General features: G+C 34.7%; 7 protein-coding genes across 8 annotated transcripts; 1 reads left to right on the top strand and 6 right to left on the bottom strand.

The window, feature by feature from the left end:
- Positions 1-24,376: 24,376 nt before the first annotated feature.
- LOC135153036 (uncharacterized) lies at positions 24,377-26,342 on the bottom strand. 2 transcript variants are annotated; one of them, XM_064094683.1, is made up of 8 exons: positions 26,067-26,342; positions 25,886-25,988; positions 25,686-25,807; positions 25,486-25,567; positions 25,304-25,412; positions 25,072-25,226; positions 24,888-24,999; positions 24,377-24,805 (listed from the first exon to the last, which is right to left on the bottom strand). In XM_064094683.1, exons 4-8 carry the CDS (start codon positions 25,488-25,490, stop codon positions 24,536-24,538), a joined length of 651 nt encoding a protein of 216 aa, XP_063950753.1. In that variant the 5' UTR covers positions 25,491-25,567; positions 25,686-25,807; positions 25,886-25,988; positions 26,067-26,342; the 3' UTR covers positions 24,377-24,535. The 2 variants fall into 2 exon arrangements, with proteins under 2 accessions (XP_063950753.1, XP_063950754.1); XM_064094684.1 differs by having other exon boundaries at positions 25,886-25,967.
- LOC135152821 (uncharacterized) lies at positions 25,696-26,592 on the bottom strand. The gene is made up of 4 exons (XM_064093933.1): positions 26,440-26,592; positions 26,067-26,346; positions 25,886-25,988; positions 25,696-25,807 (listed from the first exon to the last, which is right to left on the bottom strand). Exons 1-4 carry the CDS (start codon positions 26,590-26,592, stop codon positions 25,696-25,698), a joined length of 648 nt encoding a protein of 215 aa, XP_063950003.1.
- Positions 26,593-27,769: 1,177 nt separating this feature from the next.
- LOC135152820 (uncharacterized) lies at positions 27,770-29,133 on the bottom strand. The gene is made up of 6 exons (XM_064093932.1): positions 29,113-29,133; positions 28,747-29,026; positions 28,561-28,654; positions 28,400-28,478; positions 28,023-28,130; positions 27,770-27,940 (listed from the first exon to the last, which is right to left on the bottom strand). The coding sequence occupies exons 1-6, from the start codon at positions 29,131-29,133 to the stop codon at positions 27,770-27,772; spliced, it is 753 nt and encodes a 250-aa protein (XP_063950002.1).
- Positions 29,134-34,602: 5,469 nt separating this feature from the next.
- On the bottom strand, positions 34,603-35,754 carry LOC108221462 (uncharacterized). Its single transcript, XM_017395340.1, has 6 exons — positions 35,605-35,754; positions 35,249-35,525; positions 35,073-35,172; positions 34,867-34,988; positions 34,710-34,797; positions 34,603-34,627 (listed from the first exon to the last, which is right to left on the bottom strand). Exons 1-6 carry the CDS (start codon positions 35,752-35,754, stop codon positions 34,603-34,605), a joined length of 762 nt encoding a protein of 253 aa, XP_017250829.1.
- A 574-nt stretch (positions 35,755-36,328) lies between these two features.
- On the bottom strand, positions 36,329-39,576 carry LOC108221463 (uncharacterized). The gene is made up of 3 exons (XM_064093931.1): positions 39,326-39,576; positions 38,210-39,228; positions 36,329-37,971 (listed from the first exon to the last, which is right to left on the bottom strand). Exons 1-3 carry the CDS (start codon positions 39,574-39,576, stop codon positions 36,329-36,331), a joined length of 2,913 nt encoding a protein of 970 aa, XP_063950001.1.
- Positions 39,577-39,763: 187 nt separating this feature from the next.
- LOC108221464 (uncharacterized) lies at positions 39,764-42,643 on the bottom strand. The gene is made up of 9 exons (XM_017395342.2): positions 42,635-42,643; positions 42,491-42,548; positions 42,274-42,390; positions 42,116-42,184; positions 41,871-42,017; positions 41,439-41,771; positions 41,305-41,364; positions 40,203-41,198; positions 39,764-40,113 (listed from the first exon to the last, which is right to left on the bottom strand). Exons 1-9 carry the CDS (start codon positions 42,641-42,643, stop codon positions 39,764-39,766), a joined length of 2,139 nt encoding a protein of 712 aa, XP_017250831.1.
- Positions 42,644-58,665: 16,022 nt separating this feature from the next.
- LOC108221465 (uncharacterized) lies at positions 58,666-59,388 on the top strand. Its single transcript, XM_017395343.1, has one exon. It carries the CDS (start codon positions 58,666-58,668, stop codon positions 59,386-59,388), a length of 723 nt encoding a protein of 240 aa, XP_017250832.1.
- Positions 59,389-71,914: the final 12,526 nt, after the last annotated feature.

The following is a 71,914-nucleotide window of genomic DNA, read 5'->3' as shown; positions in this document are numbered from 1 at the left end:
TAACAACGGTTTGACAACGGAATAAAAAATTATTGACTTTTGAATTTCGACGGAGTTCCGTCACTACTTCGTTGCACCAAAAATCCGTTGCTAACACCGTCGGTATATATAAGCGGGAATTTTTTGCCGCGAAGTTTAGCGACGAGTGCATTCCGTTGCAAAATCCGTCACAATTTTGTTGGAACGGCTGCGCGGGTATTTTCGCGCCAGCATTTGCGACGGCTTTATTCCGTTGGTAAACTTTCATCGGTAAACCGTTAGGAAAACGTTGTGAGTTTCGTTGTCAAGACTTCTCCAACAAGTCGTTGTTGGTTTGTCGGTAGATAACGACGGAACTACTTCCGTTGCCAAATTCCGTTGCAGTACTCGAAAATTCTAGTAATGTGAAAAGTCCGGTTGAATTTTGCTTGTCAATGTTGGATAAAAATTCTCTTCCTCATAATCCACAATTTATGGATATGGAGAATACTATTCACATTGATGAGAAATGGTTTTATTTGACAAAGAAATCAGAGACCTATTATCTGCTTCCTGATGAAGAAGAGCCACACAGGACTTGCAAAAGTAAAAATTTTGTCTTGAAAGTAATGTTTTTAGCTGCAATAGCATGACCACGATTTGACACACAAATTAGCATGAATGCTTTTTCAGGTGGCAGTACTTTAAATTTGTTGATGTAATTGGTTTTGGGTTTGTTAATTTTCTGTGTTTAAGTGTTGCACTTTCATCATATATTCAGTGGCTTCATATATCTTGTTTTTGTTTTTACATAACTCTAAAAGTGTGTTAGTAATTTATTTTATACATAAAATTAAATAAAAAAATCTCAAAAAAATGTCTTAAAAGTTATGATGCACAATATTAAAAAATGATCTATTTGTAAAAATAAAAATCAAAGTGAAATTATTTTTTGTAGAAGCAATAGTTAGATATATTTCATCATTGTTAAAATTTAAGTTTAACTTGTATCGATAAATATAATATCTCAAATTTTGTCTAGTTTATATCTCAAAATCGGAAAAAATGATCTATTTATAAAAAAAGTGAGAATTTGTTTTGTGAGAAACAAAGTTTAAATTTATTTTTATAATCATTAGAAAATAAGTTTATCTTGTATCGACAAAAATAATATCTCAAATTTCGTCTAGTTTATATTTAACTCTGAAAGAGTGTTAGTAATTTATTTTGTTACATAAAATCAAACAAAAATTCTCAAAAAGATGTTTTAAAAGTTATGATGCACAATATTAAAAAAATAATCTATTTAAAAAAACGAAAAATAAAGTGAGATTATTTTTTTGTAGAAACAAAAGTTGGATATTTTTTATAATTGTTAAAATGTAAACACTATCTCAAATTTCGTCTAATTTATATTTAACTCTGAAACTGTGTTAGTAAATCTATTTTGTTACACAAAATAAAACGGAAATTCTCAAAAAACTGTTTTAAAAGTTAAGATGCACAATATTAAAAAAAATGATCTATTTATAAAAAAAGTGAGAATTTGTTTTGTGAGAAACAAAGTTTAAATTTATTTTTATAATCATTAGAAAATAAGTTTATCTTGTATCGACAAAAATAATATCTCAAATTTCGTCTAGTTTTTATATAACTCTAAAAATGTGTTAGTAATTTATTTTGTTACATAAAACTAAACAAAAATTCTCAAAAAGATGTTTTAAAAGTTATGATGCACAATATTAAAAAATGATTTATTTATAAAAACAAAAAATAAAGAGAGATTATTTTTTTGTAGAAACAAAAGTTGGATATTTTTTATAATTGTTAAAATATAAGTTTAACTTGTATCGATATAAACACTATCTCAAATTTCGTCTAATTTATATTTAACTCTGAAACTGTGTTAGTAAATCTATTTTGTTACACAAAATAAAACAAAAATTCTCAAAAAGATGTTTTAAAAGTTATGATGCATAATATTAAAAAAATGATCTATTTATAAAAACAAAAAATAAAGAGAGGTTATTTTTTTTAGAAACAAAAGTTGAATATTTTTATAATTGTTAAAATATAAGTTTAACTTGTATCGATAAAAACACTATCTCAAATTTCGTCTAGTTTATACTTAACTCTGAGAGTGTGTTAGTAATCTATTTTGTTACATAAAATAAAACAAAAATTCTCAAAACAACTGTTTTAAAAGTTACGATGCACAATATTAAAAAAAATGATCTATTTATAAAAAAATGAGAATTTGTTTTGTGAGAAACAAAGCTTAAATTTATTTTTATAATCATTAGAAAATAGGTTTATCTTGTATCGACAAAAATAATACTCAAATTTCGTCTAGTTTTTATATAACTCTAAAAATGTGTTAGTTATTTTTTTTGTTACATTAAATAAAATAAAAACAAGAAGATCTATTTAAAAAAGAATACATAAATTATCTACAAATTTTATGAAGAAAAATGGTAAAATAAATGTAAAGACATAATATAAAAATAAAGCATTCATTCATCCAAATTTGATTACAAGATTTAGATTGTGACAAGAAATCTAAAAAAGAAGATTTATTTTTCTAAAAAAAGTGAGATAAATACAAGTATGTACAGCTTTATATAGAGGGCAGTTAAGTTGAAGACAACTAGAAGTAATTTATTGCTAACATTAAAAAAGTGATATAATTAAATGATGCAGGTGTAGACAAGTGAAAATGTACTCCTGATGAGCTAGAAAATCTAAAAACGTCACTTAATATGGGATATGAAAAGAGTCAAAAAAACGTCACTTATTATGGGATGGAGGGAGTATATGTTGATCTAGACAACGTCACTTATTATGGGATGGAGGGAGTATATGTTGATCTAGACATAACTTATGCTCTCAAAATGAGAGGTACATAATTTATAGACATAAAAAAATACAGAAAGCTAGATGCCATTTAGCTTAGAACTTTTGGGGTTGGAGATGCTGTAAAAAAAGGGCTTCGTTGGTGGAGAACCGAAAGCCCCAAGTATCCTGTACTGTCCAAGATGGCGCGCGACCTTTTAGCAATACCATTTTCTGTAGCCGGTTCATATGATGCTTTTGTTTACCAGGATTATCGAATGGCTGATAAATCTCTTGATTCGGTAGGACCAGTTCTAATTAATACCCTGGCATGCACTCGGAGCTATTCTCCAAAGTATTGAGATCTGTTGACATAGTGAGGTGAGCTTACATGAACCTTCGTATAGATAATGTCCTTCGCCAAATTATATTCTAACTGTTCTGTTATACTTTTACTGAGCTATAGCTGCCCATATTTAGGTCCTCAACCATAATATGTATTACTTATGCATAAACAAATTATTTTTTTAATCCGTGTTTTCCGCATAATGATTATGAATCTCAAAAAGTACAAGGATAAGGGCCTGCATCTGAATTTGAAAAATGAAAAAACTGCAGCTCTTGGATTGGCCTCAACTCCCATAACTGATATTAGATTATTTGGTTTTGTTTGGGTAGTTGGTTACTCTTTTTGATTGATCTTTGTTTCTTTGTCAAATTATTTTGTTGTCTATAATTTTATTCCTACTGATATGTGAAGATGGTTGGGTTTTATATATTTTAGTTATTGAAAATAGGTTGATGTTGATATATACAGATTATATTCCTTGCTTTCTTTGCTTACGATCGCAAATAGGTCTATCTCTTTTACATTTGCTTACATTCTATGCATTTCTGGAAATTTCGCAGGGGAAAGGTAATAATCTCGGCAGTGAAGCCGTATATCTCCCTTGATTGGAAATCAGAATTCAGCAAATTAAACAGTGATAACTTGGGGTGACAAAGCTTCTGATATAGCCAAAGATGGCACTGTTCTTGGCACCTACAGATCAGCTTCTGTCACTGTCCTATCCGATTACTTCTGCACGGCTGGGATCACTTTTGAGGTACTTATCACTTGTCAGGGTGTGGTTGTACTGGCCTTTTCTTGCTTCCCTATGATTTTGGTCTGAAGAAGATTATTTCAGTGATATTCAAAAATGGACTTTCGGTGACAGATATGGGTTCAGATCGAGATCATGAACCAGTAAAAATTGTGGAGATCATGGAAGATAATGAAGTGATGCAATGGTAAAGAAATAGAAGTAGGTACGAGGAAGATCAGGAACATCCTTTGGTGATTTGTTTGTAGTGGTTCTTTTTTTGGATTGTTTAAACAAGTATCTGAACTTCAAGCAAACTTTTGATTATCAGAAAAGATATGTATATTATTTTATAGAACTGGCTCCAGAACAATCCAGACACACCTCCAGGATCACGTGCACAAATGATCTTCACAGCAGGGTTCCAGAACAGAGTAGTCAAACTGTCCGGCCTGAAAACAAACACCAGAGTCTGTAAACACTGATCCTGATTAATTATCTGTTTTAATGCCACCAGATTGGTGTGTTATGAAAATTCTAAAGTCATCTGAAGAGGTATTGCTTTAAGTATTTTTTGTATTAGTTTGATTTTAGATGCTTCAAACATAGAAGACTTTAAGATATAAAGTCCGTAAGCACTTGAGTAATCAGTCTTTATAGAGATTTATGTTTCAAATAAGAATAAAAAATTTACGGGCCATTCTGTTCATGTTCTTCAACTTCAACTGTATGCATGTTGTTACTCCCTCTGGGATCTAACAATCACTTCCTTTTGACTATGGGAGTCCCTTTAGTATACAATTTCTTTTCAATATAGACACGTATCTTAAAATGAATAAGTGTACTCTCATAATTTGTTTTTAAATTTCTATATTTGTTTCAAATTTTAAACATTGAATTTTTAATTTAAAAGAAAAAATTAAATATAATTTATGAAACTATACGTAAATATAATTTATATTAGTTTGACGATGACAATTATATGATATCTTTGAGGTTTTAAGTAGGGCCTTTCAGAAAAAATACTATTTAAATATAAAAATATTATTTGATAATGATAAAAATTGAGCACAAAATGTTATATATTAATATTTCTAAATATATATATACACACACAAGGAATGTGGTCTACGTACCGTATCCAATAGTATTAAATATTTACAATTTTTTCAATTTTTCTCAAAAAACACCAAATATAAAAAAAGATGAAAAATTATATACGGGTACTCATGTAAAAAAAATTCTCCATCACACAATTTGAAAAATTGTTCATTCATAAATTAACAGTTGATATTTGTTATCATTTTCATAAATAGTTATATATTTGAATTATGCACCAATTGTTAATATAAATGTAAATAAACAGCATGAGAAGAAAATGTGAAAAACACAAGAGTGTGGTAACAGAAGATAGTGCTGTTAAAATTAATTGAAAAAATATAGTAAAATTCCCGTGTGCGAAGCACGGGCAATATGCGAGTATGATTGTAAATTTTTAAAATCGTGATCCAACCGAGTATGAACTATGATGCGGTGATAAATTAGATAAGTTACAAAAGTAATAAAACTGAAATGGGCCATCAAACCTCGAATTATGGTAATGGATTTTGGATGAGATCAGGAGAATCGGGTTTCAAATGGATTGAATAAAACCCGAACCCAGTCAATGTCATAATATGAATGCTGCAAACACTCAGGAAGAAGAAAATAATGATGATTGCAAGGGCAAAATTAGTACAAATTTATTTACAAGTGTTATTTTGCAATATATGAACTAGTAATCAACAACTAAAACTATAAGCAAAGCTTCATTACTCAGAGAAGAAGAAGAACAATCATGTTTCTTAGAGAGAGAAACCACAGGATAGAAATTATTTACAAGACACTAACTGTTTCTATGAGTAGAGAGAACATTTATATACAAGTTGTTATAACAGAAAATGTAACTGACTAAGCTGACATGGCAACAGCCAGCTGGTGACAGATGGGGTTACAGCTGGAGCTAGCCAGGTGTGATGCTAGTGTCAGCATCACTCTCAACAGCATCCCTCAAATTGGGAGTTGGAGCAACTTGTGACAATCCCAACTTGTACAACAGTGAATTGAATTGTGGAGATGGAGCAACCTTAGTAAAAGCATCTGCCAACTGAGAAGTAGTAGGGAGATATGTTAACTGAATAAGGCCCTCCAACACTTTATCTCGCGTAAAGTGGCAATCAAGCTCAATGTGCTTGGTTCGCTCATGAAAAACGGGGTTCTTGGCAATATAAAGTGCAGACTGGTTGTCGCAGTGTAATGTAACAGGCTTGAGATTAGTAACATCAAGATCTGCCAAGAGCCGAACAGCCCAAGTAACTTCAGAGGCAGCAGCAGCCATGGCCCTATACTCTGCTTCAGAAGACGATTTAGACACAGTTGGCTGCTTCTTAGATTTCCAAGTGACTGGAGACTGTCCTAGAAGAAGTACATAACCAGTAATGGACCTCCTAGAGTCAGGGCAAGACGCCCAATCAGCATCTGAGAACGCTTGCAGTTTCAAGGTATGTGTAGCTCGAAGAAGAATACCCTGATTAGAAGTAGAAGCAAGATACCTCAATGTATGATGTAATGCAACCAAGTGAGATGACCTTGGTGCATTCATGAATTGGCTTAAGGCTTGAACTGTATAGGACAAGTCAGGCCTAGTGTTTGTCAAATAGTTGAGCTTGCCAACTAAAGAACGATAATGTTCTGGATTTTGAAGAACATCCCCTTCAGTTTTGCTGAGTTTCAAATGTAAAGGAAGTGGAGATACTGCTTTCTTGGAAACATCAAGTCCAGAGCCAGAAAGCAGATCTTTAGCAAATTTTCTTTGAGACAAAATAATGCCAGAATCAACATAATCAACTTCATAACCTAAGAAGTAGTGGAGTCTCCCCAAATCCTTGATGCTAAACAGCTGATGTAAATGATCTTTCAAAGAAGTTATGGCTGCAGAATCTGTACCAGTGAGAATCACATCATCTACATAGACAGCGGCAATACAGATGCGGCCACTTTGCTTCTTCACAAACAGACTATTATCATTCTTCGACTGCTCAAAACCTTGATTTATTAGTTCTAAAACTAATCTGTCATTCCAGACTCTGGACGCTTGCTTAAGACCATATATGGACTTTCTAAGCAAACACACCAAATTAAGAGGATTAGGAATCCCTTCTGGAACTCTCATATAAACCTCTTCAACTAAATCACCATGGAGAAACACATTGTTAACATCCAACTGATATATTGGCCATTGCTTGCTTGCTGCAAGAGCAAGAAGAATTCTGATGGTTCCCATCTTAACAACTGGAGAGAAGGTCTCTTCGTAATCAACTCCATATTTCTGGTTGAAGCCCTTTGCCACAAGCCTCGCTTTACACCGCTCAAGACTCCCATCTGGTTTAAGCTTGACCTTAAACACCCATTTAGACCCAATGGCCTTTTTGCCGGGAGGAAGAGCAACTAAATCCCATGTATGATTCTTATGTAAAGCCTGAATTTCAGTTTCCATTGATTTGATCCACAGTGGATTAGTAGAAGCCAAAAGATATGACTTAGGTTCAACAATATCACAGAGTGCAGGTGAAGGATGAACGGAAGAATCATGTGTCACCAGATTACACCAATGGGTAGTAGGAGTTGTAGTACTAGTATGGCATTGATAAGATTGTAAGTAAACTGGAGGCTTGTGGGGTCTGGCAGACCTTCTTAAAGGAGGTGGAGAAATGTTATCAGATACATTGGTGCTGATATCTATCACCTTTGAAGTATCAGCATCACTCTCAGCAAAATTATTATCAGCAAAAACACTATCAGCACTACCAGCACTATCAACACTATCAGCACTATTAGCATGGTCATTGTCAGGTATGAAAGGAGAAGCACTATGATCATGTGTATCTGAAGAAGGCTCAGGATGAGCAAGACTACCTGTGTCAACATCAATACTGGGACTGGTATGAGTAGGAATAAAGAAGCTCTCATTAACTCCATCAGAATGTGGAGAATGATGAAAGAGGAAATGTGTTTCATGGAAAACAACATTTCTGGACACAAAAATCTGTTTAGTAGCAAGGTTTAAGACTTTGTAACCCTTCTGAGACTTCTGAGAAGATGTGTAACCAACAAACACACAAGATTCAGCTCGTGCATCAAATTTAGTTCTATGAATGCTACTTGTCGACACATAACATAGACATCCAAAACAGCGTAAGGAAGAAAGAGTAGGTGGCTCTTTGTACAACCTAGAATAAGGTGTTTCATTACCAATACTGTGAGTAGGAACTCTGTTAATCAGGTAAGTGGCACATAAAATGCACTCACCCCAAAACTGAGAAGGAAGTTTAGACTGAAAATACAAGGACCTAGCAGTTTCAAGAAGGAACCTGTGTTTCCTTTCCACTATCCTGTTTTGTTGGGGAGTGTAACTGCAACTAGTTTGGTGTGATATTCCTTTCTACTGAAATAGTTTGGCCATTTCCCCATGACAAAATTCACTGGCATTGTCTGAACGGACAGTCACAACATGAGTACCAAATCGATTTTCAACATATTGAAGAAAAGAATGCATCACTTGAACACAGTCAGTTTTATGCTTGATTAAATGGATCCAAGTAAATATGGTGTAATCATCCACAATTGTTAAAAACTGATTACAACCACTTTGAGTTTTCACTTGATATGGACCCCATATATCAATGTGAATCAATTCAAAACTAGAATTTGTCTTGATATAACTATGAGGAAAACTAGCTTTAGTCTGTTTTGCCTTTGGACATATTTGGCAAATCATTTCGGAACAAGAACTTGGGAGCTGAACATCAGGAATAGCTAACTTGAGTCTGGAGAATGGAATATGGCCAAGACGGAGATGCCAGGTAGTGGCATCAACCACAGCAGCATGACAACTTCTAGTAGAAACATCAGCACATGTATTATGTACACTGTAAAGTCCTCCATGAATATTACCAAGAAGCATCTGAGAGTTTTTCTGTGAAAGGCCCTGTAACAAGCATTTGTCAGGAGTAAAAAGAACCTCACAATTAAAATCCTTGCACAGCCTTTTTACAGAAAGCAAATTGAACTGGAACTCCGGCACATGTAGTACATTATGTAGAAGCATGTTGGAATTCAGTTGCACAGTACCAACATTTTTAATTGCAACCTTTTTTCCATCATCAGGAATAGTAATGTATTCTACAGGCTGTAATGGCTTATGACTGACAAAATCATCTATATTAGAGCAAATATGATCCGTGGCTCCGCTATCAATTAACCAACCAAGCTTGTTAGGATGATCAGCCATAAAACAAAACTTACCAGCTAACATAGCATGATCAGTACCATCTCTGGAGCTTGAAGAAGTTTGTTGATTGTTGAGTAAACTCATCAACTGATTGTATTGAGCAAGAGAAATGGGAGGGGACCCATCCTCATCAGCTGTTCCACAAGAGACTGCAGCAACCTTCTTGTCTTTAGGCAACTTGTAACCAGGTGGATAACCATGGACTTTAAAGCACCTTTCAATACTGTGTCCACTCATCTTACAGTGAGTACAATAGTACTTAGAATTCCTTTTGACTCTAGTAGTGCCTGCACTTCCACTTGCCTGCTTTTGTGTGTTACCAGTAGTGCCAGATACACTTTTAGTTTTAAAATTTCTGTTATCAGCCACAAAAGCCAAAGATTCAGTGTTGGAAGTGAGATGAGCAATCTCCTGGTGTCTTTCTTCTTGAGAGAAAAGTCTGAATGCTGCAGACATAGGAGGTAATGGTTGCTGCATCAAAATATTTCCCCTAATTGCAGAAAACCTGTCTCCAAGGTTTATCATAAACTGAATTAACCGATGATTTTGTTGCCTTTGGCGTATCCTTTGATTGACATTACAGATACACTTATTGCAAGTGCAACATTCCAAAGGACTGGCATCAGTCATTGCATCCCATAGAATTTTGATCTCAGTAAAAAACTGAGAGACAGTCTTACAACCTTGAGCAAGATCAGTTAATTGTTGTTCTAGGGCATAAACCTGAGCCATAGAAGCAATGCCAAAACGATCTTCCAAATCGAACCATATTTCAGATGCATTTGCGAAATACAGAACACTCGTAGCAATAGTCTCATCTAGACTAGACAAAATCCAAGAACAAACAAGATCATTACACCTATTCTAGGCTTTTAGGTCAGGTGAATTCTCAGCAGGTTTTGTTATGGAACCGTCGACAAAACCTAGTTTATTCTTTGTGGATAAATTCAAGAGCATTGCTCATTTCCAATTAGTGAATCCAGTTCCACTAAACTTGACAGAAACTAATTGCGAAGAGCCAGAATCAGATGGATGTATGTAGTATGTACTACTCGTATCCTGTGTATTAGCTAAAACAGTACGATTATGTATATTCCACGCATTTCCAGTTGACGCATCAGTCATAGCGTTGTGACACACAAAAACTCAACTAAAAACTGAATTGAATCCTTGAACATGAGGGATTTGCGAGATCTCGCAACGAAAATCCGTCAAGATCGAGTAGTTTTCGCTCTGATACCATGTTATTTTGCAATATATGAACTAGTAATCAACAACTAAAACTATAAGCAAAGCTTCATTACTCAGAGAAGAAGAACAATCATGTTTCTTAGAGAGAGAAACCACAAGATAGAAATTATTTACAAGACACTAACTGTTTCTACGAGTAGAGAGAACATTTATATACAAGTTGTTATAACAGAAAATGTAACTAACTAAGCTGACATGGCAACAGCCAGCTGGTGACAGCTGGGGTTACAGCTGGAGCTAGCCACGTGTGATGCTAGTGTCAGCATCACTCTCAACAACAAGCATGGCCAATATATCGTTGTCGTGGGCGGGCTGGGCCTGTAAAATATTGGATCTGTTTAACGTCCTACTAGTTACCACTTACGATACGAGCCCAACAGTCTGATAATACAAATAACAAGATCCAAGATTTTAATGGCATATCAAGAGAAAAAATTTCGCAGAAAATCATGAAAATTGTTCTGAAATCCTCAATAAATGCCAACAAAATCTAAGTTAACAGGCAGAAAATGTTTGGACTTTTTTTACTACACTATAAACTAGTATACTCTCTCCATTCCTTTATAACAAACCGTTTTTTTCTATTTCACACATACTAAGGATGAGTTAAGTATGAGTTAATGTTGCTCCATTATTACAAAACTGGTCTTATAATAAATTCACTAAACATGAATGAAAATGAAATTGAAGGGTTTTTGGTGGAAAATTATTGGTTAATTAACTCCACCTTGAAACTAGAAAGTGACAAATAAAAAGAAATGGAGGGAGTATAAGTCAAGCAATCCAACTTTCCATCTTTCATTTCCTATCCTTAATTTTTCTTTTTTCTGCGGTTTAGGTTTGTATGTCAACTGAGGATAAACCACCACCTAGCTATTCTCGTTATCCTATTTAATTATTTCAAATGCTTTAAATATACACAGATACGGGCAATCTACTAAGTCAGCAAAGGATTTTATAAACAATTTTGGATTTCTAATTAAAGCTCATTAATAATAGATCAGTCACAGTTATATATATTATCTTCCATGTGAAACACATGATGAAATATCTGAAAGAATGAGAATATCAAAACTCTCCGTAGCTCTTGTCTGTGCGTTCCTCATAATTCATTCCTCCCTGGCTCAAACCTCCCCACAAGACTTCGTCGACGCCCACAACGAGGTTCGCTCGTCCGAAGGTGTAGGACCGATCGCATGGGACGAGACGGTGGCCAACTACGCTAGAAACTACGCCAATCTGCGAAGCCAAGATTGTCTGATGAAGCATTCAGACACACCGTATGGAGAGAACTTATTCGAAGGCGGAGGTGATGCAACAGCCAAACAAATAGTTGATTATTGGGCGAGCGAGAAACAATACTGGGACAATAACACCAAAACATGTGCACCAGGGGAGCAATGTGGGCACTACCTTCAAGTGGTCGATCCCGGCTCGGTCCAGCTCGGGTGCGCTAGAGTTAAGTGCAAGAACGACGATTGGTATTGGTTTGTGACGTGTAATTATAATGGCCCGGGCAGCGCTCGGGGACATCTGTACTAAGCTATCGAACTAAGCATATTGTATAAACAATTGTTCATTACCAAATCGCTTGCTTTAGCCTCCCTTTTAATTATTAACTGGTTTGAAACATTAAATATAATTATGATTTTATGAAACGCAGTAATGATTTAATTAGTGGACATGTTTGTTTCCTGTTGTTTAGTGTGTGGGGCCATATATGCGAGAAACTGAGACTTGTCTTCCTAGAAAATGATATCTGCATGCAGAGGAAACAAGTAGTTTATCATGCATGACTCCTTTCTCTGAATCAATTGTGTTTAGTGACTTTAGTCCCACCTACGGCTGCTTGGTTTATCTTTTGATTCAGTCGTGTGATTCTTTTTTAGCCTAATTTTAAAAACATATCTTTTATGCGCTGGATCAGCATAATCGAGATTTTAAATAATTTTATTTTATTTATAAAAACCGGATGTTTCAATTAGATTTTAAAAATGTAGTAGGAGGCCGTTTGAATACATGCATTTCATTTGAAATGATGAATTTCAAATGACAGTATTTGAGTTTTCATTTCAAATTATCAGATTTATACTCTGAATTTGAAATGAAATTCAAATCCAAATTCAAATTTCTAAACAGGTTATTTAATCAAATCCAAATTTTCAAACATGTCATAGAGTTAATCAAGAGTTTAAATTATGATACATAATATGGTGGTGTTATATTAGAATTTCGAATTATATTTAAAGTACGATAATGTTCATTTGGAATTATTTAAAGTCTATTAAGATATGATAATATTCAAATGTTGATGATTTTTTTTTTAACTTGATAGAACGATGAATTATTTGGAATTGTTTAGTGAACTTTAAGTTTTTCGAAATAGCAACAAAATTTATAATATTTTGAAATTGTGCTTCCTAAAAACTCTATATAAACTTTGTTAATATATTTTATCTAGAAGATAAATTATATAATTTATTAAATTCAATATACTCCTGAATTATATTACTGATATTCAATTTAAAAAGCATAACAATTGTTAACATCAAACTTGAATTAAGCCCACGATTTCATGCTGTTCTTCACGTGGTTGGTATTCGAAAATTAGCCAACATACAAACCTCTGACTTTTCGTTGGACGATACATGCATTCTCCACCAAATTATAGAGAGACGAGGATGTAATAACAATACAAGTATATACAAGTGAAACGAGGATAATAAGATATCAATTGAAAGCGTACTTTGCATATACTTATAATATCATACCATGAAACCAGAAGTTTTAGTATCCAAGGCACCCTCGCGGGAAGACTTGTTGAAAAACTCGATACAGTCAGAAATTGCTTCATCATAGTGGGAGTTAGATGAATAGTACGATGAGCTGCAGGAATTTTTCGGAGGCTCAGGCCTGTCACATGAACGTCGCCTCGGAAATGAAGATCCAGGGTTCCTCCCTCTGGAAGACCGATGGTTTCTGAAAGTACGGTATGGAAAAAGAAGCCCCATGAATATTTTCCGAAATCGATTAAAAACCTTCATAGAAGAGAAATTAATTCTTTGGTTAAGATCATGGTTTCTAGCTGCTCGAGGATTACGATTTTTTGGGCGTTGTTCAGTATCTTCGACTTGAATGACAAAGCTCTCACTGTGAGATTTGTTGTACATTGTTTGTTAAGGTTTCTACTTCAGGGAGCCTGCTAGCTTAGAAGTTGTAATGCTATGAATATTTGTGTCGGGAGGGAGGATTATATTTATAAGGAACGGGGAGATTAAGGGCTGTTTGCCCACAGTTTTTTTTTGCACTTCCGTTTATGTGAATAAACTATAAATCAATTTTTTATAAACTAAATTCTAATAGATTAAATTTTAATTTTTGAGTAATTTCTTTTCTGAAAATTTTATCAAAATTTATAGAAATAATTTAAAAGGACATTTAAAATATTTATCATTTTTTATATCTAACAAATATAATTATCAGAAAAAGTATTTGAATACATAAATTAAAAACTAGTTCTCAAATGATAAAACCTCCTTTCAAGTTAAACTAAGTGCTCCCTAAATAAAGGGCCTAGAGTTTTAACTCATATGCAATATAAGAACCATGAAGAAGATGATTGGTGCCGATCTAAAGGATGTTTGTCGTATAGCCATGCATGTGATCGAATGATTTACATGGAATGCTATTGTTCTTTTGATTTAAACTAGTTGAGAATCCGCGCGTTGCGGCGGCTAATATTTATAAAATAAAATAAATTTTATATTATAAACATCTCGATGCAATACCAATATTAATTTTTAAAATTGCAAAATTGGACTATAATTCATATGTGAAAAAATGATAATAAGTTTCTACATGTAATTAACGATTTAAAGCACGACGAATCTTAATTTTAATTGTGTTTTTTTTTTGAAAAGTTTTGTTCTTGACTAACATTGTCATTAACTTTTCCAAACACTACTTCTTAGACATATACACCACTACCTGCATATAAAAAGCATACGAAAGAATACTATCTTTTATATAATATACGGCTACCGAAAACCGAACCGAAATATAAATTTCGATTAACCGAACCGAAATTATTTTGGTTATTCGGTTCGGTTTTCGGTTAACCGAACCGAATGCACACCCTTAACTGTGATATTGAGAGACAGTGTAGGTTGTGTTTAGATGATCCAAAACCCTACAACCTATAAGGGTATTTATAGGTGCCGAGAAACTTGTGCGCTACTCTTTTCCATAATCAAATAATCTGAAATAGAATCAGATTAAAAAACTTGCAAGCTACTATATTCCATAAATAATCTGAAATAAAATCAGACTGATGCTTTCAATTTATTATATTCCATAAATAATCTGAAACAGAATCAGATTAATTTATACCAAGATATATACCATATCAATGAATCTGAAACAATTTTTTTTATATCTTTCATCCAAAAATTCTGAAAAATTAGAAAAATAGAACGGAGCTATCTGAGAGGCGCCACCTACACGCCCCTCGCTTCTCCTTTATATAAGTATATTCATATGTGAAAAATGATAATAAGTTTCTACATGTAATTAACGATTTAAAGCACGACGAATCTTAATTTTAATTGTGTTTTTTTTTTGAAAAGTTTTGTTCTTGACTAACATTGTCATTAACTTTTCCAAACACTACTTCTTAGACATATACACCACTACCTGCATATAAAAAGCATACGAAAGAATACTATCTTTTATATAATATACGGCTACCGAAAACCGAACCGAAATATAAATTTCGATTAACCGAACCGAAATTATTTTGGTTATTCGGTTCGGTTTTCGGTTAACCGAACCGAATGCACACCCTTAACTGTGATATTGAGAGACAGTGTAGGTTGTGTTTAGATGATCCAAAACCCTACAACCTATAAGGGTATTTATAGGTGCCGAGAAACTTGTGCGCTACTCTTTTCCATAATCAAATAATCTGAAATAGAATCAGATTAAAAAACTTGCAAGCTACTATATTCCATAAATAATCTGAAATAAAATCAGACTGATGCTTTCAATTTATTATATTCCATAAATAATCTGAAACAGAATCAGATTAATTTATACCAAGATATATACCATATCAATGAATCTGAAACAATTTTTTTTATATCTTTCATCCAAAAATTCTGAAAAATTAGAAAAATAGAACGGAGCTATCTGAGAGGCGCCACCTACACGCCCCTCGCTTCTCCTTTATATAAGTATACTAGTTGAGAAGCCGCGCGTTGCGGCGGCCCATAAAAATTATATTAATGATTCAATATTAATATTTGTAGAATACAATAATTTTGTGGCTGTCTATAAAAAGTATATTAATGATTAAAAATTAATATTTGTAGGATAAAATAAATTTTATATTATAAATATCTTAATGTAATACCAATACTAATATATAAAATTGCAAAATTGGACTATAATTCAAGTTGAAAAAATGAAAATAAATTTCTATACGTAATTAACAATTTAAAACACGAGAAATCTTAATTTTATTTGTGTTTCCTTTTTGAAAATTAATCATGTTCTTACATTATCAGCTTCCTCCAATTTTTTTGGATTGATTGTGCACAAAAATATCTAATTTAAATCCGTGAGATAGCAGTTTATAACTACCCTGGCTTGTAACAACCTGCATTTTTAATACTGTATGAACAGTCTTAACTTAAAAGTTGCTTGAACGTAGCAAACAGATAATGAATGAATAATATTTTCCTGTGTACAAAATAAATCATATAAAAATTAACAACAAACATGTCCGATGAACAAAACAAATATTAAAAAGAATAACCAACAAACATACATCACTAATAATTATTTATTGATATCATCCATCAATATCATATCAAGACTATATTCTTCTCCCGTGTTTGGATTTGTCGACTGCCACGTAGCGATCTATAACTACCTTTACTTGAAACAACCTTTATTTTTTTAATACCGCATAAACAGCCTTATCGTTGCAGAAGAACGGCACCACCGAGTTAGAAATCGAGCAAGAGAACTATCACCAGAGAGAGAGGGGTAGGGTTGTGGTATTGAGAGAGGAGGTTGTGTTTAGATGATACAAAACCTACAATCTATAGGGGTATTTATAGGTGCAGAAAGACTTGTGTGCTAGTCTTTCCCATAATTAAATAATCTGAAACAAAATCAGATTAAACTTTCAAGCTAATATATTCCATAAATAATCTGAAGAAACTTGCTTAATTAAATAATCTGAAACAAAATCAGATTATAACTTTCAAGCTACTATATTCCATAAATAATTGGAAACAAAATCAGATTCTGAAACTTGCTTCTAATATACCCAAAACTAAAAAAAGTAGTTTTACTTTTTGATAATTTTCATCCAAAAATTCCAGAAAATTAGAATAATAGAATGGAGTGATGTGAGAGGCGCCACTTACACGCCCCTCGCTTCTTCTTTATATAAGTATATTGATTATTATTTTTATCAAGCTTATTGCTTTGGCTATTTTTTATCTTATTCTTTAACAAAGATTCTTCTTATTCTCTTCTTTTAGGTTTACCTTCCGTTTATGATAATTACAATTTATATTCCTAACCCATCGATCTATATATATATTTTTTATTTTTTTTTGAAACTACATCGATCTATATTATATATATCTATATATTCAAAATATATATATACAAGGATTATTAATATAGTACAAATTAATAAATACAAACTAAAATATATGTTTTATTAATATATTTTTTCGCTAAAAATTTTGGTCAACAGATGTGGTGTGTCAAATTATTTTGGGGAATATTTAGCGATCAGAGTTAGGAACCACGATCGGTCAATGTTACAACGATGATGTGGCACTTTTAGCGACTAATTTTGATTGCAAAAAGTGGTCGCTAATAGGTATTTTTTTGGATAATGCAACAATTTTAAACAACCACTACAAGAAATTGATCCATCAACGATTGTAATTAAAATCGGTCGCTAAATTTGACCAACAGCGACCGCATTCAGCGACGTCAAATATCTTCGTCATTAATACCCCTTCAGCGACCGAAGATTGTCGCTAATGCACTGAACCAAAGTTTTTCGTCCAAAAAAATGGTGAGAATGATTGGCACCAACTCTATCACTGATCATCATTTTTTTATATTAGTCGCTAAAAGTGCCACGTCATCGTTTTAACAACGACCGATCGTGGTTGCTACCGTGGTCACTAACTGTGGTCGCTAAATATTTCCTCCAAATTTTTTTTAACGCACCACATCTGCGACCAAAATTATTAGCGATCAAATCCTGGAGCAGAAAGCTCCGAATCATCAGGGAGGCGGTCGCAAAAAGACCAGTTTCTATTTTTTTAGTGAACACGCACAATTCTAAAATTGGTTGAAGATGGTATTTATATTTAATGATTTATATTTGATTGCTAGATTATATATATTCAATATATTATATATTACATTTTAAAATATTTTCTATTGCTATCTGTGTGTGTTAATTTTTATGTACACAAGTAACAATAAAAATGCATTATTATATTACTTTATTTTATATAAAAATAATTTAATTAAGATCAAAATTACGGAGTTTAATGAAGTTTAACATATATACTTTCATCTAAAATTTTAAAATTAGGTATTAGAGAATAATGTAATAAATCTTTTATACATTATTTGAATAGTAAAATTTATACAAAATTATGTTATATTTAATCCAAATTCGTTATCAATTTTATTATAGATTCAATTATTATTCTCAACAAAAGATTAAAAAAATTTAAATGAAATTTCAATAATGTTTGTTTAATTTAATTTATATGATGTGTTTTTCATGAAAAATAACTATGAGAAGTACTTTTTTTCCAAAAAGTCGACTTCTTATTTTCTTGACCTGTTTATGTAAAAAAGTAGAAGTATTTTAAAAGTTACAAATACTACCTTCTTTCTAAGAGCTTGTGTTTCTTTACCAAAAACTTTAATCACTTATATATAAGTCTTAACTTCATTTTAGCTTCTACTTCACTTTTTTAAGTTAATCAAGAATCACTTATTTTAAACTCATCCAAACTGCCCATATATATCCTCTTAATTAAAATAGTTTAGTTGATTTATTGATTGTTACATACTAATAATAATAATAATAATAATAATAATAATAATAATAATAATAATAATAATAATAATAATAATAATAATAATAATAATATATTTAAATTAAAAAATTTCTATTTAAATTAACTGATTAGTACTTTTCTTTTGACTTATCATGCCTATCCTTTGAAGCTGTTCTTCTCAGGTCAGGCTGGTGTTCCGTGTTTATATTAAGGCTTAATGACCTTTTAGCCCTCGAAATATGGGTGGAAGTTATGCGGCCTCGAAGTTTAAAAACGTACCTTTCGACCCTCAAAATATTTTTGTCGTACCTTTTAGCCCTTATGACGTATACCGGTATATAACGGGATGGACAAAATTGACATTTCACACGTGAGGGTTAAAAAGGGTATTAAACATTAAAGGTTAAAAGGAACATCTAATGTATTATAAATTTATAATGTATTATTTAGGGGTTAAAAGAAACGAGATGTATACTTTAAAGGTTAAAAGGTACGCCCAAATTTTACCCCGAACATGAATTGTCAAGTTTATTCCCCGATTTATACCGGTATTTTTAAAAAGAGCTAAAAGGTACGATAAAGATACTTTGAAGATCGAAAGGTACGTTTTTAAACTTCGAAACCCCATCGGAATTTCCACCGATACTTCGAGGGCTAAAAGGTCCTTAAGCCTTGTATTAATGCAGTTGTAATAGGATGGATTCACTTGATTACGATCCATCATAACCGAGAACATATGAATGCATACCTCAAGAACAAAAAGTGTAAATGAAAGCAAATGGTGACTGAGCATCTGGTGGTTCCAATTTTATAAATTTTTCATTAACAATAATTACATCCACAGATTCTGAACCAATATGTCCGAAGGCACATAAATATATTGAAACAATTTATTTACTTTTTTACATGGCACCGTAAGAGCATCTCCAATCATAAAAACCCTAGCTAAAATGTGAGTTGATATACAAAAAATAAAAAATATACGTCATCTCTCAAAAAACTCGCATTCCAATCATACATGCCTGTTGTCTATAATTTTAGCCAACCTATGGATGACTATATTTGTCAAACCACTATAGGTCTGTAAGAAATCTGTAGGAAGATTGCACATCATCTATTATCATATTGAACTGATATATTCTATTTTAACAATCTAAAATATCAATAATATATAGCCAATCAATATAACTAATATCATTGAAGCATAATGTTTTACATGTTCAGCAAATTTTACCCAATGTCTAGCAATTGAAATTTAGCTAACAATTATAACCAATCGTATCGGAGATGATCTAATGAACTTAAATAAGTGATTGCTTGTATGTTTTTTTTGTATAAAATAATTTTGCTTTCTTCCGGACTTTCGTTCCTTGATTAAATTATGGCAGGCATTAGCTTTTTATCGGAAAATAAAATACTGCCGAATCATTGCACAACTCGTAGGTTGTTGGTTAGTTTGGGAGTTGCCCTTTTATGTGTCTATCTGACCGGATTTTCCTGGGCTCATGGGGAACCCACCTATATGTTACTCCTACCAGTGTTTATATTATTGTCTCTGAAAATTATATTATTATTCTTCTGGTGTTCGTTATCCTATTTTTTTTATTTTTGCTAAACTGCAATTCCATGCTTTGAAGAATTAAAGAAGTGTCTTAAGAAAATCAATGTAGTTTATATTTTTATTATTTAAAGATATAAGATGAAATAACCCTCACATTTTTTGATTACTTAATTAGTTGAAGCCTAATTTCTATTTCTGATTTATAAGAAGAATATGGCTTTAAACAATAAATTTGAACTACTTTAATATATGAGACGTGATTGTGAAATTTTAATGGAAACTGTTATAACTACAACAAACTGGCCTATTTACGACGAAAATTTAACCGTCTTAAGTTCTTAATTTACAACGGACTATTATTTCTGTCGTTTTTGGTCAAAAAATAAGTTCCGAAAAAACGTCACAATGTCCATCATATGTCGTAAGGATTTTTAAAGCGTCGCAAGTTAGGCCTAATGGGATCCATAATCTAATTAAAATATTAGTTAAACTCGCGACGTATTGTTTATTTTCTAATTAGGGAAGTAGAATATTTGCAGAAACATAAAAAGATTAGATTCATGCGTTATGATGTGTCCAGTATAAGTATATAACTATGTAGAGAGAAAATTAGGACCAAGAAAATAAAACACAATGCACAACCTGCCTAACATAATAGTTTATCCAAGATACTGTTGTAGCATTTCCAAGCCTCCTTATGGTTAAGAATGTGGTTGAGACGCCTTAAGATTATCAAGCATTAAACCAATAGACATCACACAACTATAAAGTAATTTTAAATTTTAAAATAAAATACTTTGTAATAAGAGATAAATTTTAAAATAAAATACTTTGTAATAAGAGATACACAACCACTTACGTGTGTATTCTTTTATGATTCTGACTACATTACATCACTGCAGACAGGTTGATAGACTTTGATCCAAATTCTGCAAGAAGAATTTATAAAAATGTAAGTTACACCCCGAGATGGGATGTTTGCCACTTGAAAGAATAAATAACTATTTTTTTGAGACAAGAGGCTGAATTGTTAAAGGATGATCAACATATTCTGAGTACAAAAATTATACTTAGCAATTTGATATGAATTAGGACATTGTATGTGTATTCAAGAACCCAAGCCTTGTAAAAAAAAATCAAATTTCATAAAAATACTTACAATTTCAGAAGTAAATTAAATTGATGTCTCCATCTCCCAAATACAATTTGATATGAAAAACTAAAGAAAAATTAATATTACATAAATAAAAAAGTTGATAGTCAAATAGTTAATAATAGTATTACATGAACCATTAAGTTATTCATACAATACTGAGACTAATATGCAAAGACTATTTTCGTTTAGGCATTATCACAAAAACTTTGTATTGTATACAATTAACACTCAGATTTAAGAATATTAAACATTAATTTTGAGTGAACCATAGAAAAAAGTAGCAGATGCAAATATTTAGATTGACGATTACATAAACGCAGGCCCGGCCCAGAGGGAGGGCGAGCAGGGCGACTGCCCAACACCCATTCTTTTTAGAGGACCCAAAATTTAATTATTTATATGATATATTAAGGTTTAATCTTGGTTTTGTCCAACTACTCACAAGTCTGTGTGTGACTGTGTACAATATTGCTTTTCAAATTTCACAAAATTAGGCCCATAACATCTTTAGGTAATCCACTTCTCAAGATTCAAAAATTGAAAGGCTACTATGTAGGTTTCTTTACTTGATTTCATTAGTATAATTTATGTATTAACATATTTAGTTAAATCTAAATTCTCAATATCATAAATATTTTATAAACAAAGTTTCTAGGAGGGCCCAAAATTTTATTTTCGCCCTAAGCCCTCGTATGTTTTGGAACGGCCCTGCATAAACGCCTGATAGAAACAATAATGGTGGATTCAGAAAACAAACACGTGGTGTACTTACATATTAAAGTAGAAGACTGATGGTATATATATATAGGGGCTTATTCCACTACAAACCACACTCTCATACAAACCTAAAAACCACTATTTCCACTCCCATTTTTGCTATGAGCACTCCAATCTTTTTATTTTTTATTTTTTTTATTTTTCCGGGGGGGTCCACTGCTGACATCATCTGCCACGTCAGCACCTGCTGACGTGGCACTGCCACATCAACTGCCACGTCAGCACTGGGTCAGCCCACTGCTGACGTGGCAGATGACGTGGCAGTGCCACGTCAGCAGGTGCTGACGTGGCAGATGACGTGGCAGTGCCACGTCAGCAGTGGGTGTGACCCGGTGCTGACGTGGCAGTGCCACGTCAGCAGTGGGGGACCCCCTGCGCTGACGTGGCGTGGTGACGTGGCGGGGTGGAAAGTGTAAGTTTGGGGAAGTTGATGGCAAAGCTAGGGGGGGTGATATTGTTAGTTTTTAAGAGTTTGGGGGGATATTTGTTTAGTTTTGAAATTGGTTTTTAGGTTTTTATGATAAAGTTGGTTTGTATTTGAACAAACCCCTATATATATATATGGTTCATGGGAATAAGAGGCCATGTTTAAAGCGATACTAGTGAAGAAGCTATCTACTTGATTTTTTTTATTTCTCTTGCCACTTATGAATTAGAATGCAACAAACATAACACAATATAATCGATTTCAGCGGCAACCAATTTCAGGATCAGTAAGAAAATATTAAAAATGTTTTCTAGTTGCGTAGAAACCTAGGCTTGAAGAGTTCTTACCATAATTTCACTTACCATAATTTCAAAGGAGATGCCGAATTAGAAGACCGTGATTTAAGTCTGTATTTATTGTCCGTGAAGAAGGTAAGTCTGAGTCATGAGTTGGGAAAATCAGTTATATTCCGGTTATTTTTTGTAAACGAGTCATGTCAAATGTGTGTTTATTACTCGGAATTGGATAAAATATGGTCACTCGTGAGTAAAGAGTTAAGGTCGTTTGGTTGACGGGCATATGGAAACAGGTATGTGTTTTGTTCATTCCAAACCCATACTTGCTGATTAGTTGCAAGAATTAAAATTTCAAACTCATACCTCAAACCCTCAGAGAGTGGGTTTTTGATACCCAAGAAAGGAGGTGGGTATGAGATGGAGGATATTATAATCAATTTCAATTCTGATTTTTTTTCTCTATTTCAGTAATTAAATATTAATATTTAATAAAACAATAATCAATGATGCAAATATATATAATAATAATTATTGTGAGAGGAATTGATACAACACCCCAAAAACTATATTGCACAATTATAGGGATATTTGTTACAACTACGTAAAATACGGATAGCTTCTAGGGGCTACCGTTAACATAAACTAAAGAAAAACAAATGAAGAAACAAAGGTGTTTAAGGGCTGAGCTTGCAAAGAACCAAACAACGAGGCCGGAATTATGGAATTCCGTCCTGCAATTGCCGTGAAATGTACGTCACAAAGGTTACACGTGCCTCTCTTTAGAGTGTAGAACTCGTGAGTGTAGGAACAATCGGACCTTCGCCCTGCGTTTTATGATACTAATTAAAAGTTCGAACAGAATATTAACCTTAATCGCTACGGCGCAAGCGATTCAAATCCACATCTTCTACTGTATTTCCTGATTCTCCTTGGACGAAGTGTGACCTTCGATCTCCCAAGGTGTGCCTCTCCTTAAAGCTCCGAAAACCCAAAACCCTAGCTGTCTCCTTGAGAAAAACGTCTGCCTCTCTCAAACTCTAGGATGAATTCGTTTTGGTGTGTCTTTCAGCTTTAGGAGAACGAGAATATATATAGGCTACAGTAGGGATCATGGACCATTAGGTCAGGCCTTCCAATGACATTCCGGGCCAAGCCCAATGTCATTAAATATTAATTCAATCTACTAAAGAATTAATATTTGCACTACCTTTCCTAATTCTGTAAATTAATTATCTAATTCAACTCCCATATTAATTGCTTATAAATTCCCCATGTTTAAGATATCGCATGTCCATTAATTAAATTAATTTCTGACAATTAATTTAATCAATATCTTTTATCCTTGATCATCCACTCAACCTTATAATTATGCAAGAACAAATCTGCCTGCAGGACTAAAGCATAATTATCTTTATGAGCTTTCAAGAGGACATCATCATCCGAATATATTTTCCGGACATGGTTTCCTTTTATAGTCAATATCCCACTCTGTATATAATGTCATTGCCCAATACATAAACTAGTATTTATGCCCGCGGTGCTGGGCTTTGAATAATAAAAGAATTCTCCAACGCAACTTCCATATAGGATATATATTACATTTGATTCCACAAATGTAACTGATTAGCAAAATGTTAAAGTCTTGATTGTTGCAGGGTAATCTAATGAACCTGCTATTTAACTGGAAAAGAAAACATCACCATTACAAAAGTAGTCTAATGACCAAGCTGAAACTTAAGTTGCTGTTGTTGTTGTTCATTCTTTTGTTGCTGCTGAGGATTCACAATTGAGGTTGGAAAGCTCTGGTATTTGAGTACTGGAAGTTGTAGCTTGAAAGTCATTTGTGGTTGTTGTTTGCTGTACAATTTCTCTTGTCTCCTCCATCTTAAAGCCATGACAGATATTTGTTGCAAAGTACAAAATACTTTTCATCACAAGGTTGGCTTCATTCAGTGTCAGTTTGATGGTATATGGTTTCATAGCCATAAGCTGGAAGCATTGTGGAAATTTCCCAGTAACAGAATTCTGGAGTTGTTGACATCACAAAATTATCAAAGGAAAAAAATGAGAATGAAAAGAAATTTATCACATCGTATGACACCCGTACCTCTTGGACAACCTGGCGTGCTCTCTTGCCAATTAACTGTCTAATCTCTCGATCATGTAGTACAACTTGAATTGTTCCACTCAAGTCCGAAGCAAGCACAACCAAACGAAATCTGTGTTTTAGAATTTTATTAATGTCTATTTGATGGACATGCCAATATTTTATGTTATTATATTTTGCAAACCTTATTTCAGGGTATGGCACAATCCTCTGGCATGCAGAGCAGATGTATAGGACTCCTTTGGCTTCAAGTTCAAGATCGCACGATGTGCAGACCATAATATTCCAAATCTGGTTCTCGTCTACTTGGATGATGTTGACATGAGCGAGCACTTGTCTCTATACATAAACTGAGTTTGTTAAAAGTGTCGCCACAAAATTTTGTTGATATGAAAGAAAGTAATGATACTGTTAACCTGAATAAAGTCCGGGCCTAAAGCTTTAATTGCTTCAATTGTCAACAGTTCTGCTTTCCTTGTTGGGTTTGTGGATCGAACTGCTTTTGCAAATTCAGGTTCAGAAAGCCTGAAAAGGATACATAAAAAAAACATCAGGAAAAATAAGTTGCATGAGAAAATGTAGAAGTAGGTGTGCTTACATCATCCTAAGTTGCTTCACACTGTGATGATTGTAATTGAACTAGTACTTTGTAGCTGCTACATGTGTTATAATTGGTTCATCTACACAGAAAACAAAAAACAATGATCTTAAACTCCTCATAAAAAGTTTATACACTGCTATTGTTCAAAATAGGTTTTGTTGTATTAGTCAGACAATTGAACTATTGGAATAACATACTGTTCCAAAGCTATACTCTGCAACCGGCAAGAATTAAGATGACAGGAGTTTCCACTTTCTCCCAAACTGCTTTAACAAAATCTTTTGCATACTGATCCCACAAAGTAATCTTCAGATTTGATCTGTTACTCTTAACATATTAATTAGAAAAAAACAGCAAATTTGTATATTTGTAAAACAGCTTGCAAAAAAATGTCAACCTTCCATCAGTGATGACAAACTTGGCCTGCTCTTGGCGTACTCTATGCCTATTTGTGATATCATTTACATGGACTTCATGGTCTGTCATGATCCCGATAACATCTGCTTTAAACATGATTAGCACAATGATAACAGTTTATATTGTTCATTTTTTTGTGACTTTGTTAGAAAATTCCAAACCTATCAAGAAATCCGTCTGGTCAGCATGATCTTTCACTTGACTGTGGTCATAGAAATCAAAAATCTCTGTTGCAATGTCTGTTCCTTTGTCATCAACTTGTTGTATTTTCGTATCCTTAGAAAATATCAGTTGGACTGCACCGTGCACAACTCTGAACTTATCTGAATCCTTGTATGCTTGCACTGTGAAACCTGTGATGATGTTCACAGTTCCCACTTTGATTTGCCTTTCAAAGTCGTGAGCTGATACGGATGGTATGAAAGCATGTATTGTACCTTTCTGAAACAATATATTTGGTGCATTTCAAATTTGAGAATCAGCTTGTTTAAGAGGCTTGTTTAAGAAATAGTAGATAAGAGGAACTGTGTTTACCTTGTTGTCCAGGAGCAAAATGTTGAAACTGGTGAAAAGTTCTCCTGTTTTTGTCATACCTCTCCAGAGACGTATGATCCGAGCTTTGATTCTGATTTTGTCTTCATAGGTTCCTGTGGTAATTGAGGCCAAAGGTGTATACCTGCTTGACATTTTGTTCTTGCCAGTAAATCTTTGTAAAGAAATTAGTGAGTGATAGTGATATATATATATATATATATATATATATATATATATATATATATATATATATATATATATATGTCATTAGTTTTTTGGTGTTGTAGTTATATCTAATATAAATGAACTCAACTTACTCCTCCTGTCAAAGCATTTGGTGAACAATAAATATTGTTCTAGCTAATACAACATTCAATACATGGTGAGATGGGTGATGGTTGATGTTTTTACATCATTTCAGGAAGAGTACAAATCATTACAGCAAATAGTCTCATATTGTCGAAAAAGTTATACAACACAAACATGGTAGTTTAAAGTCTCGATAAGCCAAAAGTTAATAAAGCTTTCACCCATATGCAAAAGTAGCGCAGCAGTTTCATTCACTGCAAAAATGAAAATTATAACAATTTAGACAATGGTAATTGAAGTAAAATTTAAATTATAATTTTGACAGAATTTCACCTTCTTCTTCTTCTCGGTATGCCTGCCTTTCTCGGGTATCTCTTCTTTAGGATCAAAAGTCACAGTCTCAATATCAACCCGAGGCCTTATTTTGGTTGAAGATTTTGCAGTGTGCGGTGTGTTGGTGCTGTCATCTGCGAGCTATTGACAAAGAAATTAGTCATTTTTGTAATATAGTAACAAACTGTACATGTATTTCGGTGGAAGTGTCTTACATTAATTGCAGATTCATCACGCATTTCACTGTCTATCTTTGCTGAAGGATCGAAGCTTGCTCCACTCTCAATTTTGTCAACAATTTCATCTGCTTCATACACTCTTGAACCTTTTTTAAGATTGTTGTCTGTTACCTTGAGAGTTATGTTGTAAACCTTGTTTTCAAACTGCTTCAGCACCTTTGGAAACTTGTCTTCATGTTTTTCCTTGTAAGCAACAGTGATTAGGAGTTGTAATATAATAAAATAATAAAATTAATCTTTTTGGACAAAGAAGTTCTGTAAAAAAATTCACCTGAATAGCTTCAGCCTCAAGATCGAATACTGTCTTGTCAATTATCCGACTAACTTCTTCGTCAAGGAATATAACAGCAATTGACCCTGTGCTGTCGCTGCACAAAGTGCAAAGACGGAACCTGCAGAATTGGAGAACAACATAAGTTCTATGTGCCTGTAATTTATTTTGAGACTTTTCAATAGTAATTAAACCTCTTGTCAGGGTATGGTATAATCCTGTTACAGTCCAAGCATTTGAAAACTCCTTCGCTGCGTTGTATTTCATTTGGGCATTTTGTGCATGTTGCATAATACCAAGCCGTGTCCACCTCAACTTTGGTAACTTTGACGTGGCACTTCACTTTCATCTAAGGAAAAAAGGCCACGTGAATAAGAAATGTGTAATTTCTGTTAAGTGCAAAATAGGTTGTCACACATAATATAAATAACCTCCTTCGAATCAGAAGCCAGACTTTGAATTTCTTTCACAGTCATAGTTTCGTAGTTCATTTCCTCATGTGGTGGCGACTCAACTGGTTCAGTTTTCTTTGCAAAAGCCTGGAGGTAAAAAGCAAAGTAAATTTATTGTTATTTAAAAAAATATCTGATCTACATATGAATCTTGTATTTAGTTTACCTCTGAGTTATCTGCTGCACACTGTAGTGGCCAGGATTGATATAATATCTTGTTGCTGGGTAGTTTGTCTGATTTGGCATTCCTGTAATTAAGGTTAGTTTTGTTCAGGTGGGTGCAGTACTGTTATATTGGTATCTATCATCTCACCTTCATAAATTGTGACTCTGGCGGCACACAGTATTACATACACCTCAGGCTCTTTGCAACATGTTAAAGTTTGTTGGAACTCCACACCAAAGTCGTCAAAAAGAGTTACAGCCACGGCGCAGCTTTAGTCATTTAAAAAAAAATCATGGAGTTAAATAGTTTGATTCACAATGTTACATACTTTGAATTATTAAAACGTCATACCTGCCATCCGATAGGTCGAACTTTGTCAGCATTTTCTCTGATTCATTTTTGTTCGACTTGATAGAACGAACATTTTTCACCATGCCAACAACATCTAATCGAGGAACACAGTCAATATAATTATAAATCTTTCAAATAATATAATTGGAGTAATGACATATATTCTTCAAATAGAAAGAGATTTACCAACTAAGTATCGATTGTCTTTTGATAGTTTCTCCATATCTCCTAGGTAGAACAGATCGAAAGCATGTCGATCTATTTTTAAGTCCCCTTCAACATCGTTTTCCAACTTGGTGTGCGTTGTAAAATAAATGTGCTTGTTGTTACGCACTGGACGGAAAGTCTCGTCTCCAACGTAGTCCTTAACTTTAAAGTTTGTAAGGATATAGATTTTACCTTCTTTCAAATTGGTAATAACATCTTTACAATATTTTGTACTGGCGAAAGCCTGAATCCTATTGTTCTACAGAAAAAGCAGTTTCATCATAATTAGTATGTATAGCATCTACTGTGACTAAGCTTGTAAATTTTGAAGGTTAGTTTGCTAACTGAATCATCAATGAATATCATATTTAAGCCTCAGAACTCTTTCGTTTTGTAGTTAACTCCTTCCAAAGTGACTGTAATCTTAGCCTACACTTCCAATCAAACTGCATTGTTGTTAAACTCTTGATAGAGTCAAACTTGTTCAGTTCCATTGCACAAACCTATAGAACATATGAAGTGTAATAACAAAAATATATATGAGATGAGAAACAGGTGAGAAATCATTAAGATTAGTAGTTGTGCCTTTAAACATATGTCATACCTGGTTGAAGGCTCAGTAATTACAACAATTGAATGTGGGAGAGAACTGCCTTGCTATGTTTATAATCAGTAATGTCTTTGTTAATGTTGTCACAGGTAATCAATTAGGGTTTACAGCTATGTTAAGCCGAGATGGGAACAGGTGTATGGCTAATAATGGATGCATTGTGGGAGAAGCTGGAGACTTCCACTCTCATGTTAGAATTGACTGCGGATAGGAGTCGTACAGGACCTAATTCAAGTGTGCTTTAGAAGTAGTACTTTTACTTGGTGTATGTTTGGTGTTTGAAGTTTTCTTAGACCAAGTTGAATGGTAATGTTAAAAAGGATGTAGCTATTTTTATAATTTGAAACGAAAAGGTAGTTTCTGGTGCTAAAATAGAACTGGTTGTCCAATGGTAAATGCAAAATAGAACCAAATGTATCCAAATAGAGCTATATTCTAATTACATAATCTTAAAATACATAACTATATTTATCAATATTATTTTATTATTAATGTATTTTGTCACTTATATGTTTAATTATGTGGCAATTATAGCATTATTTATTCTTGGTTCTATTTTTAGCACCAAGTATAGCATTTTACTATTTTACATTAAAGTTTAGCATCTAAGTGGAGTTGAGTTTTTTGGTTGGGTGCTATATTATAGCAATAACACCTACTTTAACACCACCATTGGACTTGCTCTTACGATTTCGAATTTGACAGCATAAATAATTCGTCATTTTTTACAAAAACAAAATTGGGAAAACAATACATACAAATTTCCGAACAATTATTTGTGTGTGTACATCTTAAATTACGTGCACAAAATCGAAGCGACTAATAAAAAAGCCTGGCTGGAGTAGTGCTTTAAGAATATTTGTTGTTTAAGAAGTGCTTGTTTTGCGCTTTTAAGTCAGATTTGTGAAGACGAAAATGATAAAATTTTGTGATACTTTGTACTTTAAGAAGTGCTTCTTTAGAGTTTTTAAGTGAGAACTTTGAAGCGAGAAATGATAGATTTTTTTGAACTTTATACGTGATTTGCATTATGTAAACTTTATTTTTTAATAAAAAATTTCAAATTTTCATAATTTAAAATTAATTTTAAATATTTATATTCTATTTACAAAGACTTAATTAAATTATAAGTAAAATTTATGAAAGCACTTTTAATAAATTATACTTGAAGTTCACTAATCACTTATAATCTACTTTTTTACAGTTTTTTTTTAAGTAATTGGGTTTTTTTAATATGATAATTATATCTATCTTCTTTTAAGCATTTATCGACTTTGGACATAAATTGGCAAACAAAAGTGTTTCTAACTAATAACTAATGAGCTATCTTTGGTTTCATATGATTATAGAATTTTGTTTGCTAAATTTTTTTATGAAGAAATATCAAATTCATTTTACATTCTTCATCATGCTTTAGATTTTTCTTTTGTGTTGTATTATGGTGAAGAACAAATTATTACATAATTTATAGTTTGGTAAGTCGAGTATGGTCGTAAAAAAAAGGTGCTATTTGTAAAAGTCTTTCTATACAAAAACGAACAAAGGGGTCAATTAAGATTAAATATAAATTATAAATTTCTTCAATTTCTTTCACTTCTTCATTTTATTGACATTTTACCAAATATTAAAATTTGATTTACAAATATTTGTTCAAAAGAACAAAATTGACAGTCCAATTGACGTTGAAGTTAGTCCTTATTGCACAAATATACTTCTCAATTTTAGATATATCTTGTTTTTGGAGTGGGAATATGAAAAAATTACCTATACTCCTTTTTAAATTTATTTTGTAATTCTTTCTTGCAAGTTTTTTTTTTTAATTGCTTTAAGTACTTTAGCGATTTATATTTTATACAAAGATTTTTTTAAAGTTTAATATATCCAAGTTCGGATATTACATAGATGAAGCGCCAACTGACCAAAGTTGAAAAAAGATACAGAGAGAATGTACGCAATTGTAGACCCAAAAACTGGTAATAACTGCACGGGGAGTAAATGAGTGTCCGTTTCTTGAGCCACTCAAAACCGAAGGGACATAAACTTTGCCCAAGTCTGTACAACATAATCATTTTCTCTAAGACTTTTCAGTTTCTAAACATTTGGTTCTTCAACAAAGGTCTACATAGTACATCTGCATGGCTTCTTCGTCTTCTAGGTATGGTCTTGTACTCCAATCTGCAAATGTTTTGTTGTATTTTTAATGAATATATAGTAATTAGCTTACATAATATTTTCAGGCCTTCGGTCACGGAAGGAAAAGGTATGTTCTCGTAGTCACAATATACATAATCTGATTTTTTGGGAGAATGTGAAAGGCCTTTGTTGTTTTGAATCTTTCTGTGTTGATCGTAAGTTTTCTTTGCAATCTGTTTGTTGTGTGTTGTTAGATCTATTTGATACTGACTATGTGGAGGAAGATACAAAATTTGTATGCCAAAATTTCGCGTCCAACTATATTCCAGGCATTGTTGTAAGTGGCTACTACTTACTGGCTAATATGAAACTGCATGTTATAGTTGTTAAAGTTTGTTTACATCAATGGACCTCTGCGTTTGTAGATTTTACCAAAAGAGTTTTGTGCTGAATTTGGCGAAAAAAATGCCTGAGAGGCTACTGTTACTCGTGCCAGGCAAGGTTGTGTGGAATGCTCTTTTTCGTAAGGATAGGTCATGGATAGAAGGATTAGAAAAGATGATGATTTTCTACTGTATAAAACCCTATTATATGTTAATTTTTGAGTATGTTGGAGGACCTAGTTTCAACCTAGAGATTTATAATCCTTATGGTGTGGAAATTAACTACTGGATAAGTCCTAAGTCTGATGAAGCTTTGGCTGCCGACCGTAGTTTTTTTGAGTTCTCAGATCTTGAAATCGACAAACTTTGTGGGACACTGTCACACAATGTTTATAACAATGGGAGTGGCCTGTATGATCTTCTGGTAAACCAAAACCATTTGCGTAAGAAGGAGTACTATAAGGTTAGTTAAAAGTTTAATACTGTCTGTTAGGTTTTTTGAATATGTAACATAAGAATATACTGCATTGACAAAGCTGTTCTTTTTAGATTCTGAAAAGAAAAGCGTGCCGCAAATTAGGACTCGATGAAACTATGGAAAAGCTGAAGCTATGCTTAAAAAATCTGGTTTGCAAGTTAAAGCTAATATGGAATCACGGGAAGGTGTATTTTGATAGAAAGTGGTATGCCTTAGCAAAGGCTTGGAAACTGAAGGAAGGAGACACAGTTGTTTTCCAGATGACAGGAAAGAAACAGAAATTTGAAATTTGTGTGTACGACAATGATATTCTCTCTAAGTGTAACACGTCAGGTAAAATATATATTTTGGTTGTGTATTCATGATATACCATTCATTGACTGGCAAAGACCTAATGATATATTTCAGGCCGTGGTAAAAAGACTGGAGTAATGAATTGGTTCAAATTTGTCAATGAAAGCTTCTTACGGGGCGGGCAGATGGTATGTCCATATTTAAAATGTATACAGATTTATTATATTTTTCGTAACTGTGGTTCTGATATAAAAATGCAGGAAATACCCAGAGTTTTTATGCAAAGTGGATCTGCAAGTTTCTCAGAAAAGGTTGAATTAATTACTCGAGATGGAGAGTCTTCTTATGCCGAATTTTGTCCACGACGCAATTTCCTTACAGGCATGAGGGATTTTTTGCGCCGGTATGCGGTGGATGAGAACGACGTGATTGTTTTCCAGTATGTGAAAGCATCAACTTTTGCGGTTAGCTTATTTAAGTTTTCTGGGATGGAATTCAAGTACAACTGTGAGTCTACAATCCAGTCGACAACAGTTAACAATGTGCCACAGCCAGATATAATATTGATCTCAGACAGCAGTGTAGATAGTGAGTATAAATTTTAATAACTATTTCTTCTTCAGCCTTGATTTTTAAAGCAGCCTAGAGTTGTAAAATAATCTCATCTCAAATTTGCAGTTGCGGATGATGGGATGGAAGAGATTGGCAACGAAGATCCAGGTTTTGTTGATATTGAAAAATAGTCCTTATTTTACTATGTTCTGGCATATTACCTGAAGTTGTATTGTTTACTTGTGCATCTTCTTAAAGGATCATAGACTTACAAAATATTTGATTTCATATTTACAGCAGTGGATTATGGTTTGGAAGAGGTTCATAATCAAGATGCAGGTTGTTGAGAGTTCTTTTCTAATCACACTTTTTTTCCTGATTTCTTGCTTTAATAGTTTTCATTCATGTTCAGAGAACAACTTGGAGGCCGATTTTGAGGAGGTGGAGGATATTAATATTGTATCATTCCAAGTGACTCTAAAGCGCTCTCATGTTGACAAAAAATGTCACGGAGTGGTAAGATGTCACTTTTATTTTGGATTTAACATGGTATAATGTATAATTACATATCAGTGATAACTTCTTGTTTCTTTTGCAGTATCTACCCAAACTGTTATACTCTGCGTTTAAGAGTTGGAGAAGCGGTACAAACATCAGGCTCCTTTCCGGTGATGATGTCTACAATGTGTCCGTCTTGAGGAGCAATAGGCAGTACAGGCTTGGGAGTGGGTGGACTGATTTCACAGTGGGAAATGAGTTTGAAGAGGGGCAAACAATTCAGATGGATTACGTACATGAAAAAACATTCCGAGTTACTCTTTTAGAGTAAGTGGTAGAATCATTTGGACAATTGACAGCTTAGGATCAGACGGGTTGATTCTATTATGCATAACTTTTGTCAATGGTTAATTATTTTATGACCAATCTCATTATTTAATCTTCAACTGTAATGGCCACAATTGTTATTGCGCCTGAAATTATATGATTGCTTGAGATTGTTATATTAGTTTATTACAGATGGAATGAATGTTGGTTGTTGCTTGAAAATCTTGCATATGGTTAAGTAAAAAATAATGCAGTTCATAAACATTAAACCCCATACCGAATATGCTGCTAGAACTGAAATATTAATATTCTGAGCAGACCAATTACAAAGCCAACATTATAAAGTAGCAATTTTTAATACGTTTATAGAAAACAATACTGTACATAGCATCATTCATCAAGTTTACAAACTTCAAATTTCAAATAGACCAAATAACAGCATGGATGAATTGTAAAATCATCTTAAGGTTGAAACAACTTCTTCAAATAAATACCAACTTCAGGTAGAAAGGAACTGAATGGAGCAGAGAAATAACATTGCTTGCTTTAAACATAGTGACTCAGTTATGAAAATAATCAGCCAACCTGTAGCATCAAGCAATTGCATTTTTTGTCAAGATCGTATGAAGGAAATTAGCTTACGAATTAAATTATTTGCATTACAGACCTCAGTGCGTTCCTAAGATCCTCCACCGCCTCATGATTTTCATTTATGAAAAACCTTGTTGGTGCTGAGTCCGTCAACTTTGGCTCATCTAAAACATAAGTGTACCAAATTTTTATGAAGCTGTTAGAAAACATAAATATAGTTCAGTGATAAGTACCTGGCATGAATTTAGCTTTACAGCTTGAGATGATAACAATTATTGGGTGTCGGACAGCATCACGGACGGCCTGATCAAAAGACTGAGCCATTTCATTGTAGAAAATGACTTTCGTTGATGTGCTATTCAATTTTTGATACAATTTATCAGTTGTTAAAATTTATTCAATTTATAAAATAATAGAGACTAACACTTTAAATACTAACTGCATATCAGTGATGGTAAACTGAATAGAGTTTTCTTGGACATTGTATTTGTTTCTGAATGGAGTAATCGGTCCAACCGCTTGCAAAATCCCAACAACATCTAAGTAAGAAAACATAGAGTTAGATTTACTGGAAATTTTTAATTTCATTCTGTGTACATAACAAAGAATACTCACCAATAAGGTATTGGTTTTGTCTTGCAGCATCGACTATAGCATCAAAATCAGTGAATTGAAACACGTGAGGCGGGATGTAATCCACACCACCAATAACAAAAACTTCAGTCATATGATTCAACTGGATATAAATATCATTCTCGAAACATCTTCCATTTTGCATGGGCAAATATCGCCTAACCACAAACCTACGCACAACATAGGTTTCTACTTCAAGAAAATTATTCTCTAGTTGTTGGAAGTGTTGTGGAGGCATCCATGCATGAATGCGCCCGCCCTATAAATTGAAAACAACAATTACTAACATCACAAAGTCCAAGATTGTATAATTTGCATGCTGAAATAGTTGAACTTACCAATGCATCGACGAAGATAAAGTTTACAGAAACCGTTTCTGCATTCCGATTCATATTTCTCCACATTCTTGTTAATCGCACTTGAAGCCTCCAGTCAGTTGCTGCGTCAGGGCGTAGGTTGGATATCATCTGGTATGGGATTTCATCCATGCTTCTGTGAATTTTGTTAGTTTGAAGCACACTTGAATTTAAAGACACGGGTTATTACATTACTCTGAATGGCTTAGTGCTCCTCACTGTTCCTTTCTTGGCTGGTAGTTATCATGATAAAGAATCTTGGTACTTAGAATCAGTATTCCTTTGCAAGTTGGTGCTCTATCATTTCACTTTACTGTTTCAAGGAGTAGACATAAGATGCATAATTCAAAATATCAATTGTCTGGTAGCATTAGTGCTCTGCAAAGTAATTGTTCTGGTTTCCATTTTCCTCTCCCAGTATTGCTTTCGGTATTAGTGTTCGGGACATAGCAGTAGATTGTTCTGGCAAAACATGTACCTACTGTATGAGCAATTGCCTCTGCTCAAGGAAAATTGAAGCTATATTTTTCAAAATTTGTACAACAGCGAATACAATGCAGTGAATAAACAATAAATATAAATTGTTTAAAGTAGTGATTAGAGTAAGATAACATTACAGTGAAGGATAGTCAAGTACAACAAAATGAACCGGGATAGATCCGTACAAACCATTAGTTACAAATCTATAACACTTACACAGAAGATGCTAGGCATTTGGTAAAGCGTAGAAAACTTCTTTGTACACGACATTTTGAGTGACATTTGTAGGCTGGCCACTGTCATCATCAACGAAAATCTTTAATCCTTGCGGAGAGGTAACCCTACTAATGGCTACATAATACTGGCCATGTGTAAAAACACCTTTAGGAAGGAACAAACCAACAATTTCAAGCGACTGACCTTGAGATTTATTGATCGTCATAACATAGCAAATCTGCAAAGGCATTTGTTTCCTGATAAGCTTGTAAGGCATCCTCGTATCACTTGGACATAACTCCATTCGTATGATAAAATGACGTGTACCAATAAATGAACCACATATAACTTCGCACTCAACACAAAACTTCAAACATTTTGTGATAATCATTCTGGTTCCATTGCATAGACCTGATGTCTGGTTCAAATTTCTCTTCAACATAACAACTACTCCAACTTTGAACTTGAGCTCGTGAGGTGGCATTCCTGGAACGTTAATAGAGTTGAGATATTCATTTGGGAAAGCATGGTTTAAATCTTCCTCTGTACCACCAAACTCTTCAGCACTATCCACGCTGTAGTAAGACAAAGATTCACCAAGCAACTTGTCAACAATGAGAGAATTTAGATGACTAACAGTTTGATTGGTAGGTGTTAAAATGGCTCTTCGACTCAAATATTTAGGATCCCGGCAATGCTGCAGAAAGTCAGGAAAGGTACTTGAAATCATGTTCTCAACCGAATTCTGTTTCTCAATGTCACAGAACTGTGGAGGAATCAAAATATCATCTTCTTTTGCATCTGGATGTAAATTCTTATCTGGAACAGGCAGTTTGCCATCGCCTGCATCCAGTACCCACTTGGCAAATTCCAGAAGTTCTTGGACTTCCTTCTCAGACTTTCCTTCATTAAGGCGCATATTACTTGTAAGCAGAAAAATTTTGCAAATGGACCAAAGGCGTGATCTTGTGATGCAGGCAGATACTATTTCACCTCTGTCTCCTTGGGTTATTACAGGTAGTATCTGCCTGAAATCACCACCGAGCACAACAGTGATTCCACCAAATGGCAACTCTGCACGTAATGGATCAACAGACTTCATAATATCCCTAAGTGACCTGTCCAAACACTCAAACGCATACCTATGCTGCATAGGATCCTCGTCCCATATAATGAGTTTTGTCTGCTTGATAAGCTCAGCTATATCTGAATTGTGGCCAATATTGCAAACCGAATATTCATCAAGCACAATTGGAATCTTGAAGCGAGAATGAGCTGTACGGCCTCCAGGTAAAAGAGTGGCAGCAATCCCAGAGGATGCCACTCGAAGAACAATGTCACCTTGAGATCTTAATTTGGCTATTAGAGTTCTCCACATGTACATTTTCCCGCAACCACCACTGCCATATACAAAGAATAAGCCACCTTCACCAGACGCAACTGATGCTAGCACTGATTCATAAACACTCAACTGCTCTAGATTGCAGTTGGCAAGAAGATTGTCATGTTCCAACTTCATTTCTGCCAGGTTGTAGTTGGTTTCTTCAAGTATCAGGTTGTTTGTACCATGATGCAAGTAACTATTTGGAGGTTGCGGCAGCTGAGAATATGTCTTCAAGCTCTTACCAATTGCCCGAAGTAAATCATCAATTTCTGCATTTTGAAGTTAAAAATAAATAATTACAGCAACATTTCACTTAACAAAATATGGTTGGCATAGCATTTACTTAATCTACACCTTTAGTTAACATTAGATTTACAAAATGTACTTGCATAAAATCGTAGTTGCATATAATTCAACTTAACATTGTATAATCACGTAAATATATGTCTTAACAGACATGGATGACATATTCTAAAATTTAGCTACAGTTAAGAGAAGATTCAATACCTGCAAGCGCATATAATTGTAGTTGCATATCATTGAGAATTAGTTTCAGATCTTTACTTTGTAGACGACGCTTCAACAATATGTCATCTACCATCTGTTTCCAGTGATTATTCCACAGGCTTGCAAGATCAGTAACTTTGCAGTTAACTATGATATGTACAAAGAGTTGACGGATTTGTGGGGGTAGTCCACCAGCTGCACATTGGTCCAGGACAACATGCCATTCTTTGTCATCATCCAGCAATCCATATTCTTTACATGCATCACAAAAAGTTTGGCAAACAACACCATTAACTGTTCTGAGATGTTCGAATGACGTAGGTCCTCGAACCTTTGTAAGTAGCATGCGCAAGTACCAAACTTCACCGCTACTGTGATGAGTGTACGAAAGTCGTCCAATTTGGTTGCCTCTTTTCCTCGGTCTCCACATTCTAAGAGTGTCGTGCCACACATAATGTTGTGGTATTTCATCGTATGTGTAACAACGTGCTGCAACATCTACAGTGTTCAACATAAAGAAGGCTTCAAGTTTGCTTAGCTTTTTTTTCTCACGCTCAAGAACTTTGTGGAGAGGTTCATTAGCACGAAACGTGCAACTTTTTTGACCTGGCAAATGAAATGAAAGTCTCTCGACAGAAAGAGTTCTGTGATGAATAGGAAAGCCAAAGATCCTATATGCTGCTTCAGAACCACAAACATATCTACCGTCAAAATATGCTTGGATCTCATCAACCACCTGGTCAGCACTATTATTTTGATTCCTCTTGCGATGTCCAGTGATTTGAACAGTTGCAGTGTCGTGCCCCTTTAGACAATATTTGAAGAGATATTTGATACTCCGTGCATGACAGCATATCTCAATATTCATGTGACATTGGTATTTTACCAATAGATCACGATTGTACGGGACTACCCACTGATTGTCCAAATCAGCCTTGTGTACATGAACTGTAATATTCTGCTTCCGCCGCTTATATAGTGGGAAACCACTGTCATCAAAAACAGTTCTAGCACAGTACCTATTAAGAGTGGATGAAGGTAAGTATGTCACAATTGCTGATCTGAATAATGTGAAATTAGTAGCAAAATTTGATTGAGTGAAATGTGGGATCTTACTTCTTTGGAAAATGACGGATACACTTGAAATTCTTCATGCAAGGAGATTTGTGATTCTGCAAACCACAAGGACCATGCATCATATAAGCTTTGACTGCAGCATAACCTACAGGATCGAGCTCAGGGTCCGGAATTTCAGCAGATACAAATTTGTCTACATTTTCTTTTAAAAACTTTTTGGATGGTCCGTCAAGCCAAATCAGCATGTGTACATGTGGAAGTCCTCTTTTTTGAAATTCCACAACATACATTACTGCAATTCGGATGAAAAATGTACATTCGAAAATAGAATCATAATGCAGTAAATATCCAGTTGGATAAAAGTCTCACCTTCAATACATTTACCAAAGTGCGATTTTTTTTAATATCATTAGTGAGTTGCTCCAACTTCAATCGGAACACTCTGGAAATTATATCAAGACAGTTGGCTGGGATGCATCAAGGCACATAGGTCATCATCTTAAGTATTTCATCCCACATTGAATTGCAGGTCATCGTCAGAAAAATATCAGGGTGTCCAACATGGCGACAGACAGCAAGCGCATCCTGGAAGTTTTGCTGCATGTAGCGCTTTGAACCAACATATCCAGCAGGCAATATCACACCTTTACCAACATTCGCGGAGTTTGCATCGCCTTTCCTAACAGAATCAGAAATATGCGTATACAATTCATTACGCAATATTGTTTGGTGAGTACGAAACCACCACAACCTCGTCTGCTCAATTGAGGAGAAAGCGTCAACCATGTACTGTTGGAAAAGTCTTCCTCCTAATCTAGGAGTCAGGCCTGCAAGAAATACACAGGTGATAAATTGTATGACATTCTGACATTTGGGAGTAGACAGAAATGAGAATTTCTCATTAATTACAGCATACCTTCATTTGCTCTAACTTGAAATCTGTATGCATAGTAGTCCTTCATTGAAATCATGTCTGAATCCTTTGGAGCATTCTTGTCTGCACTTTGAAAAGGTATCCGATCGTGGTAACCATCCTCACCGTTTGGGAAGAGAAGAGGATATTGCAGAGCCATGAGCTTCGGATTAATATACGATATTCTCTTTAAGCCACCAAATTTCTGCTCTACTATTATGTCGCGATCTGGAGTGGTGTTGTCAGAATTCCCAACCATTATTCCAGCTACCTCATCAGATGATGATATATGATTTTCTCTGCCACTCTGTGATCTGCAGACCTTGAGTTCTACCTTTAAATCAATAAAGTCAGCTTGCTCAAATCTGTCTCTTGCCATACGGAATTTCTCAACCAATTCATTGGTCTCATCCAGCATGCTGATAAGACCTTCAATGACATTCTTATCAACTGTTTTCTGATCTTCAACATTAACCCAACGAAGTCTATTATTAACTTCATTGGTTGTATCGTAAATGTAGAGTTGACAATACTTTGGTGGTTGGCCATCATCAGGAATTAACTGGCCAAAAACATGATGGTTCTGACCATTTAGTCGGTAGACATATGGACCTCTCCCATTGTTTATAGAGTGGTCAACATTGCCACCTGTTGATGTAAAAGCGAACATGGCATTGTATAGCCTGATGCTACGCTGGAAATTAGCTGCAGTTTCCTTATTAGTATAGAGTTCCAGTAGATAATCCGGAGTGGGAGGAGTCGGAGGAAGGCTAACATCTCCCTTCTTGCAGCAAATTGAGAAAATTGGACTTCCTTTTGTGACTTTTTTATTCGTGCGCTCTTCTTTCCAAAGCCGTGCGTTACATTTTGGACATATAGATTCTGGACTTCCAAGGCTAACATATTCCTCTTGAAGTGCTCTGATTGTATCAAATTCGCTTTCACTGTCCGAATGTCCATCCATTTCAGGGTTGTAATCTTCATCAGTGCTGGAAGAATCTGTTAAAACAAAGTCCAATTGACATTCAGTGTTGATTAATTTGTATGGACTAAATAAACCTATTAAACAATATAACATGAAGTTGACTATGAATTAATAACTAACCACAACCGAATTCACTATCGGAATCTTCAGATAACACACAGTCCGTAGCAATGGAACACTCTGAAATAGAAAATACATAAAAATTAGATAATGCTAAATTTTCTATTAAAAGTATTAGAATATAAGGTAAATACCAATGTCATCATCTTCCAGATATCTGGTCTTCTCTTCATTCTGAGATGATCTTTCAGGAAAAAGGTTTTTTGTTGTTTCTTGAAATCTTTTCTTCACAGCGTTCCCAGTACGTGTTAAATTATCACCGACCTTCAGTTTTCCATTATGAGATGAAATGCTGGAGAGAAGGTTTTTTCTTGATTCTTGAGTTCCATTCCCAAAATGTACATTGGTTGTGCTTCTATTAGTAAGTAGTGGATTTCCCAGAACATTAGTAATGTTAGAGAGCGGAGTTCTTGGGGTTGAGATTTGATTTTGCGCTGTCTTATTAAAAATAGTCCTGTTCGGAAGGCCTTAACAAAACACCAAAAAACATATAACTTGATGTTATAAAATCCTAATCTCTAACAAACAAAAATAAAGACAGGTTTGTAAACAGATTTAAAAGGTACCTCCATCTTCCAAAATGGATGTCTTAGTTGTGCTCCTATTAGTGAGTAGTGGACTTCCCAGGACATTAGTAATGTTAGAGAGCGGAGTTGTTGGTGTTGATATTTGATTTTGTGGTGTGCTATTAAGAATAGTCCTGTTGCCAAGGCCTTAAGAAAACAACAAAAACATAAAACTTAAATGTTACGAATTCATAATCTCTAACAAAAATAATAAAGACAGGTTTATAAACAGATTCAAAAGGTACCTCCATATTCCAAGGTGGATGTCCTACTGTTTAAAGTCTCAGGAGTTGTATTTGCTGTTTGTGATGCACCTGAATGATTTTGATAAATTATTCTTCACTTCCTTTCAAAGACTAAATTCTTGAAACGTATAGTACTAAAATAAATAAGTTCTGTTTACCTAAGCTGTTTGGTGTCAGTGGACTCAGAGGAAAAGAAAATCTATTAGCCGCATTCCCAAAGACATTCTCTTTCTCTGCAATTTTTTTGCGCTTCCTAACACTTTTTGGCTTGTAACCTAATAAAAACACATGATATGACCAAGTAAACATAAAATTATTATCCACGAAATGCCGGTAAAAAACTTTGACAAAGCAGATTAGAGTCAAGAAAGATACCTTGAACCATATCTTCAGAAGTGAAAAGACGCCATGACCTCGTGGAATCTTCTTCATCCTGCAGCAAAACGTGCACAGTTAATGAAACTACTGGAAGAAAAACATTGATGAATTGAAAACGACGACAGTAAACCACAGTAATACTTTTGCCATGGCCTGTGAAAAGAAATTACGAAGCTTGCAGTGTAAACTATGTGTTCAGGAAGAAGATGTAATAGCTAATAAAAAGTACTAATCTCAACTCTAATTTGAAATTTGAAATTTGAAATGTTAACAAATAGAAAAATATTACATTGATTGCAGGCGGGTAATCGTCCTTGCACGCCGCGAGAAAGCTTCGCGCGGAAGCTTGGCCACCTCTTCTTGCCCTCTTCTTCTTTTCTGTAGTTTCTATTTTTTGCTTTTTGATTTATTTTTTATTGTTTTTAGGTCCGTGTGTTTACATCCTCCGTGTGCTGTTGTCAAGAATGTGTGCACGTGGGCTGTAGAAAGTGTGCGCCTGCGTGTCACTCTGCTGGCCATTAAAAGACGGTGGCAAGGTTGTAATTAGCAGCATTTTTTCGGGCAGAAATTATCAGGTGTATAGTACTGTAGCAAACAGGCAACATCAATTATAATTTACATTGATTCGTAATTTAAAATAAATTATTTAACTTATGAGTCAAGGCATGTGCATTAAATACAAGTGTCAATCACTATATCTGAATTAAGAATTTAAGCATTAATAACATCATAGAATCTTAGTTCTTTATCGTCAGAATTAAAGAAACAATTGTTCTACTATTTTGATCCCGTTCAATATACATAAAGTATATAAGTATTATTCAATAGTCAAGATAAACTATTTCCAAATAATACTTCAGTCGTTCCAATGGTTTGTCTAACACCATTTAGACTGTGAACCTTTATTATATTATATAAGAAGTTCGACAATCTAATCTCCTGCTATCCCATTTGATACTAGATTGTCTGTGATATATAATATACAGACAATGTGAAAACATGCATTCAAGATTCTCAAATAATTGTTATATACTTCAAACGAATATTTCAATATAACCCTAACAGTGAGTTTATCAATCTGAATCCCCTTTGCAAGGTGCCTACATACCCTATTTATAGGGATCAAGCCCATGTAGTTCTCGATTTAGGACTCTGAAGAGATAAGCTCTTATCCCCTCTAGTTTAGGATAAAACAACTTACTCTTGTAGTTATCTAGCGGCATCCCACTCCAAGTAGGTCACTTGAAGCCTTCATCTTTAATATATATCTGATTATATATGAATTATCTCCTCCGATTGTATTTATCTTCATAATGCACGTATTTATCCCTTAATTCGTAGATAAATGACAGCTGATATACTCCCAATATACTTCCAACTCGTCCTCCTAGAAACAAGGAAGAAGAGTCCTGCTGGGAGTCTGCCTGTCGTTCTGCCCAGGCGGCGGAAGCCCTGCCAGCGGCATCCCCTAACTACAGCCCCATAGCTGCAAGCCAGGATGCACTTAGTGGTAACCCCTAGCAGAGGTAACCCCATTCTGATGGTAGCCTTCATTATGCTTCCAAAGCAAGTCCGTATACCTTCTTGTATGTCCTCAATGGTTCACCCAGCCATGGTGAAGCCCAATACCATTCACCAAATAACTCCAGTAAGCCCAAGTAAAGCCCAAATAATATGATGAGCTATAAAATAAGCCCAGGGAGATTTTATGGCACAACAATAATAATATTTTTTTAATTATTTTAATTAATATAAATTAATAATATATTTTTTTCAAAAAAATTTGAATATATTGATTCCAGAACTCAACCAAACACATGATATTAAGTATGATACCTTCAACCCATACCACCTTGACTCGATTCCTCATTTCAACCCGTACCACTCGGCGAACCAAATTACGCCTACATGACAATGTGCTCATTAAATATATATTGAAATATTAAATATTGACATCAATAATATTGATATTAATATTGATATTAATATTTTTTACACGGATAATATCCATAAGTAATATTATACTAGTTGAGAAACCGCGCGTTGCGGCGACCTATAAAAACTATATTAATATTAATATATTAATATATAAAATTATAAAATTGGACTATAATTCATGAGTGAAAATTTGAAAATAAATTTCTACATATAATTAACGATTTAAAGCATGACGAATATTAATTTTAGTTGTGTTTTTTTTAAGGTAATCATGTTATTCACTGACATTGTCGTTACTTTGCAAACACTGCTTTTTAAACATATACACCATGCCCTACATGTAAAATACACACGGCTTTTTTAACAGTACTGATTGATGACATCTAGCCATATACATTGATTGACTAATAAACAAACAGTAAGCTTGCAAGAACATAAGTTCATAAAAGTCAAAAATATATTAAGATACAGCTCCGAAACCATCCCCAGTTTCAATAGGGATAAACATTATGTTCTAGTTATACGAACATTAATCATGTCGGGACGTATGAATTCTGATCCATGCGGGTGTATATTAGTGACTCCTTCCTCCAATTTCTTTGGATTAGTGCAAAAACATCAATATAAATCCATAAGATAGCAGTCTACTCTCACATCCGACAAACTCTTACTCTTGTCAATTAATCATATCTATCGCCATTCAAAACATCTAGCATAGTGCAACTCATTATTGTATTAGAAGGAGAAGATAAATAGACAAAGAATAATTGTTTATAAGCGTATTCGCTCCTTCACCATATGTGTAGAATGATAGCTTCTCATGATAAAACATGTTACGATGTAGTTGTATAAGAACGGCACCACCAGCGAGTAGAGTTGTGGTATTGAGAGAGAGAGAGTAGGCTGTGTTTAGATGATCCAAAATCCTACAATCTATAGGGGTATTTATAGGTGCAGAGAGACTTGTGTGCTACTCTTTTTCATAATTAAATAATCTGAAATAGAATCAGATTAAAAAACTTGCAAACTACTATATTCCATAAATAATCTGAAACAGAATCAGATTGATTTATGCCAAGATATATATCATATCAATTAATTTTTGATATTTTTCATCCAAAAATTTCAGAAAATTAGAAAAATAGAACGGAGCTATATGAGAGGCGCCACCTACACGCCCCTCGCTTCTTCTTTATATAAGTATATTGATTTAGTACATTAATTTTAAACTAGCACTGGAGCCCGTGCGAGGCACGGGTTGTGCTTATATGCGTGATGATTTTTTTTGTTCAGACGTTGCAGCTGGTATGGATACGTTTCCTGTTTAAACTAATGTATTATTGAAGAACTAATTTATGTTTTTTTCTAATTGTCATTTGAAATTAAAACTTGATAAGATCAGCACTGTGTGTGCCTTCTCGAGAAGCTTCGGCATCCAGTCGTGTCCAAAATTGCTTTGTTTTATTGACATATTTGAGCGTAATAGAAATTTGAAAATAATTTTTTCCAAGAATTACATGAATATCATAAAGTCTTTTTTATTTTGTGAAACCAAGTACAAGACGGGTTCATAACTATTTCAGTGTCAAATGTTGAAGATGGTAGAGACACTGAAGAAGGTGTGTTATAAGAGTCCATCTAGTGTATGTAATTGCGTATTAGAACGGCATTGCCAACTAAGCTGGATATTTGGTCGTCATCTTTGTGTATTGAAAAATTCTGTCCACTATTAGTTTACCAATGGTATTTGAATAAGAAGAGGCATAACCTCAAAAGTGCACTTACATCTATATTTTTAACATACACTGAAAATGCTTGTTCCTGGAGTTGATGATAAGTAGACCATGCCTCTAGAAGGAGCCACCGCAGACACAGTATGTGTTTTTTTAATCAGTCACATGTATTAAAAGAAGGCAAAGCTATCTTATAGAGCAGAATTAATATTTTAATGTGATTGGGGTTGAATAGAGCGGGTTTTAATATGAGGCCAAAAACTTCCCAGAATATACAAAAATTATACATCGAAGATGACTACAATTCAGCATATGAGCAAGAGTAGGAGAAAACATAAATAAATGTTCAAATTTACATGCTTAAATTGACAAACAACAATAGATAGAGTGGCCATTCAAAACACGTTCATGACCAGTGAGAATGACTATATTTGTTTTTTGGCATTGTAGAAGTCACGATGTGTTGCACTTTTCTAAGGTAGGAATTCGTTATTAGCATTTAACATCACATTAAGATTAATTTTGTAATATGAAAATTGATGTGCTCAAATAAGATTTTGAAATTAATCGCAAGTGCACGATCCCGTTTTAGTAATATAAGATTCGATCCACAAGAACTAAAATTATTTTCACGAAAACCTTAATTTCTAATTTAGGCGAATTAGACAAATTAATTTTTGAGGGTTTAATGTTTTAGGAGAGAAAACAAAAAGTAATAATTATAATTTAAAAAAAAAACTCAAATTTCTTAACTCAGAAGTTCATCGCCAAAATCTAACTAAATTATCCGAATAACAAGAAAAACTAAAAGATTAATTCATGACGGGTCGATTATGGCAGGACAAATCAAAAGCAGCACCACATAATATAATAAAACAAAAAGAAACAGAGTAATAAATGCATACACGCGGCATATATACTGACTAATGAAAACATAACATACTCGCGAGTTAAATACCACGCAAATGCACAGCAGTATAAAAAAAACAGTTTGAAGTCATGCCGGAACCTATCGAGCTCACCAGAAAAGCTTCAATCTCACCGAAAAATCAATTTAACCTGAAAATCTAGCCATTCAAAATATATCTAATCAAACCCCACTAAACTCTAAACCAAATTTGACACTAAATTCTACACTAAATAGCCCCTAAACTGAGCACGATTGGATAGCCCAAGTGGTGGGTTTATCCTCTGTTGTCCCGGGACACCCGGGTTCGACTCTGGCTCACCCCGAGATTTATTAGAACAGATACTAATTTATAAGGCGTATAAGCCTGCATCGTCAAAAAAAAAATAGCCCCTAAACTACCCATTTCTTGACCAAATCAACTCTAAACTACAAAAAATTTCAAATCTAGCCTAAACATAATATTTCCAACATATACCCACTAACCTCAATTCAAAATCATAAAATAAAATTTACACTAAAAAGCCCCTAAAACTACCAAAACCAAGAACAAGGACAACACCAAATCAACCCAAACTAACTCAAAATCGAACAAAAATTCAAAACTAACTTATCTACTATGTTTCTAACCAAACCCCATCAAACTACCAACCAAAATCAAAATCAAATCAACTAAATCATTAAACCCACTAATAAAATTGAGATTTAAAAGGGGCTTAATCTAAATACCAAAATGTAAACTAAAACATAAAATAAAGGCTCTTTCAACCCACAAGTGGTTGGCATACATGCCACTTTATCCACTTGTTGGAAAGAAAATAGATCATAGTCATAAATTTCAACAAGGTAAAGATGTTGGAGATGAAGAAACTAAACTTGAAATTATATTAAACAAGAAAGTGTTTACAATATTTGAGAGATTACAATTTGAAAAAGAAAGCTAGAAGGTGATGAAGGAGGCTACTAACAACTAGGTAAAACTAGCTAGGGTAAACTAACTTAGTGGCTCATGAGAGAAAAGGATGTTTATATAGGCCTAGATTAAGGTTTTAGGGGTAGAAGGGTCTTTGTGTCTTGATTTTCTTTTCCTTTTCTTCTTCTTCTTCTTCTTCTTCTTCTTTTCTTTTTCTTCCTCTTTTTCCCCTCTTGCACCTTTTTGTTCCTTTTTCTCTTGAATTCTCGATTTCTCTAAAAACTCCTGAAAACAAAACAATTAACTAATAAATATACGAAATAAAGCAATAAATAGGTAGTTAAAATGTGCAAAATAATGGACCTATCAAACGTCCCCATACCTATCTTTTGCTCGTCCTCGAGTAAAAATCAGAAGAAAAAGAAAATAAACTAAGAAAACTAAATGCAAGTCCTAGGCTCCTTTTCGTAGGCGTGACGGGTGATTTTAGGTTCACCAACCCGTTAAACTCGTAAACGATCTCTACAAGAGGAGTTTTGTCTCCTAAGGGTTTACAGAAGATATACCCATAAAATCTGTGAGACATTCTAACAAGTGTCTTACTCGACTTGACTCTAATTTTGCCGGTGTTAACAAAAAGCGCTTTTAAGGAAAATACGACTCAAAGACTCTTTTACTAATAATCAAGATATAGTTGTCTCTAATCTACTTGAATCGACACAAAAATTTACTAGAAATCCAAGGTGTGTAATGAATTTAAGGCCTTTGATGGATCCTAATCGTCTAAGAACATTTTCTCTTTTTCAACCAATTTTGAACTGACCCAATCTCTATCGAAACAAATATCTAGCCAAACTTCACAAACTCTTATTCTTTTTTTTTTTGGTTTCTTTTTTGCATTGACTTTATTTTGTCCGTTTTCTTAGGCTTTCTATGTTACCCATGTAGCGAGCTTTAGGTCAGTGACTCCCAAACCAAACGGTTTTAGGGCACTAGATTTTGAAATCCCCGTACGGACTTAATTGCTCGAGTAACAAAGGCCACAAAACGAGACTAGCCAATCTACTTTTGCCCATCATCTAAAGATTTTATCTATAAAGAACAATGGGTATTGAAGTAGTTTATTCCTATTTTTTTTTCTCTTTTTTTTCTTTTTTTCTGCTATTTTTTATTCGTAAAGGTTCGATTCGACATTGTTTCAACATGTGGGTTCTCTCTCAGGTATCGAATAATATCACTAGACAATCTCTCCATCAAAGGTCTTGTGCAAATGTGTGTGTCATCTTGGAATTACGAGTACAAATCGGTCGATACAAGTTTCAAAAAGACAACCTTACTCAACTACGTTCAAATTATCTAAAAGACAATATATATATATATATATACATACATATATATATACATATATATATATACATACATATATATATATACATATATATACATATACATATATATACATATATATATATATATACATATATATATATACACTTTTGTGAAAACATGCTAACACCAACTACTCCTAAAGTTCAAGTGAGGGAAAGACAACTTAGCTAAAAGATCTCTATTTTTGGGTTTTTCTAATTTTTCATTTTTAAGGTTTTTTTCATTTTTAAAGAATTACACTAAAGCCCTCCCCATACCTAAATCATGCATTGTCCTCAATGTATGCAAAACATAGAATTGAAATGAGAGCGTAAAGAGAAAAATACCTGAAATAGATATGAAGGGGATTTTTATTAACGAATGAAACACTTACACGACGCACACACTCACACATTTCCTTCCCCATACCTGAACTTCATGAGGGAAGGTTCTAAGAAGGAACCACTTCAGCCAATTCCGGAAGGAAATATGGGAGGAAGCTTCGAGAAAGAGTCAAAATGTGTTCGAAAATTTTTAGGCACAAAAACTTTCTCTGGCACATGACCGTCGTTTACCCCTATAGGACAAGTATCACTAATGTTCTCCCTAAACCAACTTAACGCTTCTTTATTATCAAGCAAATTCGATACTATGCAATTATGGTCATAGGATAAATCACTAGGAACGATGTAAAAAACGGTGTCATCTCTTCCTAAGGCACTATGTGAAGGATGGAACAACGAGTCAAATGTCGGTGGTTCACCTACGTGACTCTTAAAATCGGGCCTAGGATTAACACTAGCAATCTCAGGTGGAGTCACCCATTTTGAACAAATGTCGTTCAATTCTCCTAAAAACTCCTCCGAGGTCAAGTCTCTCAAAGACTCATGATATTCCCTATTATTCTCATGGTTGACTTTGAAATCCTCATTCAAAAGAGACTCAATCTCACTATCCTCAAAACTAGACCATGTGACAAACTTGTTGACCACATTGACCCCTATAGGTTGTTCATAAAGCTCATTGGGTTCTTTTCCTACGTTGAAAATATTTAAATCAATGGTCATGTTTCCAAATGTGAGCTTCATAGAACCATTCCTACAATTGATTAAGGCATTGGATGTGGCAAGAAAAGGTCGTCCTAAAATGATAGGAATTTGGTTCTTAGGATTCGAGACGGGTTGAGTCTCAAGAACAACAAAGTCAGCGGGAAAGATAAAATCACTGATTTTTATCAACACACCCTCAATAATTCCTTTCGGCATTTTAATAGAACGATCGGCAAGTTGAAGGGTCATATTGGTGGTCTTGAGATCCCCTAAACCTAGGGCTTGGTAGACCGAGAAAGGAAGAAGGTTCACACTCGCTCCTAAATCAAGTAAAGCTTTATCCACAAAAGTATTGCCTGACACAAGTAATTGTAGGACAACCGGGGTCCTTATATTTCACGAGAATTTGATTCGAGAGAATCGAGCTAACTTGAGAGGTCAAAAAGGCTTTTTTTAGGAACATGGGTGGTTTTCTTATGGGTACACAAATCTTTTAGACACTTAGCATAAGAAGGAACTTGTTGAATGTCATCTAAAAGAGGAATGTTTATCTTGACTTGTTTGAAAACTTCTAGGATTTGTTCCATTTGGGCCGATTGTTTAGGGCGAATGAGTCTTTGTGGGTAAGGAACCTTTGGCTTATAAACTTCTTCGTTGGGCCTTTGAGAGATGGGCCCGGAACTAGGTTCACTCATAGACTCACGGACTCTAGAACATTCGGGCTCATCATGATTAGTGCTAGACAAAGAAGGATTTGTTTTAGGAATCGACTCCTCATTTTCATTCACGTGCTCACCTACTTTGTTATCCACTTGATTTCCCGACCTTAGAGAGATGATCGCATTGACATTCTCGGGAGGTCTTTGATTGAGAGGAAACTTAGGATTGACTTCAGCTTGACTTGGGATTTTTTTTTCTCACGGTCACACAACGTGCTAGCTAATTGACTCAATTGGGCCTCTAACTTAGACACGGCTTGCACATTAGAATGCAAAACTTGCCTATCTTGGGTTAGGGTTGTCATGAAAGTTTGTTGAGATTGAGTCAAATTAGTTTGCGATTTAACCAAGGCCTCAATGCTTTTCTTTAAGGAGTTAAGTCTCTTATCCGAATCATTAAACCTGGGAGGATTTAACGGAGCTTGACTCGGGTTTTGATAATTAGGAAAAGGATTGGGATTGGACCTTTGAAAATTTGGTTGTGGATTTTGAAAATTTTGACCTTGGGTCCACGAGAAATTCGGGTGATTCTTCCACCCGGGATTGTAAGTTGGTGCAAACGCGTCATTCCTAGGATTTTGGAACATAGCATTTACTTGCTCAAACTCGTGCAAGGGTTGAGTTGCGGGATTTTGAAAATTGTGATTAAGGTACGTCGACGTTTATGTGGGAGGTTTACTAGTTTCTAAAGCTTCAAGTCTCCTAGTTAGGGTAGCTAATTTGGCATCGGTTGCCACATTGTTTCCTATCGAGTGCAAACCCCTAGAGCTAGACGACTCGGTTGACTTTTTCGATTCCCTAGTTGACTCCCACAACATTGTTTTCTCGGCTAAGTCCTCAAAAAATTCCCACCCTTGGTCCTCATCTTTCTCCATGAATTTGCCTTGGCACATAGACTCTAACAAAGCGGTTGTTTGACTATCTAAGGCCTCGTACACAATCTTACAAAGTCTCCATTTTTCTATTCCATGGTGGGGGTATTGTGATAAAAGATTTTTGAAACGATCAAAGAATTTCCAAAAAGACTCATTTTCCCTTTGACGGAATTGGTTTATCTCATTTGTAATTCGAGTCGTTTTATGGTTTGGAAAATACTTTTTAAGAAACATTACCACAAACCCCTCCCAAGTGGAAATAGAATTGACGGGAAGACTATACAACCATTTTTTAGCACTTTATTTTAAAGCGAAGTTGATTAGTCTAAGCCGGATGGAGTCTTCACTCAATTGTTGGAGTTTTTGTAAACCACAAACCTCCTCAAATTCTTGGATAAAAAGGTAGGGATCCTCACCTTCACTCCCTAAAAATTTAGGCAACATACTAATGTGATGTGCCTTGATCTCGATTATTCCCACTAACGGGAGGAAGGGTGATGCACGAAGGTTGAGCGGAACGGCATGGGTAACAACGGTCTTTAAGAGACAACGCCATGTTAACTATCGGTTCTTGAACTTCTAGGGTTTCAGAATCCGAAGAGGACGAGGGAATCTCGATTATAGGTCTTACTAATCTAGATGACTCGCTCCTAACCCAAGTAGTTCGCATAAACAAGATAGTAAACACGTAGCAAATAAGTGCTAAAAATTAAAACAAACAAAAGAAAGGGTGTAAAAGCGAAAGAAAAACCTAGTTCTATGGTTGCCTAATAAAACGACTAGACCTTGCTCCTAACGTTAAGGACCACCAAAAACTCGATAAATCAAAAATTATTCGGACCGGTTTGGCCAGTTTGGAGCAGGCATTGGCAAGAGGCCAATCTCCGCGCTTAAACACCAAACCTTAATCGGCCAAGTAAGCTTTCGCTAGCCTTAAACACCGAAGAGTCGGAATAATTAAAGATTACCTCGTCTTTTAGGTACCTTCCTAATTGAGCGTGAAATCCTAGGGGCTAACGTCTAATTCAATTTTATTAAAAGGCTAGGGAATGCAAAATGAAGAATTAAATTGTTGTGGGCCAAGGAAAGAGTGATGAAATCCCTTCCCTTATCTTATGAGTGAGTTATGCCCTTAAGATTTATTTAAATGATGCTCCACACAACGATATAATTAAAGCGATAAACATTTATGGATGCTTCTACACTACGTGTTCTATTCTAAAGAAAAGGAAGAAATTAACGTACCTTTGGGTCCTCCAGCGATCACCACAATTTAAGGTACGAAAATTTAAAAACAAAAATTAAAAACTAGATGATGTGCCCTAAGTGATTAAATGCATGATGCAACACATATGTAATTCTATCTAATATTTTTGGATTTTAAATTTTTTAATTTGTTTGTGTTTTTCAATTTTCAGATTTTTTTTGTGATTTTCTAAATAAAAAAAATTGAAACAAGAGAGAGATACAAGTTACCCAAGCATGCATCCAATACTCCAAGAATATTCTCCACTTATTCCAAGCTAACTCATACTCTTCCAGTTTCCTAAAATTCAACAAAAAAAGTGAGAGAATACAAAAAAAACTAATCCGAAAAATTAAAAATTAAGGCGCGAAAATTAATTTTAGTCCCCCGGCAGCGGCGCCAAAAACTTGATGTACTCAAAATAAGATTTTGAAATTAATCGCAAGTGCACGATCCCGTTTTAGTAATATAAGATTCGTTCCAAGGACTAAATTTATTTTCGCGAAAACTTAATTTCTAACTTAATCAAATTAGACCAATTGATTTTGAAGAGATGTATATATTAATCTACTATAAATAAAATAAAGATGATAATTAAAATTTTAGCAAAAAAAATCGAATTACCTAAAATAACAGTTAATTACCTCAACGGTCAAGACAATAACTATAATAAAATATAATTTGCGGCAGTGCACAGAGTGAAACAAAAACGTAACAGAAAACAAATAAAAGAAAAAAAAAAGGAAAAACAAATTCATATGTACACGCGGCGACTACAATAGCGAGTGATTAAAAACTTGATAATCAGTAATAAAGTGAACGCGCTGATACATAGTAAAAAACAGTCGACGTTAGAGTCATGCCGGGATTCATGGAGATCGCCGGGATAGCTTCAATATCACCGGAAAATCAATTTAACCTGAAAATCTAGCCATTCAAAATATATCTAATCAAACCCCACTAAATTCTAAACCAAATTTGACACTAAATTCTACACTAAATAGCCCCTAAACTACCCATTTCTTGATCAAATCAACTCTAAACTACAAAAAAATTTCAAATCTAGCCTAAACATAATATTTCCAACATAAACCCACTAACCTCAATTCAAAATCATAAAATAAAATTTACACTAAAAAGCCCCTAAAACTACCAAAACCAAGAACAAGGACAACATCAAATCAACCCAAACTAACTCAAAATCAAACAAAACTTCAAAACGAACTTATCTATCATGTTTCTAACAAAACCCCATCAAACTACCAACCAAAATCAAAATCAAATCAACTAAATCATTAAACCCACTAATAAAATTGAGATTTAAAAGGGGCTTAATCTAAATACCAAAATGTAAACTAAAACATAAAATAAAGGCTCTTTCAACCCACAAGTGGTTGGCATACATGCCACTTTATCCACTTTTGGAAAGAAAATAGATCATAGCCATAAATTTCAACAAGGTAAAGATGTAGGAGATGAAGAAACTAAACTTGAAATTATATTAAACAAGAAAGTGTTTACAATATTTGAGAGATTACAATTTGAAAAAGCAAGCTAGAAGGTGATGAATGAGGCTACTAACAACTAGGTAAAACTAGGGTAAACTAACTTGGTGGCTCATGAGAGAAAAGGATGTTTATATAGGCCTAGATTAGGGTTTTAGGGGTAGAAGGGTCTTTGTGTCTTGATTTTCTTTTCCTTTTTTTCCTTCTTCTTCTTTTTCTTTTCTTTTTCTTCCTCTTTTTCCCCTCTTGCACCTTTTTGTTCCTTTTTTTCTTGAATTCTCGATTTCTCTAAAAACTCCTGAAAACAAAACAATTAACTAATAAATATACGAAAACAAGCAATAAATAGGTAGTTAAAATGTGCAAAATAATGGACCTATCAAAAATCCAAAGATTGACCATGTGAAACCATATTTATTATACAATATACTATAATTAACCATAATTTGATGTAAAGAAGACAAAAATTACACTTGTTCCAGAAGTACTAAACGATGATGACATAGTTTTCTGATATTTCCAGCTGTTATTGTAATACTCGCGGATTTTATTATCTGTTTTATATAAAATAAATAAATAAATAGAGTTTGTGCAATTATGTGATGACTCCTATAGTTTTGTGAATTAGTTGTTAAAGTGCATTTCACTAAATCTTTTAATTTTGTGATTAGAATGATTATGCAAGCATTTAATTATAAAATCGGTTTATTGTTTTAAAAAGAAAAAGATTCTTTTTATATTTATAAGCGATCTTGAATTTTTACGTAAATTAGTTAAGTTTTATTTTAGCTTTCGAGAATATTTTCGAGGCCCAAAAATTATTTTAAAGCTTAAATAGCTTTTCTTTTAGTAATAATTGGGGCCTTAATTTTGATAAATATAAATTGATTTCTAAAAGAATCAATTAAGGATAAGAACACAGAAAAAAATCCCGAAGTCACTGTGAGGGTTTGTGGCGGCGAAATCAATCACGGTAATCTCCACTTCTTCTATTCTTTTTAGTTAATTGAACAAATCCATGGTTTAGTATATAGGTTTTATGTGCCTGTTGTGTATGTACTGGTGTTTGTGGCGGATTGGGTTGGTGTGAGGTCGTTGTTGCGGATGGGGAGGCTGGGGGAGCTGGTTCGAGGGAGTCCAGGGGTGAGAGTGAGGGAGGGTTGAGTGGAGATGGTTGAACTTACAAGTGAAGGAGATGGTGGTGTGCACTGGTATTGCTCAGTTAATTAAGGTGTTAAGTTGAGTTGTAAAAAGGGGTTAAAAACAAAACTATAGGCTGATATAAGATGAAGGAGTGAGGTCTGAGTAGTGGGTAGGTTTAGAAAGATGGATAGGTATAAACAGGGTTAGTTGAATTGTGTGGTTGAATAAAAGAATAGGAAACCTGGAGATAAAAAGGGGTGTAATAGATATGTACACCTATGGGACCCGAGGGCAGATGGGACCTTGGTGCAACCCCGGAGTATGACGGGAGGATAATACACTTTGATTCAGATTCGTGTTAAATACAGTAACTTGAAAATATTGTGATTTCATCTTATATTTAAAAAGTGATTTATGATCGATTTCTGATGCGTGTGGCGTGAATTATTTATGGATTATGCGCATTAATTATTTTAAGTTATCGCACCTAGATTTCACTATCGAATAACTATTCTGGCTAAATACTGGATTGTATTGGGAACTACATGTTCATTGAAGTTAAACTATTCTTGACACTCAGAGTTGTCTTAAGTATATAATCAATATTGATTCCTGTTGATATTGAGTTAGTTTTTGTGTTATGACTTATTTGACTCGGAGAATCTTAAGATAATAAATATTATTAGATCTAGTACCGATTAAAGTGAATGCCTGCTTATGTAACGCAACGTGTATATACTATTACTAATTGCTTACTTGCAAATAATCTATTTTTCTTATTTGCACATACGAAAGGTAGCAGATAGATTTGATTAGTAATTTAGAAGACGACTTAGATTGTTCGTCAACTGAATTACTGTCTTTTATATAGGTTCTGAAACAAAGAATAAGGGCAAGTGTGTGCAATCAGATAAGGTGTAAAGTCTACTCGTTTCAAGATTTTGCTATATATCAGGCAAGTATTCTATTCTTGACTTGTAACTATTGCAAGTAATCATATTCTATATTGATAGTGAAAAGCGGCAAGTGTTTTATCCCTTCTTGTAATTAAAACAAGTTGATGAATTATAGTTGATAGCATTTTAAGAGATATGTTCTCATTATCTTGTAGTCAAATTCTTGAAGGTATAATTGAGCTCTTTTACAGCTTGGCATTACTGTTGATTTATAGGTATCCTGGATTGATACTATGAGATAAGTATGATCTTGTGTCATCTACTTATATCTTGAACTTTGGCAATCAAAGTATATTCTGTTTATAGCCGGGAGAGCTTGTTAATTCATGAGCTTTATTGCAAAGTTTAAACTTTAAACATGTATTGAGTAATTATTGAGTTTTAAAGCATTGTGGAATTGAAAATAAAAGGTTGGCGTAAGGGGCTAGTAGATAGTCCAGCCGGAAGGCCAGTTAGATGCCTGTTTGATACCTAGTGTCGTTACCGGTGGGACTTAGATCCAGTGCCCGGAACGATCCATCGCCGGTGGGACTTAGATCCAGTGCCCGGAAAGATCTGTTACCGGTGGGACTTAGATCCGGTGCCCGGGACGGAAGACTTTACGCGGCTGATTACCCGTATTGTCTATGAATTTAGTTGAAAAGTATTGGAATTAAATAATTGGTTGAAAGGAAGGATATAAGTTAATAAAAAGAAAGTGTTTTGGTAAAGAAAAGGCTTTTAATAAATCTCGTGGTTACACAGATCCTGAGTATTGTTGTTCATTTTCAATTAAGTTCATTTTCTTCTATGAACGTTGGACATCATTAATTAGTTATATCTGTATAAATTGCGTCCCTAGCTTATAATTTCATTTCAACGTGTATTAAATTACTTTATTCATATTATATCTTGTTGAGAAATGTTTTGCTCACTCTTGTTACTGTTTCCAACCCTTTTCAGCTAGGATCAAAGCCTACACGTCAGCATAGGGCGGCGCGTAGGAGTTCGATCTAGAGACCAGAGCTAGCTAAGTTCCACTTTAGGGAAAACATAGGGAGTATAGTTTGAACTGTTTTGTAAACTATAACTGTGGGGCAGCTTGTTTTGAGATATCGTGTTAAAAGTTACATTGGATTATTAGTTGTGTTTTTTTTATCAAAGTGTAGCTAATAGTGGAGATTTAGGGTGTAATAACGTTTAGTAAGAATATTCTGTTTTCAGTATTATAACCTGTGTGCGATCCTGAAGTTTTAGGGGTCAACTCTATTTCTTTTATTTATTATTGAAATTCCAGGTTTTTTTTTGAAATGTTTTTAAGGTTAGTGACACCAGATCTTGACCCCGGATTTTTGGGCTGTCACAGTTGGTATCAGAGCTACAGGTTATATTTTTGAAAGCAGAATATAGGTAGTAACAGGTTTAATAAGCCGGGTGTGTTAGGTAAACCTCGCATAAGGGTAGTTATAGGCTATTAGGGTATATCGCGGGCAGGTCAGTACTAGTTGTGTTTCATTGTACTGGACTTGACAGATGTTTAGCATTCTGCAGTTCTAGCTCCATGTATGATGCTTATATAACTTATCCATTATCATGGACTTTTTTAGTAGGAAGCTTTTATAGGAATGGGTTGTGGCAGTAGTTTGTTGAATAGTGTATTTTTGTAGTGGATCTATTTTCCTTTATTGTTCCTCTAGAGTTTTGATGTGGTTAGCTTTCCTAGTATAATTTGGATTATTTTTGTGTGATCATAAATTAGCTTACAAGAGGAAATATTTTACGTCCTTGTCCAAGTTGGAATGTTGTATTAAACAAGTCGTTTGTTTTGATATATCAGAAATATGGCTTCCGAGGGAACGGCTCGAGCTAATACTGGTAGTAGTGAAGCAGGAGAACCCATTACTGCACAGCAGATGATGGAACTTCTACGTACGCAGGCTGCAGCTTTTGCGGCCCAGCAACCTCAACAGCCAATAGAGCCAGTGGTAACCTTTAAAATGTTTCAATCTATGCATCCTCCAGAATTCAAAGGAACAGCGGATCCAATTGAGGCCAGGAATTGGCTGAAAGAGATTGAGAAGGCATTTGAATTGGTTCGAGTAGGGAATGAACAGAAAACTGGATTCGTGAGTTACTTTCTGAAAGGCGAAGCTAATTACTGGTGGGACTCTCGGAAAGTAGTGGAAGGTACGGGTACAGTTACTTGGGAAAGATTTACGGAGTTATTTCTTGAAAAGTACTTTCCTACTTATATGCAAGATCAAATGGAAGTTAAGTTTTTAGAGTTGAAACATGGAAATATGAGTGTAGCAGATTATGAAGCAAAATTTACAGAGCTTTCTAGGTTTGTCCCCGACTATGTCGATACCGAGGGGAAAAGAGCAAAACGATTTCAGCAGGGACTGAAACCTTGGATCAGAAGCAGGGTAGCTATGTTTGAGTTGAAAGATTATACAGTTGTTGTCCAGAAAGCAATGATTATTGAAGGAGAAAGTGATTTCTCTCAGAAAGAGAAAGAAGGAAAGAAGAGGAAGATGGAAGCATCTGAAGGAAGTCAACACTAGGGGACTTTTGATAACAGAAGTGGAAGAAGGCCAGAGTTTTGGTTTAGAAGGAGTGAGCAGTTCAGGAAGCCAGAAGCAAGAAGTGTGATACGAAGTAATCTCCCACAAGTGTCTCATCAGGAGCGCGTAATGAGGCCACCATTGCCAGATTGTAAGGTCTGTGGACAGAAACACCTAGGGCCATGCAGAAAAGCTAATATTGAATGTTATAGATGTCATAAAAAAGGTGCACTATGCAACGGAATGCCCAAATATGAAGGCTCCGACAAGTAATATTTGTTTCAAGTGTGGGAAACCAAGTCACTATGCGAGAGATTGTAGAAGTGTATTTCCAACCAACTCCGCAACATCATCCGTCAATCAACCTAAGTCCAGGACTTTTAACATGACTATGAGAGATGTCATTCAGGACTCCAATGTGATTGCAGGTACGCTTTCAGTAAATTCCATGAATGCTATGGTGTTAATTGATTCTAGAGCCACTAGATCTTTTATATCTATGGATTTTATGAGTAAAGTGAATAATAAGACTCAACCATTAGAGCAACCGTTAATGATAGAAATTGCTGATCAACATCGTATCCCTGTAGATAAGATTTGTCCTCAGTGTGTCATAAATATATCAGGACATCACTTCTATGCTGACTTGATACCTTTCAAGTTAAGAGAATTTGATGTTATATTAGGAATGGATTGGCTAGCAACCAGTAATGCTTTCATAGATTGCACGAATAATAAAGTGAGTATGCGAACCTCTGATGGTCAGACTATAGTATTTCAAGGTCAGAGGCAAGCTAAGAAGTTCTTAACCATGATTCAAGCCAAGCGATTGTTACGTCAAGGATATCAAGCCTACTTAGCTCATGTAATAGACAACCGTAATGAGACACCTAAGATTGAAGATATTCCGGTGGTGAATAACTTTTACAGATGTATTTTCTGATGAGCTTTTTGGACTACCTCCAGACAGAGAGATTGAGTTTGCGATTGAGCTAGCCCCTGGAACAGATACTGTATCGAAAGCTCCATATCGTATGGCACCTGTAGAGATGAAGGAATTAGCTACGCAGTTGCAAGATCTTTTAGATAAAGGAGTAATAAGGCCAAGTGTATCACCTTGGGGCGCACCAGTATTGTTTGTGAAGAAGAAGGACGGCAGCATGAGACTATGCATTGATTATCGCGAACTTAACAAACTGACTATCAAGAATAAATATCCTTTACCAAAGATTGATGATCTGTTTGACCAATTGAAAGGTGCAACCTGTTTCTCCAAGATTGATCTACATAGTGGGTACCATCGACTGAAGATCAAGCCAGAGGATATTCTGAAAACCGCCTTTAGAACCTGGTATGGACATTATGAATTCTTGGTGATGGCATTTGGATTAACTAATGCGCCATCAGCTTTTATGGATTTGATGAATAGAATTTTCAAGAAGTATTTGGATAAATTTGTGATTGTGTTCATCGATGATATTTTTATCTACTCTAAGTCTAAGGAAGAGCATGCTGAACATTTAAAATTTATATTGGAGATTTTACGTCAAGAAAAGTTATATGCCAAGTTTTCGAAGTGTGAATTTTGGTTAAGAGAAGTTCAATTCCTAGGACATGTAGTCAGTAGTGAAGGAATTAAGGTAGATTCGGCCAAGATTGAGGCAGTGGTCCATTGGGAAAGACCCAAAACTCCGACAGAGGTACGAAGCTTTATGGGATTAGCAGGTTATTATCGTAGGTTTGTTAAGGATTTTGCTAAGTTAGCCATGCCATTGACAAGACTCACCCGAAAGAATGAGAAATTTGAATGGACAGAAAAATGTGAAGCAAGTTTCCAAGAACTAAAGCAGAGATTGATAACTGCACCTGTGTTAGTATTACCGGATGATCAAGGTAATTTTGTGATTTATAGCGATGCATCTCATAAAGGATTAGGATGTGTACTAATGCAGAATGATAAAGTAATTGCGTATGCATCTCGACAATTGAAGCCTCACGAGCAAAGATACCCAACGCATGATCTGGAATTAGCAGCTATAGTGTTTGCTCTAAAAATATGGAGGCATTACTTGTACGGAGAAAAATGTGAAATCTATACAGATCACAAGAGCCTAAAGTACATTTTCACACAGAAAGAATTGAACATGAGACAGAGGAGGTGGTTGGAATTAATTAAAGATTACGACTGCACGATTAACTATCATCCTGGAAAAGCGAATGTGGTAGCAGATGCGCTTAGTAGAAAAGAAAGATTGAATATGGTGACTTCATCAGAGGAGCTCATCAAAGAATTCGGGAAACTAGAAATTGAAGTATGTTATACGGATTCAATAGATGCTAGGATTTATACCTTGACGTTTCAACCAGAACTATTAGAAAAGATTAGAAGGTGTCAAGAAGAAGTGATGAAACAAGATGCGGATAATCTTACCGGAGAAGAGCTGAGTACTCACAAGGATGATAAAGGAATATTATGATTCTCTTCTAGAATATGGATTTCAAATGTTACAGAATTAAAGAGAGACATACTACAAGAAGCACACAGTGGTAGGTATTCAATTCACCCTGGAAGCACTAAGATGTATAGAGATCTAAAAGAAAATTTCTGGTGGCCAGATATGAAGAAGGATATTGCAGAGTGGGTTAGTAAATGTTTCACGTGTCAAAAAGTTAAAGCAGAACATCAGAGACCAAGTGGACTACTACAACCCTTGGAGATTCCAGAATGGAAGTGGGAACACCTAGCTATGGATTTCGTAGTAGGGTTGCCCAAGACAAAATCCAACCATGATGCCATCTGGGTAATTATAGATAGATTGACTAGGTCAGCTCATTTCCTTCCGATTAATGAAAAGTTCTCTTTAGAAAAGCTAGTACAATTATATCTGAAGGAAATAGTTGTCAGACATGGAATTCCAGTATCTATTGTGTCAGATAGAGATCCTCATTTCAATTCAAGATTTTGGAGACAATTTCAGGAATGTCTAGGAACTAAGTTAAATATGAGTACCGCATATCATCCCCAAACAGATGGACAGAGTGAAAGAACTATTCAAACCATTGAGGATATGCTACGAGTATGCGCTATTGATTTTAAAGGAAGTTGGGATGAACATTTGCCACTAGTGGAATTTTCTTACAATAATAGCTATCACGGGAGTATCGGGATGCCACCTTATGAAGCTTTGTACGGACGAAAATGCAGATCGCCGTATATTGGGAAGAAGTTGGGGAACGAAAGATACTAGGCCCAGAACTAGTACAGCAAACGAAGGAAGCTGTAGAGATCATCCAGATAAGATTGAAAGCTGCTCAAGATCGCCAGCGTAGATACGCAGATCCATTATGTAAGAACATCAATTTTGAGGTGGGGGAACCAGTGTTATTGAAAGTATCCCCGTGGAAAGGACTCATTAGATTTGGTAAGAAGGGAAAGCTCAGTCCTCGATATGTGGGTCCATTTGAAATCCTAAAGAAAGTTGGGAAAGTAGCTTACGAATTAGCTTTACCCCCTGATATGCAGCATATTCATAACGTATTTCATGTGTCTATGCTTAAAAAGTTTAATCTTGATTCTAGTTGTGTTATCGAGTATGAACCAATAGAGATCCAACCTGATTTGTCTTATGTCGAGCAGCCAGTACAGATTTTGGATAAACAAGATAGAGTTCTTAGAAACAAATCTATACCTATGGTTAAGGTCTTATGGAAGAATCCCGTAGTTGAAGAATCAACCTGTGAACTTGAAAGTGAAATGCTTGAGAAGTACCCTTATCTATTTACTTAGTTGATTCTGAGGATGTTAGGTCCAAATACGATTGTAGAAGGGGGGGTTGAATACAATCATCACAAAATAATCGCGGCGGAATAATCTGATTGGAGTATAACTTGTTAATCAGATTTAAATTAATTAATATAACAATTTTTAAGTCGTTATATAATTAATATGGTTCGTTTTAATGTCCACTAAAGTTCGTAGAATAAATTCGACAGGATGTATTCTAGTTTAGTGATTAAAACAACCGAGTGATCAAAGCACTGAAAACTGTGGATATAACGATAGCAAGTTACAAGCAACTTGAAAGTTTACAAGGCAATGAACAATTACAAATGAAGAAGTGAAGGCCTATTTATAGGCAAACCACTTGAACCAGTATGACGAAGGTAGGCATGACAATGCTACAAAGTGCTATGACAATTACATGGATCAGTATGACAATCTAAGCTATTGTCATGCTACAATTGGATCGGTATGACAATCAGAAGCATTGTCATACCATACAAATTTTGGTATGACAAACTGATATGACATGTGACTTGGTGGCTAAGGTATGAAGCGGTATGACAATCTATAAGATTGTCATGCCACTTATATTCGGTATGACAATGTATAGAATTGTCATGCCATGTCCAATTCGGTATGACAATCATAGAATTTGTCATGCCAACTGAAAAATGGAACCTTCCACGTGCGGTATGACAATCTATATGATTGTCATACCGTGCCCAAAATCAATATAAATTGATTTTCTTTTATATAATTAATCCAATAATTATTCACTTAATTATATTAATCATATAAATTCATAAATTAAATTAATTCAAGTGTGAATCAATTTAATAAATAAATTACATAACTTATATAATTATTTTGAGATGTGAATAAATTAAAAGAATAATTATATTGAGCACATTCTTCAGCAGCAGGTCTTCTGACTTCTTTTTAAAGATCTGATTCTTTGTCTTGATTGAACGACCACCTATTGTTGATGCAGAATATTTAATCGGAGTAGCTGACACACAAATGTACTTTCTGGTTCATCTGTATCTAGTTGAATCAAATATTCTTTATCAATTTAAACATTTGAGAAGTGGCTTGTTCGTCGAGTCTTTGTCTTCGTAGTTCTTCTTCATAAGTAGAAATAGATTGGAATCTTCTGAATAAATAAAGTATTAAAACTTTATACCTTCTGGACTTCTGGACGTGCTACAAAATATTATTTGTACATTGAGGCTTGAACATATTAATGAACTTCTTTCAGTGGTGTGCAGCAGCATCCTGAAATTCTTCAGACATATGATTTTAATAAATCACTTGACGTTCATCGTACGGATTCCTTCAATAGAGCTTGCTATTTTACTTTCTTTCTTATCAGAGTTGAGTTAATACTCTTAAATACAAATAGGCTAAACATGTGCCTTTCAATCTCCCCCTATTTGTTTATTAACATAACATGCAAATTATCGAGAGGATGACTCAACTAACTGATAAGACAAAGGATTAAACATGAATTGTAAATAGCAAAAAGTTTCTGGTATTTCATTAAACATTGACTAGAATTCAAACGAGTACATTAGATTACATAAGGATGTTCTTACTGAACATATATTACAAATTCCTTATCAAATCTAAATGTTACATATTTGATGATGTCACAGGTATCCAACTTGTTTAGTGTGCAGAAGCAAATGTCAGAGTTTAGCTGGAAATCAGAGTTTACCGACTGCCAGCTGGATCAGAGTTTATCGATGATCAGAGTTTGCAGGCGGCTGATTTTCAGGAGCAGAATTGGATAAACAAGGAAGTTCAAGATCAAGGAAGATTGTGCAAATCAGGACAGCAAAAGGATAGCTACTGATAAGATTATTTTAGGAAGCAGATAATTGTGAATCAATTAGTAGATATCATGTAACTGTGTATATAAACACAGATTAGGGTTTACTCTAGAAGAGTTAGAACATCGAGAATATTATTCTTGTAACCCAGCAGCTCTTAGTGATAAGTTATAAATCACTAATAGAGTTTTTGACCTACTGAGTTTTGTGAATAAGAGTTTACTTTGTTAATTCTCTTATTTCAGTATTCTGTTATTGATTGTGTTCACTATATTAATTTATATAGTGATTAATTTCGGCCTAACAAGTGGTATCAGAGCCAGCTCTGTTGATATACCTACAGTGAGATCTTAATCACACAATCATGTCTGAAAAATCACAAACTTCAAACAGTAGATATGAGTCACTTAGGGTTCCGGTCCTCAGGGCATCTGAATATCCTATCTGGAAGGTTAGGATGGTTATGTTTCTGGAGTCCACAGATCCAGAGTACTTGGACAGGATTTATGATGGTCCACACATGCCAACAAAGCTCTCTGTTGTAGTTGAAGATGAACCCCAGAAGATGATCCCCAAAGAAAAGAAAGACTATACTCCTGAGGACATCTCATCAATCAGTAAGGATGCAAAAGTAAAACACTTGTTGCACAGTGCTCTAGACAATGCTATGTCTAATAGGGTGATTGGATGTAAAACTGCAAAAGAAATATGGGATGCTTTGGAAATCAGATGTCAAGGAACCAAAGCCATCAAGAAGAACAGAAGGACCATACTTACCCAAGAGTATGAACACTTTGATTCAAAGACTGGTGAATCATTGACTGATCTTTATGATAGGTTTATCAAGCTGCTGAATGATCTATCTCTAGTGGATAAAGAATATGATCTGGAAGACTCAAATCTCAAATTTCTACTTGCTCTTCCTGAAAATTGGGATTTGAAAGTAACCACTATAATAGATAATCATGATCTTGAAGAGATGTCTCTGGATGATATCTTTGGGAGATTAAAAACTTATGAACTTGAGATGGAGCAAAGGAGCAAACGACATGGTGGGAAATCCAAACCAGTTGCTCTAAAAGTTCAAGGAGAAACAGCTGTGAAAAACAAGGGAAAAGCACATGTCACAAAGTCTGATACTGAGTCATCAAACTCTGATGATGACTCAGACACTGATATACCTTCAGACTCTGATGACAGTGATACTGAGATGATGCAGCTGGCAGCATTGATGGTTAAAAGTTTCAAGAAGATCGCTTACAAGAACTTCAATAAAGGGAAGAAGTTCTCAAGGAAAGATAGAAACTCTGATAAGAAGGTCTTCAAAAAGAATGAAGGCAAAGAAGAAAAATCTGGAAAAGCTGATAAGTCTAAGTACACCTGCTTCAATTGTGGTGAGAAAGGTCATTTTGCAACTGAGTGCAAGAAAGCAAAGAAAGAAAAGGAACAAGCCTTTATCACTAAGAAAGGAAGCTGGGCAGACTCATCAAAATCAGAGGAAGAAGTCAACTATGCCTTGATGGCAAACATGGACAACAACACTGAGGCTGTTGAATCTAAGGTACCTCATTCCACTCTTGCTTTTGACACTGAAGATATAACTGAGTTAAGATTGTTTCTCAAAAATATGCATGTTAGTTATAGAGATCAAACTTTAGAAAATGAGAGACTAAAATCTGAGATCTTAGAGGTTAAGAAAAGGAATGATTATCTTGAGAAAGAACTAGTTCAGATGCTAGAAGTTCAGAAGGAAAGAGATGACTCTGTTTTTGTTAAAAATGAACTCTTAAAGAAAACTGCTTCTCTTGAATCAGAACTTGCTAAGGAAAGAGAGATAATCAGAACTTGGACTAACTCGAGAAAAACTACTCAGAATATCTTAGAAAGTGGAAACTGGAAGAAAGGTTTAGGATACTCTGATAAAAATGCAGCTGAGTCACAAAAACAAGAAACTATTAAAATTGAAAGACCTAAGGTTGCTCTAGTAAGATTTGTTGCAGAATCAAAGGTTCATGACAAACCAAAGACTGATAAACCTAAACAGGTCAACATTGGTTTAATGACTCAGAAACAGCTTAAGCATAAGCTCAAGGAGGTTAAGAAAGAAAACAGGATTAAGGAACCTAGGAAAAATAGAAATGGGAAGGTAGGAATAAACAAAAGCAATAATTATATGCCTATTCCAAATGCTCCTAGGAAAACTTATCATAATTGTGGTAATCCTAATCATCTTGCTTCTTTTTGCAGGAAGAATAAGGACATAAATACTATGTCTCCCAAATCAGAAGTTAAGACTAGGAATACTAGATTTAGACCAGAAAATCCTTGTTTTCATTGTGGTAGTTTATGGCATTCCATTTACACTTGTAAGGAATACCATAGTTTATACTATGATTATTATGAATTGAAACCTTCTTTGAAGAAAAAGATTGATTCTCCTGGTTTAAACTCTGTGAAAAAGTCTGTTAGCACAAACTCTGATTTAAACTCTGATAAATCTTCCGCTGCTAGTGTTAACAAACTTAACAAGAACAAAGGATCCAAGCAAGTCTGGGTCCTTAAAACTAATCATTAGTTGTGTATGTGATTGCAGGGCAACAGGAAAAACATCCTAGTTCTGGACAGTGGATGCTCAGGACACATGACAGGAAATAAAGCCCTGCTATCAGACTTTGTGGAGAAGGCTGGCCCAAATGTTTCTTATGGAGATGGCAACATAGGGAAAACTTTGGGATATGGCAATATCAATCTTGGAAATGTCATCATTCAATCTGTAGCTCTGGTCTCAGGACTTAAGCACAATCTGCTCAGCATAAGTCAAATCTGTGACATAGGGTATCTTGTTGATTTCTTTGAAGAACACTGTGAAGTGGTTAGCAAAAGCACTGGGAAAGTTGTTCAGAAAGGATATAGACATGGGAACATCTATGAAGCCAAGCTCTCTTTAAACTCTGAAAGCTCTGCAATCTGTCTACTTGGCAGAGCTAGTATTGAAGAAAGCTGGAACTGGCACAAGAAACTATCTCACCTGAACTTCAACAATATAAATGAGCTAGTGAAGAAAGATCTTGTGAGAGGACTTCCCAAATCAGTTTTTACTCCAGATGGACTCTGTGACTCCTGTCAGAAGGCAAAACAGAGGAAATCCTCATTCAAAAGTAAAGCTGAGTCCTCAATTCTTGAGCCATATCATCTGCTTCATGTTGATCTTTTTGGACCAGTAAATATAATGTCCATTGCAAAGAAAAGATATACTCTGGTCATTGTTGATGAATTTACCAGATATACTTGGGTATATTTTCTACACAGCAAGGATGAGACATCATCTCTTTTAATTGAGCATGTCAAGCAACTGGACAAAATTTCTAAAGATGCAGTCAAGATCATCAGAAGTGATAATGGCACTTAGTTCAAGAATTCTAAGATGGAAGAGTTCTATAAAGCAAATGGAATTAAGCAGGAATTTTCAGCACCTGGAACACCTCAGCAAAATGGTGTTGTGGAAAGAAAGAACAGAACTCTGATTGAAGCTGCTAGAACCATGTTGGAGGAAGCAAAATTGCCAACTTACTTCTGGGCTGAAGCTGTGCAAACTGCTTGCTTCACACAGAATGCAACTCTGATAAATAAGCATGGGAAAACTCCATTTGAGATGGTCAAAGGCAGAAAACCAAATCTCAAATATTTCCACATATTTGGGTTTCAATGCTTTGTTCTGAAAAATCATCCTGAACAGTTGACCAAATTTGATTTAAAAGCTGATGAAGGAATCTTTGTTGGATATCCTCTGTCAACAAAAGCCTTCAGAGTTTACAATCTGAGAAAAATGGTAGTCATGGAATCCATTCATGTATCCTTTGATGATAAGAAAATTACTGGAATGGAAGATTTTGCTCACCATGAGCAACTGAGATTTGAAGATGGAGATGCATTCTCTGACTCCATAAACTCTGACTCTGAAATCATATCAGAGTATGTCACTCCAACTCACCAACCTCAAGCACATGTTGAGGGGGAGCACTTTCACAATGAAAATCTGGATGAAAATGTTGAAGACTCAGCAGAAAACACAAACTCTGATACTGACTCCTCAAACTCTGATCATTCTACATCAGAGAATCATGAGAACACATCTTCAGGGGGAGCATCAGAAACTCAGAATACTCATGGAGATAGCATGAATAATGGGGGAGAGGCATCAGAGAATCAGAATCAGAATGACATTAGAAACATCATGGATTATGGGGGAGGATCTAGTTCCAGAAGTCAACTGCCACATGAAAGGAAATGGACAAAGTCTCATACACCAGATCTGATAATTGGAGATCCAGATGCTGGAGTACAAACCAGAACTGCAACAGCAAATGAATGCTTATTTCACTCATTTTTATCTCAGACAGAACCAAAGAAAGTGGAAGAGGCTCTTAAGGATGCTGATTGGGTAACAGCAATGCAGGAGGAGTTAAATGAATTTGAGAGAAATAAAGTCTGGACACTAGTACCAAGACCAAAGAACAGATCAATAGTTGGTACCAAATGGGTGTTCAGAAACAAAACAGACAGTGATGGTATAATCACCAGAAATAAAGCCAGACTGGTAGCCAAGGGATACTCTCAACAAGAAGGAATTGACTATGATGAGACCTTTGCCCCAGTTGCCAGATTAGAAGCAATCAGAATTTTTTTGGCCTATGCAGCACATAAGAAATTCAAGGTTTTTCAAATGGATGTGAAAAGTGCCTTTCTAAATGGAGAGCTGGAGGAAGAAGTATATGTTGAACAACCTCCAGGTTTTGTAGACACAAAATTTCCAGATCATGTCTACAGACTGGATAAGGCACTGTATGGACTAAAGCAAGCACCAAGAGCATGGTATAAAACTTTGGCTCAATTCCTCTTGGACAGTGGTTTCAACAGAGGTACAATAGACAAAACTCTGTTTTATCTCAACCATGGTAATGACCTGCTTTTAGTTCAAGTTTATGTAGATGATATCATTTTTGGATCTACTAATCCTAAACTCCGTGAAAGATTCTCAAAGCTTATGCAGTCTAGATATCAGGTGAGCATGATGGGAGAGATGAGCTATTTTCTGGGACTGCAAGTTAAGCAGACTGATGAGGAAATTTTCATTAATCAGTCTAAGTACACCAGAAACCTGCTAATGAAATTTGGTATGCAGGATAGTTCAGCTGCCACTACTCCCATGGCAACAGCCACTAAGTTAGATAAAGATACTGGATCACCAGTAGAAATTACTAACTACAGAGGCATGATAGGCTTACTTCTATATCTAACTGCTAGTAGACCTGATATCATGTTTGCTACATGTCTCTGTGCAAGATTTCAAGTAGATCCAAGAGAACCACATCTGACAGCAGTCAAAAGGATTTTCAAATACCTCGAGGGTACAGTTGAGATGGGACTCTGGTATCCCAGAGAATTAGACTTTACACTGATTGGTTACTCTGATGCAGATTTTGCAGGGTGCAAAATAGACAGAAAAAGCACCAGTGGAAGTTGTCAATTCCTTGGAGGAAGACTGGTGTCTTGGTTCAGTAAGAAACAGAAATCAATTTCCACATCTACTGTAGAGGCAGAGTATATTGTTGCAGGAAGCTGCTGTGCTCAGATCTTATGGATGAAAAATCAACTGCTGGACTATGGGTTATCTCTTACACAAATTCCTATTTATTGTGATAACCAAAGTGCTATTGCCAAGACAAGAAATCCAGTATAGCATTCCATGACCAAGCATATCAGCATAAGATATCATTTCATCAGAGAACATGTGATGGAAGGGACAGTAGAACTTCACTTTGTCCCAACAGATCAGCAGTTAGCAGATATCTTCACCAAACCTTTGGCTGAAGCAACATTCACCAGACTTGTAAACGAATTAGGGATGATCTCTGGTCCTCTCTAAACTCTGTTACATTCCTTCATAAGATATCTGTTATTAATTTTTTTTATAAACTTGATCTACAACTGCATCTGTTATTCTCTGATATAAACTCTGATGATTATGCACTGATATAACAAACTCTGATATTTATACTCTGACCTGACAAACTCTGATGACATGAAATTTTTCCTGATAAGTGACTTTCCTGTGAAGAATATGTTGCAAATACTTGAATTAAGTCATAAACTTCTCTAAAGTCTGATATTCGTGATATTACATATGTGGAAATCTATGTCACACACAACATGATTTAAAGCTGTTACCTAGACTACCTTACTTCTTAAATATTAGACATATACTCAGTGAAGAATTTGTTTTACTCCCCTTATGAGCTAAGAGTGAATAAGTCTCAGATATGGATCAACAAAATTTGTTTCTTCTCAGAAAAGAAAAGAAAACAAAACAAAACAAAAGAAAGAAAAGGTTAACTCAGGTACTCCTTTGAGATCTTAGAAACTATGTGAAAGGAAAGATCCAAGTGCACTGCTGGTATTAAGCAAATTGCATCAGAAAAATCTTATTTTTCTTGGAGACCTTTCGCATTCTCTGATTACTGGAGAAATACACTGAGAAATAAATATCTGATGAAGGTTATGACTCACTTGCCATGAGAAGTTTCCTTTCAAAAGATAAGTATATTAGAAAAGAGAAGAAAACTTATACTCTGATCCATATTGTGAGAAACTCGGCTTATGAAGTGGTTAAAACATTTTTAGTTAATCTGATTCTTTCTAATGTTTCTTAAGAAGTTTGTCAATCTCTGTGACAACAGATGAATCATATCAACACACAACTTTCACTCCGCATTTGTGATTAACATATCTTCTGACTTCGAGTGATTTTTGATTAAATTCAAATAATCGTTTGCAAACTCTGAGGAAAAATTATCATTCAGACTTTCAATGTCTATCACTCATCAGTACGAAATTTATGAACAATCTCTGA

The sequence above is a fragment of the Daucus carota genome, chromosome 5, assembly GCF_001625215.2.
Source record: "Daucus carota subsp. sativus chromosome 5, DH1 v3.0, whole genome shotgun sequence".
NCBI lineage: Eukaryota > Viridiplantae > Streptophyta > Magnoliopsida > Apiales > Apiaceae > Daucus > Daucus carota.
This window is presented reverse-complemented; position numbering and strand designations above follow the sequence as displayed.

Coding starts and splice junctions, on each gene's coding strand:
- LOC135153036 (XM_064094683.1), bottom strand. Junction 25,227..25,303: donor TAGGCCCGGACTTTATTCAG/GTTAACAGTATC, acceptor GTTTATGTATAG/AGACAAGTGCTCGCTCATGT. Junction 25,000..25,071: donor GTGCCATACCCTGAAATAAG/GTTTGCAAAATA, acceptor TCTAAAACACAG/ATTTCGTTTGGTTGTGCTTG.
- LOC135152821 (XM_064093933.1), bottom strand. CDS start 26,592: ATGTCAAGCAGGTATACACCTTTGGCCTCAATTACCACAGGAACCTAT. Junction 26,347..26,439: donor TTTTGCTCCTGGACAACAAG/GTAAACACAGTT, acceptor ATATTGTTTCAG/AAAGGTACAATACATGCTTT. Junction 25,989..26,066: donor CCAGACGGATTTCTTGATAG/GTTTGGAATTTT, acceptor TGTTTAAAGCAG/ATGTTATCGGGATCATGACA.
- LOC135152820 (XM_064093932.1), bottom strand. CDS start 29,133: ATGATATTCATTGATGATTCA. Junction 29,027..29,112: donor TGATATTCATTGATGATTCA/GTTAGCAAACTA, acceptor CTTTTTCTGTAG/AACAATAGGATTCAGGCTTT. Junction 28,655..28,746: donor AGACAATCGATACTTAGTTG/GTAAATCTCTTT, acceptor TTCCTCGATTAG/ATGTTGTTGGCATGGTGAAA.
- LOC108221462 (XM_017395340.1), bottom strand. CDS start 35,754: ATGGATGAAATCCCATACCAGATGATATCCAACCTACGCCCTGACGCA. Junction 35,526..35,604: donor TTATCTTCGTCGATGCATTG/GTAAGTTCAACT, acceptor TTCAATTTATAG/GGCGGGCGCATTCATGCATG. Junction 34,798..34,866: donor TAAAGCTAAATTCATGCCAG/GTACTTATCACT, acceptor CTTATGTTTTAG/ATGAGCCAAAGTTGACGGAC.
- LOC108221463 (XM_064093931.1), bottom strand. CDS start 39,576: ATGTATGTTGTGGAATTTCAAAAAAGAGGACTTCCACATGTACACATG. Junction 39,229..39,325: donor ATCCGTCATTTTCCAAAGAA/GTAAGATCCCAC, acceptor CACTCTTAATAG/GTACTGTGCTAGAACTGTTT. Junction 37,972..38,209: donor ACAATTATATGCGCTTGCAG/GTATTGAATCTT, acceptor TTCAAAATGCAG/AAATTGATGATTTACTTCGG.
- LOC108221464 (XM_017395342.2), bottom strand. Junction 42,018..42,115: donor ATCCACCTTGGAATATGGAG/GTACCTTTTGAA, acceptor TGTTTTCTTAAG/GCCTTGGCAACAGGACTATT. Junction 40,114..40,202: donor TCAAGTTAGAGCAAATGAAG/GTATGCTGTAAT, acceptor TATTTCTTGCAG/GCCTGACTCCTAGATTAGGA.
- LOC108221465 (XM_017395343.1), top strand. CDS start 58,666: ATGGCTTCCGAGGGAACGGCTCGAGCTAATACTGGTAGTAGTGAAGCA.